Here is a 69,272-nt window from a genome sequence, read left to right on the forward strand (position 1 = left end):
CGAGCATGTGTCCCTGGTGCGCAGGGTGCTTGGTCGCCTGTTGGAGCATGATCTATATGTCAAGGCTGAGAAATGCTTGTTCTTTCAACAATCCATCTCCTTCCTAAGGCATCAGATTTCTACTTCAGGAGTGGAGATGGAGAGCGACCGCATTACAGCCGTGCGTAATTGGCTGACTCCAACCACGGTAAAGGAGTTGCAGCATTTTTTGGGGTTTTCCAATTACTACCGGAGGTTTATCCGGGGTTTTGGTCAGGTGGCAGCTCCCATTACCTCACTGCTAAAGGGGGGCCCGGTGCGCTTGCAGTGGTCGGCTGAGGCGAACAGGGCTTTTGAGCACCTGAAGACTCTGTTTACCTCGGTGCCTGTGCATCCGGATCCCTCTTTGCCATTCATAGTGGAGGTGGACGCATCCGAAGCTGGGATAGGAGCAGTGCTCTCTCAGCATTCGGGTACGCCACTGAAGCTTCGCCCCTCTGCTTTCTTTTCGAAGAAGCTCAGCCCGGCGGAGCGAAACTATGATGTGGGGAACCGAGAGCTGTTAGCTGTCGTAGAAGCTTTGAAGGTGTGGAGGCATTGGCTTGAGGGGGCTAAACACCCTTTTCTCATCTGGACTGACCACCGCAATCTGGAGTACATCCGGCAGGCGAAGAGATTGAATCCTCGCCAGGCTTGGTGGGCCATGTTTTTCACTCGTTTTGTGTTTACTCTTTCTTACCGACCAGGCCCCCAGAACGTTAAGGCAGACGCATTGTCTCGGCTGTATGACACAGAGGAGCGGTCCATGGATCCCACTCCCATACTCCCAGCTTCGTGTCTGGTGGCGCCTGTAGTGTGGGAGCTGGACGCGGACATTGAGCGGGCGTCATGTGCAGAGCCTTCTCCCCCTGAGTGTCCAGCTGGTCGTCTGTACGCTCCGTCTGCTGTCCGCGACCGATTGATATATTGGGCTCACACGTCACCCTCCTCTGGTCATCCTGGGATAGGTCGGACGATGCACTGTCTTGAAGGGAGATACTGGTGGCCCACTTTAGCTAAGGACGTGAGGATTTATGTTTCTTCCTGCTCGGTGTGTGCCCAGTGCAACGCTCCTAGACACCTGCCGTGCAAGGCTCCTCAACGGCCGTGGTCGCACCTGTCGGTGGATTTTTTGACTGATCTTCCACCTTCACAGGGTTACACCACGATCCTGGTCGTTGTGGATCGGTTTTCAAAGTCCTGTCGTCTCCTCCCTTTGCCCGGTCTCCCTACGGCCTTACAAACTGCAGAGGCCCTGTTTACACACGTTTTCTGGCACTATGGGGTGCCTGAGGATATAGTGTCTGATCGGGGTCCCCAGTTCACATCAAGGGTCTGGAAGGCGTTCATGGAGCGTCTGGGGATCTCGGTTAGTCTTACCTCAGGTTTTCACCCCAAGAGTAATGGCCAGGTGGAGAGAGTTAACCAGGATGTGGGTAGGTTTCTGCGGTCTTATTGCCAGGATCGGCCGGGGGAGTGGACGAGGTTTGTGCCCCGGGCAGAGATGGCTCAGAACTCGCTACGTCACTCCTCCACTAACCTTACTCCCTTTCAATGTATATTAGGGTATCAGCCGGTTCTGGCTCCTTGGCATCAGAGCCAGACCGAGGCCCCTGCGGTGGACAATTGGTTTCGGCACGCTGAGGAAACCTGGGAGGCAGCCCACGTCCACCTTCAGCGTGCCATAAGGCGCCAGAAAATTGGCGCAGACCGTCGCCGCAGTGAGGCCCCAGTGTTCGCACCAGGGGACAGGGTCTGGCTCTCGACCCGAAACCTGCCCCTTCGCCTGCTCTGCCGGAAGCTGGGTCCGCGGTTTGTGGGGCCGTTTAAGGTCCTGAGGAGAGTGAACGAGGTATGTTATAGTTTACAACTACCCACTCATTACCGTATTAACCCCTCGTTCCATGTGTCTCTCCTCAGGCCGATGGTGGCTGGCCCGCACCAGGAGGCTGAAGTGCGTGATGTTCCTCCGCCTCCTCTCGACATCGAGGGGGTTCCGGCGTACTCTGTTCGATCCATTTTGGATTCGAGACGTCGGGCGAGGGGCCTTCAGTACCTCGTGGACTGGGAGGGGTACGGGCCGGAGGAGAGATGCTGGGTTCCGGTGGAGGACGTGTTAGATCCTTCCATGTTATCAGAATTCCACCGTCTCCATCCGGATCGCCCTGCACCTCGCCCTCCGGGTCGTCCCCGAGGCCGGTGTCGACGCGCAGCTGGAGCCGCGCGTCAGGGGGGGAGGGGTACTGTCACGACTTCTGCCGAAGTCGTTGCCTCTCCTTGTTCGGGCGGTGCTCGGCGTTCGACGTCACCGGTCTTCTAGCCATCATTGATCCTTTTTTCAGTTTCCATTGGTTTGTCTTGTCTTCCCACACACCTGTTTTCAATCCCATTCATTACCAGTTGTGTATTTAATCCTCTGTTTCCCCTCATGTCTTTGTCAGAGATTGTTTTTTGTCAGTTTAGTGTGATGTTGTATAGGTGCGCATCGGGTCCTCGTACCCATGTTTGTTTATGTACATTTAGTGTTATGGAGCATACTCCGTGAACTTCATTAAAAGACTCCATTTTACACTCTATTTGACTCTCCTGCGCCTGACTTCCCTGCCACCTATTACACCTATGCATGACACATCATAAACTTTGACTAAAGATACATGTTCTACATATAATTAAAGATACACTGGTTCTTAATGCATCCGCTGTGTCAGATTTTTTTTAAACGTTACGAAAAAAGCCTACCATGCAATAATCTGAGCCAGCGCTCAGACGTAAAAGTATTTCTCCGCCATGTTGGAGTCAACAGAAATACGAAATTACATCATAAATATTCCCGCCATGTTGGAGTCAACAGAAATACGAAATTACATCGTAAATATTACCTTACCTTTGATGATCTTTCATCAGAATGCATTGCAAGGAGTCCTAGTTCCACAATAAATCTTTGTTTTGTTCCATAATGTCCAATACTAGTGTCCAATTAGTTGCATTTGCTAGCACTTTCAGCTCACGTGCCCAAAAGCTGACGCTGGTCCAGGACAACTCGCAAGAAAACTTCAAAAAGATATATTCCAGGTCGAATAAACTGGTCAAACTAAGTAGAGAATCAATCTTCAGGATGTTATTTTCATATATATCCAATAACGTTCCAACCGGATCATACGTTTTCATCTGCAGCCAAATGGAATGATGGTGGCACCCACAGAGAAATGCGCCACAGGGAAATTGCATTCTGCCAAGACCATGACTATTTCCCTATTTCCCCTCGCATTCGGTCAAGTTCACATTAGAAGCTCCATTCCACGTTCTACTGAATGAGGACATCTAGTGGAAAGCGTAGGAAGTGCTACCAGATCCATATCTTGTTGAGAAAGGAAGGGGCGATGACGTCAAATTTGACCCACATTCAGAATTTCACTTCTTGTTTGGAAGATTGCCTGCCCTATGAGTTCTGTTATACTTATAGACAAAATTCAAACAGTTTAGAAACTTCAGAGTGTTTTCTATCCAATAGTAATAATAATATGCATATATTAGCAATCTAGGACAGAGTAGGATGCAGTTCACTATGGGCACGCAATTCATCCAAAGTGAAAATACTGCCCCCTATCCTCAACAAGTTGTGCAAACCCCTCAAAACAGTCACAGCACTGTGTAAAGCTAAGAATGACTCAATAATCCATGTTTTGTGGGAATGATATTAAGTCCAAAAGTTATGATGCTTTTTTCATCAATCATCTTGAAAAAATGTATACTTCAAAACTCACCAATCCACTGTCATTATCACAATGAAAAGGTCAAATAGTTTTTTATTTAAATGCTGAAAGTGTGTGGGCAACGGAGAGAGACAAATTGGTGTAGTTTGAGGCCAAGTGGAGGAGAGTTATGCCGGTGCTGAATATGGGGGTGTGAGCATGTGGGTCTGGGCAGGTATGATGCAGTTGATGTTTGTGTGATGTTGTTGCTTGTATGTAAACTCAAAAAAAGAAACCTATCACTGTCAACTGCATTTATTTTCAGCAAACTTAACATGTGTAAATATTTGTATGAATATAACAAGACTCAACAACTGAGACATAAACTGAACAAGTTCCACAGACATGTGACTAACATAAATGGAATAATGTGTCCCTGAACAAAGGGGGGGGGGTCAAAATCAAAAGTAACAGCCAGTATGTGGTGTGGCCACCAGCTGCATTAAGTACTGCAGTGCATCTCGTCCTCATAGACTGCACCAGATGTGCGAATTCTTGCTGTGGGATGTTACCCCACTCTTACACCAAGGCACCTGAAAGTTTCCAGACATTTCTGGGGGGAATGGCCCTAGCCCTCACTCTCCAATGCAACAGATCCAAGATGTGCTCAATGGGATTGAGATCTTGGCTCTTCGCTGGCCATGGCAGAACACTGACATTCCTGTCTTGCAAGAAATCACGCACAGAATGAGCAGTATGGCTGGTGGCATTGTCATACTGGAGGGTCATGTCAGGATGAGCGGCAGGAAGGGTACCACATGAGGGATGAGGATGTCGTCCCTGTAACGTACAGCGTTAAGATTGCCTGCAATGACAACAAGCTCATTCCGATGATGCTGTGTCACACCGCCCCAGACCATGATGGACACTCCACCTCCAAATCGATCCCTCTCCAGAGTACAGGCCTCGGTGTAACGCTCATTCCTTCGATGATAAACGCGAATCCAACCATCACCCCTGGTGAGAAAACGGAGACTCGTCAGTGAAGAGCACTTGTTGCCAGTTCTGTCTGGTCCAGCGACCGTGGGTTTGTGCCCATAGGCGACGTTGTTGCCGGTGATGTCTGGTGAGGACAGGCCTACAAGCTCTCAGTGCAGCCTCTCTCAGCCTATTGCGGACAGTCTGAGCACTGATGGAGGGAGTGTGTGTTCCTGGTGTAACTCGGTCAGTTGTTGTTGCCATTCTGGTGTCTCACAGTACGGACATTGCAATGTTTTGCCCTGGACTCATCTGCAGTCCTCATGCCTCCTTGCAGCATGTCTAAGGCACGTTCAGGCAGATGAGCAGGGACCCTTGGCATCTTTCTTTTGGTGCTTTTCAGAGTCAGTAGAAAGGCCTCTTTAGTGTCTTAAAGTTTTCATAACTGTGACCTACCGTCTGTAAGCTGTTAGTGTCTTAACGACCGTTCCACAAGTGCATGTTCATTCATTGTTTATGGTTCATTGAACAAGCATGGGAAACAGTGTTTAAACCCTTTACAATGAAGATCTGTGAAGTTATTTGGATATTTATGAATAATCTTTGAAAGACAGGGTCCTGAAAAATGGATGTTTATTTTTTTGCTGAATTTATGTTTTTTATTGTAAAAAAAAAAAACGTAACCAAAAAAAGCATGTTCTGCGAGGCCGAGTCATTGAAGTAGAGTTTTTCATCCAAATCAAGGTATGTTATCGCTGTTCTGATGTCCAGAAGATTTATTCGGTCACAGCAAACGATGGCCGAAAAATTAAGTACAAAAAAAGTTCATATCAGCACAAAAGAACACAGAAAACAGCATAATTGTTCAGGAGCCCATAAAACGGCCGCTATATACCCCAGCATCCACACTGGAGGAAAGATTACCATTCTACAGTAGGCCTACATCTGTCAATCAACTGATGGCCCAAATCAGCTCATCAGCTCAGCCAGGGAAACACAAACAAGTAGCCTATTTATCAGTTTTCACACCTTTCATTGTGTGACAATGAATAGGCTAATGGGTAGCCTACAGAATGTATTGGAACATTAATCAAATAGCAAGAGGCCAATTGCATCCATCGATGGCACTAGATTATCATCAGCTGATGTTTCGTTAAAACATCAATATGTGCTAAACTCACTAACACAGCTGATCTCAATACCGCTCCCTAAAAGATGACTTCGGTGTTACCTTAGTCTTGCTGGCAACCAAAGTCTTTAAAGATAAGTTTGCTCTCTAGTTGGTATTATTATCAGAACAACTTAGTCCTTTTGGAACAGACTAAGGGAGATTTATCTATTTGACAAGCATTCCACACAATAGAAATCAAGTATTTCCTTGTTTAACACAGAAAATCTAGTGTGACAATTTACCTGACACTTTGTATGAATGGAAAGTAATGTTGGTGTAGCCTACTGTTATTATTGTGTCACGCATAGGTGTAATAGGTGGCAGGGAAGTCAAGCGCAGGAGAGTCAAACTGAGTCTAAAATGGAGTCTTTTAACCTCTTGAAACTCTAGGGGCGCTATATCATTTTTGGATAAAAAGACGTGCCCATTTTAAGCGCAATATTTTGTCACAAAAAGATGCTCGACTATGCATATAACTGGTAGCTTTGGAAAGAAAACACTCTGACGTGTCCAGAACTGCAAAGATATTCTCTGTGCGTGCCCCAGAACATGAGCTACAGGCAAAACCAAGATGAAACGGCATCCAGGAAATCAGCAGGATTTTTGAGGCTCCGTTTTCCATTGTCTCCTTATATGGCTGTGAATGCGAGAGGAATGAGCCTGTCCTTTCTGTCATTTCCCCAAGGTGTCTGCAGCATTGTGACGTATTTGTAGGCATATCATTGGAAGATTGACCCTAAGAGACCACATTTACCAGGTGTCCGCCCGGTGTCCTGCGCCGAAATTGGTGCGCAAACCTCAGCTGCAAGTATTTTTCCATGGAATTCAGAGAAGAAAGCAGGATTCCACGAACGATATATCAATGAAGAGATATGTGAAAAAACACCTTGAGGATTGATTCCAAACAACGTTTGCCATGTTTCGGTCGATATTATGGAGTTAATTCGGAAAAAGTTTGACGTTGTAGGTGACTGAATTTTTGGTTCGTTTCGGTAGCCAAATGTGATGTACAAAATGGAGCGATTTCTCCTACACAAAGACGCTTTCAGGAAACACTGCACATTTGCTATGTAACTGAGAGTCTCCTCATTGAAAACATCCGAAGCTCTTCAAAGGTAAATGATTTTATTTATTTGGTTATCTGGTTTTTGTGAAAATGTTGCGTGCTAAATGCTACTCAAAATGCTAAGCTAGCTTAGCATACTCTTACACAAATTAGTGAATTGCTATGGTTCAAAAGCATATTTTGAAAATATGAGATGACAGTGTTGTTAAGAAAAGGCTAAGCTTGAGAGCAGGCGCATTATTTTCATTTTATTTGCGATTTTCAGAAATCGTTAACGTTACATTATGCTAATGAGCTTGAGGCTATAACTGTATACAGGTTTTTTTCATAGCCAAACGTGAACAAAACGGAGCGATTTGTCCTACACAAATCATATTTTTTTGAAAAACTGAACATTTGCTATCTAACTGAGAGTCTCCTCATTGAAAACATCTGAAGTTATTCAAAGGTAAATGATTTTATTTGAATTATTTTCTTGTTTTTGTGAAAATGTTGCTGGCTGAATTCTAGGCTTATAGCCATGTTAGCAATCAATACTCTTACACAAATGCTTGTTTAGCTATGGTTGAAAAGCATATTTTGAAAATCTGAGATGACAGTGTTGTTAACAAAAGTCTAAGCATGAGAGCAAATGTATTTATTTCATTTCATTTGCGATTTTCATGAATAGTTAACGTTGCGTTATGCTAATGAGCTTGAGGCTATAAATAGAATCCCGGATCCGGGATTGCGCGACGCAACAGGTTAATAAAGTTCCACGATTATGCTCCATAACAATAAATGAACAAACAAACCAAACATGGGTACGAGGACCCAACGCGCACCTATGTAACAATCACACTATACTGACAATAAAACAATCTCTGACAAAGACATGAGGGGAAACAGAGGGTAAATACACAACAGGTAATGAATGGGATTGAAAACAGGTGTGTGGGAAGACAAGACAAAACCAATGGAAAATGAAAAAAGGATCAATGATGGCTAGAAGACCGGTGACGTCGAACGCCGAGCACCGCCCGAACAAGGAGAGGCAACGACTTTGGCAGAAGTCGTGACATATTGTATGTGTTTCCTATTTATGTTATCCATTAAATACAACTGTCTTTAAAAGAAAAGTGTCTGGTATAATGATTTCTTATCAAGAAATATCCCTGAACCGTCCATATTTGAGATGTGTAACTAAATCAAGTCAATCGGGGGATTAAGTTATTTGTGCCAGAAGGGCACAGAATCGAAACCATATGGTAAGCCTATACTGTAAGGGCGCACAGAAGGCAGCAGCCCTAACCACTAGACCACACCAGGCCACAGTTGAACTCAATTTTGACTGTTCCTTCGTAACCTTAGGATACACGTCACGTCATAGCCTAGTGGAAACAAATATCTATCTTCTGTTATTAAGATATATAAAACAAGTTGTTGATGAGTATGGCTGCATTTCAGATTAAAATAAATACATTTCATGTTGCAGTAATAGGACCGAGGCATAGCGTTTGATCGAGCGAGAGAGAATATTATTTTGATAGCAGGCCTGATCCCAATTACTTGGCTGCCAACGCATGGAGCGAAAGAGAACTGCTCATTTTCAAGGAATCACAAGGTTCATTTGAATTTCTTAATGCAGCAGGAAAATTATTTGCGTCAAAAGAGTGATCAAGTTAAGATCCGACATCTGTAACTGGCAATCTGGGTCAGGTGGGCATGATTTGAAAGCTTGTTCCATTGCCAACATGACTAGTTAAATTATAAAACATGATTTTACAGTGCTAGGCTTTCAAAAGGCAATTCAGAGAAACATCGTAATTTTGATATGAGTAGAAAGGAGTCATTAGCATTCAGGTGCTTGTGCTTCTTCTCATCCCTTTTCGACAAGAAGGGGACATGATTCATATTGCTGTCATCTAGTTTGTAATTTCACTGCATTAACAAATCATAATGTAAGATTATTGTTTGTGACTTTGCATCTTAATATTTCCTTTAGGAGAAGACTATCTGTGAGATAGAGGATGATTAGACCTATCAGTCCAAAGGAAATTACCACTCCCTCATGAACACACTATTGAACCAGAACCAACATAATCACTTAAAGAATAGAACACAGAAGAGAATATTATGGAATGTAAAAGACAGGAAGAAAAATATCAATAGTGTATTTGGACAGCAGTCGAGTTCTGGAAGGATCAATCATTCAGTAGGCTGACAATGGCAGCCTGACACCCACACACGTACGTGCACATATACAAACACACACATATGAATGCACATGTACACACACACACACACACACACACACACACACACACACACACACACACACACACACACACACACACACACACACAAACGCTTGCACACAGACACAAACATACAGACATAAACACTTACGCAAGAACATGCACGCACGCAGTCACACACAAACACTAACTCAAGCGCACATATGCACAAAAACACACACAGAGAGACAACAGACATTGCCTCAGAGAGAGCTTCGATCTTCAGCTGAACCCACAAGGCAGCAGCCAGACGACAGGGGACATGTAGCTGTGTGTGCGTGTGTGTGTGTGAGTGCGTGTGGATGTGTGTGTGCTTCTGCGTGTGTGAGTGTGTGTGCATGTGTGTGTGCGTGTGCATGTGTGCGTGTGTCTGAGACAAAGTGTTCCCCTAGTCTAGCTGACGGCAGTATGGGGGGTGTCATTCAGGAATCAATCACAGTTATTAGACCTGAGTGGTCTTCACAGTTGGTACTTTTGTGGAGTTAGACTAGTTAATTGATTAGTGTGGAGTTATTGTTATTATTTGTTTATTTGTTTTTCTTTATTTAACTAGGCAAGTCAGTTAAGAACAAATTCTTATTTACAATGACAGCCTACCCCGGCCAAACTGACGGTGGGCCAATTGTGCACGGCCCTATGGGACTCCCAATCACGGCCAGATGTGATACAGTTAATGTGCAACTGAACCAAAAAAACAGCTTCTCTGGTTAAAACTGGCCTCTGTGGCATTAATATTAATCAGAAACATTTATTATAGTGTCAAAATTGACTACAAAGTGTAAGATTTGGTCATAAAGTCATTATCGTCCCAAACAGAGATTTGCGACATGTACGGAATCTAGTATGTAACAGTTTTCCTTGGGTTGGGTATATTTTAATCCTGCTCACAGCTTGCAGCACTCAAGTAATAAATCATTTTCAGCACAGATGCACGTGACCGTTTGTAATGCCCAACTTAAACACCTGGGTGTGGAACGCAATATGACCTTGGTAAATTTGGTTTCATTTTGGATACCCATATTTGCTAGTTAGGGACCATCAGTAAATTATACAAGGTACATGAGAAAATACTTTAGCTCCAAATTTTAATGACTAAAACATAAGTCCCCCCCCCAAAAAAAAGCATCAAATGAGAAATCAAAAAAAACGGTATGCAACATGAAAATCTTGTCCCATTTACATTGTGCAATCCAACGTTAAATCAATGTTGCCAAGGTCGTACCGGCTGGCTGAAGCAAAATGGTGAAAGAAGTTGGCTAGCTTGCTAGCTAGTCCAAGCTACTTCCAGACACATTACCTGGTTTGCTGTGTAGAAGGGAGAATGACTAACTGTATACTGTTTTGGCAGAGTGAATGTATAAACACTTCCCACGTGTCGAACTCACACAAGAGACACCCGCATCAAAGCACACCTCCAAGACACACAATTGATTTCAGTCACATTTCCTAATGAGGAGGAGTGAAACCGAGGCTAAACCAGTCAGTTCACCCCCCTTTAATGGGAAACACTGTAAATGCTGTGTAAACACACAAACACAGAGAGAGAGAGAGGAGAGAGAGATTTGGTAAACCCTGTAGCACAGTTGGCAGTGAACACTAGTCCTCTGACTGAGTCTACAAGGTCACAAGCAGTCAGCCTGAATCAGATCAGTGGGAGAGAGATTACAGAGCATATACCCTAGGGGACACACACACACACACGCACACGCGCGCGTGAAGAGATACAGAACCGGTCAAAAGTTTAGACAAACCTACTCATTCCAGGGTTTTTATTTATTTATAAAGAAGACATCAAAGATAATTCGTAAAAATCCAAATAACTTTACAGATCTTCATTGCATAGGGTTTAATCACTGTTTCCCATGCTTGTTCAATGAACCATAAACAATTAATGAACATGCACCTGTGGAATGGTCGTTGAGACACTAACAGCTTACAGACGGTAGGCAATTAAGGTTACAGTTATGAAAACTTAGGACACTAAAGAGGCCTTTCTGCTGACTTTGAAAACACCAAAAGAAAGATGACCAGGGTCCCTGCTCATCTGTGTGAACGTGCCTTAGGCATACTGCAAGGATGCATGAGGACTGCATATGTGGCCAGGGCAATAAATTGCAATGTCCGTATTGTGAGACACCTAAGACAGCAATACAGGGAGACAAAACGGACAGCTGATTGTCCTCGCAGTGGCAGACCATGTGTAACAACACCTGCACAGGTTCGGCACATCCGAACATCACACCTGCGGGACAGGTACAGGATGGCAACAACAACTGTCTGAGTTACACCAGGAACGTACAATCCCTCCATCAGTACGCAGACTGTCCGCAACAGGCTGAGAGAGGCTGGACTGAGGGCTTGTAGGCCTGTTGTAAGGCAGGTCCTCAAAATAAATCACCGGCAACAACGTCACCTATGGGCACAAACCCACCGTTGCTGAACCAGACAGAACTGGCAAAAAGTGCTCTTCACTGACGAGTCACGTTTTGTCTCACCATGGGTGATGGTCGGATTTGCGTTTATTGTCAAAGGAATGAGCATTACACCGAGACCTGTACTCTGGAGAGGGATCAACTTGGATGTGGAGGGTCCATCATGGTCTGGGGCGGTGTGTCACAGCATCATCGGACCGAGCTTGATGTCATTGCAGGCAATCTCAACGCTGTGCATTACAGGGACGACATCCTCCTCCCTGGTACCTCATGTGGTACCCTTCCTGCAGGCTCATCCTGACATGACCCTCCAGCATGACAACGCCACCAGCCATACTGCTCATTCTGTGCATGATTTCCTGCAAGACAGGAATGTCCATGTTCTGCCATGGCCAGCGAAGAGCCCGGATCTCAATCCCATTGAGCACATCTGAGACCTGTTGGATCGGAGGGTGAGAGCTAGGGCCACTCCCCTCAGAAATCTCTGGGAACTTGCAAGTGCCTTGGTGTAAGAGTGGGGTAACATCTCACAGCAAGAACTGGTCAATCTGGTGCAGTCCATAAGGAGTAGATGCACTGCAGTACTTAATGCAGCTGTTGGCCACACCAGATACCGACTGTTACTTTTGAGTTTGACCCCCCCCTTTGTTCAGGGACATAATTATTCCATTTATGTTAGTCACATGTCTGTGGAACCTGTTCAGTTTATGGCTCAGTTGTTGAATCTTGCTATGTTCATACAAATATTTACACATGTTAAGTTTGCTGAAAGTAACAGAGAAACGGTTTTTCTTTTTTTGCTGGGTTTTGTAATGAAAAAAAGTGTTAAACAAATCAAAATATATTTCATATTTGAGATTCTTCACAATAGCCAACCTTTGCTTTGATGACAGCATTACACACTCTTGGCATTCTCCCAAACAGCTTCATGAGGTAGTCATCTGGAAATCATTTCAATTAACAGGTGTGTTGTTCACATTTTATTCGTGGAATTTCTTTCCTTCTTGATGCGTTTGAGGCAATAACTTGTGTTGTGACAAGGTCGGGGTGGTATACAGAAGATAGCCCTATTTGGTAAAACACCAAGTCCATACTATCGCAAGAACAGCTCAAATAAGCAAAGACAGTCCATCATTACTTTAAGATATGGTCAGACAATCTGAAAAATTTGCAGTCGCAAAAACCATTAAGCGCTATGATGAAACTAGCTGTCATGAGGACTGCCACAGGAAAGGAAGACCCATAGTTAACAATGCTGCAGAAGGTAAGTACATTAGAGTTAACTGTACCTCAGATTGCAGCCCAAATAAATGCTTCACAGAGTTCAAGTAACAGACACATCTCAACATGAACTATTCAGAGGAGACTGCGTGAATCAGGCCTTCATGTTGGAATTGCTTGGGCCAAGAAACACGAGCAATGGACATTAGACCGGTGGAAATCTGTCCTTTTGTCTGATGAGTCCAAATTTGAGATTTATGGTTCCAACAGCCGTGTCTTTGTGTGACGCAGAGTAGGTGAATGGATGATCTCTGCATGTGTGGTTCCCGCCCGTGAAGCATGGAGGAGGAGGTGTGATGATGCGGGGGTGCTTTGCTGGTGACACTCTCAGTGATTTATTTAGAATTCAAGGCACACGTAACCAGCATGACTACCACAGCATTCTGCAGAGATACACAATCCCGTCTGGATTGTGCTTAGTGAGACTATCATTTGTTTTTCAGAAAGACAATGACCCAATACACACCACCAGGCTGTGTCAGGATAATTTGACAAAGGAGAGTGATTGGTTGTTGCATCAGATAACCTGGCCTCTACAATCACCTGACCTCAACCCAGTTGAGATGGTTTGGGATGAGTTGGACCGCAGAATGAAGGAAAAGCAGCCAACAAGTGCTCAGCGTATGTGGGAACTCCTTCAAGACTGTTGAAAAAGCCTTCCTCATGAAGCTGGTTGAGAGAATGCCAAGAGTGTGCAATGCTGTCATCAAAGCAAAGGTTGGCTATTTTGAAGAATCTCAAATATAAAATATATTTTGATTTGTTTAACAATTATTTGGTTACTACAGAATTCCATAAGTGTTATTTCATAGTTTTGAAGTCTTCACTACTATTCAACAGTGTTGAAAATAAATACAAATATTTTTTTTAACTCTTGAATGAGTAGGTGTGTCTATAACTTTTGACTGATACTGTACATATAAACAGACACACAGATACACAGACAGACACAGTCACACAGCAAATTTGCAAGTGTTAAAATCTCAGTGTTGTGATACACAATATATACAAAAGTATGTGGACACTCCTTCAAATTAGGGCATTTGGCTATTTCAGCCACACCGTTTCTGACAGGTGTATAAAATCGAGCACACAGCCATGCAATCTCCATGGACAAACATTGACAGTAGAATGGCCTTACTGAAGAGCTCAGAGACTTTCAACGTTGGACCATCATAGGGGTCCACCATCCAAGAAGTCAGTTTGTTAAATTTCTGCCCTGCTAGAACTGCCCCGGTGAACTGTAAGTGCTGTTATTGTGAGGTGGAAACGTCTAGGAGCAACAATGGCTTACCCACGAAGTGGTAGTGTAAAAATCATCTATCCTCGGTTGCAACACTCACTACCCAGTTCAAAACTGCCTCTGGAAGGAACGTCAACACAATAACTTTTCGTCAGGAGTTTCATGAAATGGGTTTCCATGGCAAAGCAGCTGCACAGAAGCCTAAGATCAGCATTGCCAATGCCAAGCATCGGCTGGAGTGGTCTACAGCCTGCAGCCATTGGACTCTGGAGCGGTGGAAACGCGTTCTCTGGCGTGATGAATCACACTTAACCATCTGGCAGTCTGGCAGACAAATCTGGGTTTGGCGGATGCAATGAGAACGCTACCTGCCCTAATGCATAGTGCCAACTGTAAAGTTTGGTGGAGGAGGAATAATGGTCTGGGGCTGTTTTTTATGGTTTAGGCTAGGCCCCCTAGTTCCAGTGATGGGAAACCTTAACACTGCAGCATACAATGACATTCTAGATGATTCTGTGCTTCCAACTTTGTGGCAGCAGTTTGGGGAAGGCTCATTCCTGTTTCAGCATGACAATGCCCCCTTGCAAAAAGCAAGGTCCATACAGAAATAGTTTGTTGAGATTGGTGTAGAAGAACTTGACTGACCTGCACAGAGGCCTGACCTCAACCCCATCAAATACCTTTGCGATGAATTGGAACGCCATCTGCGAGCCTTGCCTAATTGCCCAACATCAGTGTTCGACATCACTAACTATCTTGTGGCTGAATGGAAGCAAGTCCCCAAAATAATGTTCCAACATCTAGTGGAAAGCCTTCCCAGAAGAGTATTGGCTGTTATAACAGCAAAGGGGGTGCCAACTCCATAGTAATGCCCATGATTTTAGGATGAGATGTTCGATGGGCACATACCTTTAGTCATGTATATGAGTGTGGATTCTCTCTCCTCTTTGCCAGCGTTAGGATGCCTGCAGGGCTCTGGTTTCTCTGCCTTAATTTCAGGAGGAGGCCAGTGATGTCAGAAGTGTGTTTGTGGTGGCAGTAACGTCATTAAGTCCAGCCCGTATCCCAGGGTTACCATATGCCCATTCCTACCAGGGACCTGGGACAGAGAGAGCAGGGTGACGCACTACACGTACTCACAGACTGCAGGAGAGCTGGCAAAGACACATACATAGAGTATACACATACAGGTGAGGAAACTCACAGACACACTCACGCACTGACTTACCCACACACACACACACACACACACACACACACACACACACACACACACACACACACACACACACACACACACACACACACACACACACACACACACACACACACACACACACACGCAACTATAACAAGGGACGAAGAGGTGTCACACACAGAAACACACGTCCAACCCCTCCATCCCCACATGAAAAAATACTATAGTATATACAATTGTGTGAATACTACAGTATTTACTGGAGTGTTTTTGTGGACTTTAATATAGTATTGTGGCATTTACAGTTTACTGCAGTATAAATACTGTAGTAAAAACAACTGTATTATCTACTATAGTAATTACTGTAGTGTTTTTGGACTGTCGTATACCGTATTATATAATGTAGTGTTTTTGCAGACTGTGGTATACTGTAGTATTTTATTGTAGTGATTTTGAGGACATCACTGTAGTATTTACTTCAGTGTTTTGTTTTATTATCTTTGACATAGAGGTGACAAGGCTTTCTCCTTGAGGAGAACTACTAAAATAGCAAATTTCCCATAAATTGTAGGTATGTTTTCTTGTGTGGATGATACTGTAATATTTACTATAGTATTCTACAGTATACTACAACATTCTATAGTAGGCACTAAACATGATGAAGGGATACCACAGTGTGTAGTATACTGTAGTATTCCACAGTATTGTACAATTTATAACAGAATTATATAGTAAGTACTGTAGTATTATTTTCATGTGGGTCCCTCCACCCATCCTTCCTAGATGGCTACAACTGAGAGAAGGACCACAGAGATGGAGAGAGTGGCTGCAGAGATGAGTGAGGAAGAGAGGCTTGATTTAGAATTTCAAGACCCCTTGAAGAATAAAAAACATGTAATTTATTTTTGGCCTTACTGCCCATACAAACACAATGATTAACAGATTCACTACATTGAACATCTGAAGTGTATGTCTCCTATATCTGGGAGATATAAAAAAGGAAACATTTGTTTGTTTTCTATACATGTATTTAATCCCTTATTTTTGGATCTAAGCAGTTTTTATATATACTACCATTCGTTTTCAACTGGTACTGGGGGACCTTCAGACCTACGTGTTTTTGTTCATCTCATTTTTCCATAGGGGGTCATAATAGTTTGTAGGCCAAACCATTCAGACGCTACAGACGATTTTGTGAGTAGCCTGTTTTTCCGGATCGGTCACCTTTCACCACAGATGTGGAAGTGTGACATAGGCGCATATGGTCGATTGAGCTTAAACTGAGCGATTTTTATGGGGATATTTTTATTATGCAACATTTCTGTTGTGTGTTTTTGTTCTACTTTACTTTTTTAGATTATTTTTCTATTGTACTACTGCATTGTTGGGAAAGAGCAAGAAAGAAGGGCATTTCACTGTACCGATGCACATGACAATAAAATGATTTAACACACGCAGACATATAGGGGGGGGACTGTGGTACGTGGCTGTAAATATCTCTAAATGTACTTCCAGCTCTACATGCAGTCATGGCCTCTGCAGAGTGAATGTAAATGATCTGCATGAGAACTGCACTGACTGATCTGCCTGAGAACTCATACACATCACTGATAAGGACTTGTACTCATATTCTATTTCAAATGTTATACAGCCAACCGTTAAAAGCACATTTAGTTGTTCTTTAAGAAACACAGCAGTAAGAATAAAACCAATAGTGAATATCGTAATGACAGAGAGCATTTTCATCAGCCTTATGGCCCTCTTTATCCCTCTCTCACTTCCCTCTCCCTCCCTCCTTCCCTCCCTCCTACATGTATGAGCAGTCAGCAGTCAACCAGGCGTGATGGTCCGTGACAGTAGCTGTGTGCTACGGGTCATTAACCAGATGGGAGCCAGGGTTGTCACGCTGTCTGAGCCTTTAGAGAAGACACAACACGTCTGCTGGGAGGCTGGTGGCCGTGTGTGTATGTGTGTGTGAGTGAGTGTGTGTCTCTATAACAATATATATATGAATGAATGTGAAGACTCAATAACGCTTTGAAGCCAAATGAAGTGGGTTATTATTGTGTCTCATGAAGATATAACATGGGCAGTTTGAGCTATTCCAGGAAGAGACGGAGGCTAGCTCAGTGCTTCCCCCTTTCATTGAGTAGTTACTCAAGATGAAGGCCAACCAGGGTACTGTAGGCTGCCATTAGCAACAAAAGTATCCATTTAACTTCTTCTGGGTGCAAAATAAAAATAAAAACTAATATCTGGTGTATTAGAAGCAATTACTGGTACCATGATTGACTACTAATCTTTAGATTTTTTACACAAAGATTGACATTTTTCCATCCACTATAATAAGTAAACAACAAAACAACTTGTAAGATGGTGATTAGCAAAGATTCTGCGGAGGTGTTCAAATGTATGGGTAAGTATTTTTTGTTCTCTTAAAACGATCACTACTAATTTATTGTACGTCTTTGAAAACAGATTAACAGCCTGCTGCCTGCTATAACTTTAGCTTCGTGCTTCAAATCAAATCAAATGTTATTTGTCAGAACGGGTGTAGACTTTATTGTGAAATGCTTGCTTGCGAGGCTTTCCCAATGATGCAGTGTAAAAAAAATTGCTTACGAGCCCTTCCTAACGATGCAGAGTAAGAAACTCAAATAGTAAAAAATACACATGAATGAGGCTATATATAGGGAGTACCAGTACCAGTACCAGATTAATATACAGGAGTAGGAGGTGTTTGAGATAGATACAGTTGAAGTCGGAAGTTTACATAGACTTAGGTTGGAGTCATTAAAACTCGTTTTTTAACCACTCCACACATTTTTTGTTAACAAACTATAGTTTTGGGAAGTCGGTTAGGACATCTACTTTGTGCATGACACAAGTAATTTTTCCATCAATTGTTTACAGACAGATTATTCACTTGGGTCATGTGGGTCAGAAGTATACATACACATAGTTGACTGTGCCTTTAAACAGCTTGGGAAAATCCAGAAAATGATGTCATGGCTTTAGAAAATTCTGAGAGGCTAATTGACATCACTTGAGTCAATTGGAGGTGTACCTGTGGATTTATTTCAAGGCCGACCTTCAAACTCTGTGTCTCTTTGCTTGACATAATGGGAAAATCAAAAGAAATTGGCCAAGACCTCCACAAGTCTACACAAAAATGTGTAGACCTCCACAAGTCTGGTTCATCCTTGGGAGCAATTTCCAAATGCCTGAAGGTACCATGTTCATCTGTACAAACAATAGTACGCAAGTATAAACACCATGGGACCACACAGCTGTCATACCGCTCAGGAAGGAGACGCGTTCTGTGTCCAAGAGATTAACGTATTTCGGTGCGAAATGTGAAAATGAATCCCAGAACAACAGCAAAGGACTTTGTGAAGATGCTGGAGGAAGCAGGTACAAAGTATCTATATCCACAGTAAAATGAGTCCTATAACGACATAACCTGAAAGGCCGCACAGCAAGGAAGAAGCCACTGCTCCAAAACCGCCATTAAAAATGTCAGAATACGGTTTGTAACTGCACATGGGGACAAAGATTGTATGTCTTGGAGAAATGTCCTCTGGTCTGATTAAATAAAAATAGAACTGTTTGGCCATAATGACCATCGTTATGTTTGGAGGAAAAAGGGGGAGGCTTGCAAGCCGAAGAACACCATTCCAACCATGAAGCATGGGGGTGGCAGCATCATGTTGCTGGGGTGCTTTGCTGCAGTAGGGACTGGTGCACTTCACAAAATAGATGGCTTCATGAGGGAGGAAAATTATGTGGATATATTGAAGCAACATCTCAAGACATTAGTCAGGAAGTTAAAGCTTGGTCTCAAATGGGTCTTCCAAATGGACAATGACTCCAAGCATACTTCTAAAGTTCTGGCAAAATGGCTTATGGACAACAAAGTCAAGGTATTCGATTGGCCATCACAAAGCCCCGACCTAAATCCCATAGAAAATTTGTGGGCAGAACTAAAAAAGCGTGTGCGAGCAAGGAGGCCTGCAAACCTGACTCAGTTACACCAGCTCTGTCAGGAGGAGTGAGCCAATATTCACCCAACTTATTGTGGGAAGCTTGTGGAAGGTTACCCGAAACGTTTAACCCAAGTCAAGCAATTTAAAGGCAATGCTACCAAATACTAATTGAGTGTATGTAAACTGCTGACCCACTGGGAATGTGATGAAAGAAATAAAACTGAAATAAATCATTCTCTCTACTATTATTCTGACATTTTGTCATGCATAGGTGTAATAGGTGGCAGGGAAGTCAGGCGCAGGAGAGTCAAATGGAGTGTAAAATGGAGTCTTTTAATAAAGTCCACGTAACATGCTCCATAACACTAAATGTACATAAACAAACAAAACATGGGTACAAAGACCCGACGAGCACCTATACAACAAACACACTACACTGACAATAAAACAATCTCTGACAAAGACATGAGGGGAAACAGAGGGTTATATACACAACAGGTAATGAATGTGATTGAAAACAGGTGTGTGTGAAGACAAGACAAAAACCAATGGAAAATGAAAAAAGGATCAATGATGTCTAGAAGACCGGTGATGTCGAACACCGAGCACCGCCCGAACAAGGAGAGGCAACGACTTCGGCAGAAGTCGTGACACATTTCACATTCTTAAAATACAGTGGTGATCCTAACTGACCAAAGACAGTGACTTTTTACTGGGATTAAATGTCAGGAATTGTGAAAAACGGAGTTTAAATGTATTTGGCAAAGGTGTATGTATACTTCCGACTTCAACTGTAGGTACTTGAAGTAACTGGGCTTTAGGATAGATAATAATAAGAGTAAAATAAAGGACAGAGTAGCAGCAGCATATGATGAGTGTAAAAGTGTGTGTGTGTGTTTCTGTGTGTATGCATGAGTGCGTACGTGTGCATGTGTTTCTGTTGTGTCGTTATGTGTGTGTGTGTTATGTGTGTGCGTGTGTATGTAGTGTATGTGAATGTGTGTGGGTTTTGTGTGAGAGTGTGTGAGTGTGTATATAGTGTGCATATATAGTTTGTGAGTGTGCATAGAGCCAGTTCAAGATAGGGTTAGTGCAGATACTCAGAGTAACAATTTAATCAACTATTTATCAGTCTTATGGGTTGAGTGTAGAAACTGTCTAGGAGCCTGTTGTTCCGAGAGCCGATGCTCCAGTACCATTTGCCGGATGGTGGCAGAGTGAACAGTATGGCTTGGGTGGCAATTTTTTGGGCCTTTCTCTGACACTGCCTGATATAGAGGTCCTGGATGGCAGGGAGTTCGACCCACAGTGATGTACGGGCTGTCCACACCACCTTCTGCAGTGCTTTGTCTTCAAGGGTGATGCATTTGCCATATCAAGAGGTAATACAGCCCGTCAAGATGCTCTCGATGGATCAGTTGTAGAACTTTTTGAGGATCTGAGGGCTCATGCCAAATCTTTTCAGCTTCCTGAGTGGAAAGAGGCGCTGACATGCCTAACATGTTTAACTTGGGTCAAACGTTTCAGGTAGCCTTCCACAAGCTTCCCACAATAAGTTGGGTGAATTTTGGCCCATTCCTCCTTACATAGCTGTTGTAACTGATTCATTTTGTAGGCCTCCTTGCTTTCACATGCTTTTTCATTTCTGCCCCACTAAATGTTCTATAGGATTTAGGGCAGGGCTTTGTGATGGACACTCAAATACCTTAACTTTGTTAACTTCCTTAAGCCATTATGCCAGAACTTTGGAAGCATGCTTGCGGTCATTGTCCATTGTCCACAACATGATGCTGCCACCTACGTGCTTCATGGTTGGGATGATGTTCTTCAGCTTGCAAGCCTCCCACTTTTTCCTCGCAACATAACGATGGTCATTATAGCCAAAGAGTTCTATTTTTGTTTCATCAGACCAGAGGACATTTCTCTAAAAAAGTACGATCTTTGTCCCCATGTGCAGTTGCAAACCGTAGTCTGGCTTCTTTATGGTGGGTTTGGAGCAGTGGCTTCTTCCTTGCTGAGTGGTCTTTCAGGTTATGTCGATATAGGTCTCGTTTTAGTGTGGATATAGATACGTTTGTACCTGTTTCCTCCAGAATCTTCACAAGGTCCTTTGCTGTTGTTCTGTGAACGTACCAAAGTACGTTCATCTCTAGGAACGCGTCTCCTTCCTGAGCGGTATGACCGTTGCGTGGTCCCATGGTGTTTATACTTGCATACTATTGTTTGTACAGATGAACGCGGTACTTTCAGGCGTTTGGAAATTGCTCCTAAGAATTATTCAGACTTGTGGAGGTCTGCAATTTTTTTTCTGAGGTTTTGGCTGATTTCTTTTGATTTTCCAATGTCGTCAAGCAAAGAGGCACTGAGTTTGAAGGTAGGCCTTGAAATACATCCACAGGTACACCTCCAATGGACTCAAATTATGTCAATTAGCCTGTCAGAATCTTCTAAAGCCACATCATTTTCTGGAATTTTCCAAGCTGTTTAAAGGCACAGTCAACTTGGGTATGTAAACTTCTGACCCACTGGAAATGTGAAATAGTGAATTATAACTGAAATCATCTGTCTGTAAACAATTGTTGGAAAAATTACGTGTGTCATGCACAAAGTAGATGTCCTAACCGACTTGCCAAAACTATACTTTGTTAACAAGAAATTTGTGGAGTGGTTGAAAAACTAGTTTGAATGACTCCAACCTAGTGTATGTAAACTTCCAACTTCAACTGTATATAACAGTAATGGGCAAAACAAGTTACCTAAGCCACTGAGTGTGGTATGATCGTCGGTGCCTGGCGAGCAGGATCCAGTATCTTAGATATGGCTGCCCTTCTGGACTTTTCATGCATGACAGTGTCTAGGGTTTAGCAATAATGGTGCGACAAACAAAAAATGTCCAGTCAGATGTAGTCCTGTGGGGGCGAAAACAGCATGTTGATGAGAGAGGTCAAAGAAGAATGGCAAGTATTGTGCAAGCTAACAGGCGGGTCACAAACCGACAAGTAGCGGAGCAGTACAACAGTGGTGTGCAGAACGGCATTTTGGAACGCACAACTCGTCGATCCTTGTTATGGAACGGCTATTGCAGCAGATGACCTCACACCAGGAAAAAAAGAAGTAGAGGCTCCAGTGGGCACGTAATCAATAGTTCTGGACAATTGAGGAGTGAAAAAACATTGCCTGGTCCGACGAATCCCGGTTTCTGTTCTGCCATGCTGATGGCAGTGTCAGGATTTGGAGTAAACAGTATTTGTCGAATGGACCCATCCTGCCTGGTACAGGCTGGTGGCGGTGGTGTATCAATCAAGCAATCAAATTTATTTATAAAGCCCTTCTTACATCAACTGATGTCACAAAGTGCTGTACAGAAACCCAGCCTAAAACCCCAAACAGCAAGCAATGCAGGTGTTGAAGCATGTTGGCTAGGAAAAACTCCCTAGAAAGGCCAGAACCTAGGAAGAAACCTAGAGAGGAACCAGGCTATGAGGGGTGGCCAGTCCTCTTTTGGCTGTGCTGGGTGGAGATTATAACAGAACATGGCCAAGATGTTCAAATGTTCATAGATGACCAGCAGGGTCAAATAATAATAATCACAGTGGTTGTCGAGGGTGCAACAGGTCAGCACCTCAGGAGTAAATGTCAGTTAGCTTTTCATAGCCGATCATTCAGAGTATCTCTACCGCTCCTGCTGTTTCTAGAGAGTTGAAAACAATAGGTCTGGGACAAGGTAGCACGTCCGGTGAACAGGTCAGGGTTCCATAGCCGCAGGCAGAACAGTCGAAACTGGAGTAGCAGCACAGCCAGGTGGACTGGGGACAGCAAGGAGTCATCATGCCAGGTAGTCCTGAGGCATGGTCCTAGGGCTCAGGTCCTCCGAGAGAGAGAAAGAAATAGAAAGAGAAAGAATGAGAGCATACTTAAATTCACACAGAACACTGGAGAAATATTCCAGATATAACAGACTGACCCTAGCCCCCGACACATAAACTACTGCAGCATAAATACTGGAGGCTGAGACAGGAGGGGTAAGGAGACACTGTGGCCCCGTCTGACGATACCCCCGGACAAGGCAAAACAGGCAGGATATAACCCCACCCACTTTGCCAACGTATATCTTCAACCATCAACTTACCATCCTGAGACAAGGCCGAGTATAGCCCACAAAGATCTCCCTCACAGCACAACTCAAGGGGGGGCCGTGGCGTGGGGAATGTTTTCCTGGCATACGTTATGTCCCTTGATACCAATTGAGCAACGAAAGTTTCCGACACCCTGTAGAATCCGTTCCCTGAATAATTCAGTCTGTTCTGGATGCAAAGGGGGGTCCAATCCATACTAGGGGAGTGTTCCTAGTAAACTGGCCAGCTCACAATATGAGGTTGGAATAATACTGTGAAATTGTGAAAATGACAATAATACCCTTTTAGTGTATGACCTGGTTGGGATGGAGGTGTAATCGACCAATATAGAGAGTTCCAAACTTCTCTGCCAATAACAACTATATTTTTGTTTTCCCCTACCCACTCAGACCACTCCCAGACAGTGCTAGCAAAATTCTTGCTTGAGAAATTGCCCTTTGCTAAGAAGCTATTTTGACAATTTAATTTTAAATCAATCACAGTGAGGTACTTAATTGTTACCCAGAAATGATTTGATATTGAGATAAAAATGGCTGCGTTGGACCTTTAATGCTACATCAATGGATTCAGTATTTAATCCCCGCTCCCTCTCCATATCTCTCCCTTCCCTTTCCACCCCTCCTCCCCTCTTTCTCCCTTGGGTTTCAGTGTCTCTCAGTCATGTCCCTGTTAAGCGTTTTTGGATACAGAGTGGGTTATGTGGGCCATGATGTGGGTGCAGGGCTATAAGAGCAGCCAACATTAAAGACACCGTTAGGGAGAGAACCCTGCTCTAGCTCAACATCACTGCTGTGACAAACACACAGTCCTGAGCCAAAGAGAGCCCTGAATGTGTGTTCCTGTGTGTGTGTGGCTCATAGATATTTAGGTCTTATTCATCCTCCACATATTGCCTGTACGCTAGCACAGACCAGTGGCCAACCAGTGTCTCTACAGCAGAGTTCCATAATGACTCCACACATACAGTAGTTGTTGGCCTATAAATAGGCTAGACGGGTGATCCTTCTCACAGCATTTCAGTCTAACTGGCTTAGAAATAATACCATAATTTAGGATGCATCTGAGGAGGGTTTGACCAGCTTCTGCAGCTCGTCCGCCATTGAGGTGAAACATGAAATATGTCATTTCCATACTGGGTGTAGGCTAATGATGAGGTACACTTCAGGCAGCTGATTCACGACCAACTGTAGACTAGCTTACTCAGCCATACAACCAGCCCCAAGATACGACCAAAGGGCGCTATAATTCCTGACATTGTTTGATCTCTGACGTCCCAACTCAGCCTGCCCAGTGGGTTATACATCGCATCCCCCGCGACCAGCTCGTACATAAAACATCCTCCATTCACGGTGCAAAGATGTCGGTTTTCTCCTTTACTATACTGAACAAAAATATAAACGCAATATGTAAAGTATCGATCCCATGTTTCATGAGCTGAAATAAATGATTCCAAAAATAATCCACACGCACAAAAAGCTTATTTGTCTAACATTCCATGCACAAATTTGTTTAAACCCCTTTTACACCTTTGCCAAGATAATCCATCCACTAGACAGGTGTGTCATATCAAGAATCTGATTAAACAGCATGATCATTACACAGTTGCACCTTGTGCTGGGGAAAATAAAAAAAAGTGCAGTTTTGTCACACAACACAATGCCACAAGTTTTTATTTATTTAGCCTCCTTTATCTCCCCAATTACAATCTTGTGTCATTGCTGCAACTATCCCTATGGGCTCGGGAGAGGCGGAGGTTGAGTCATGCATTGTCCGAAAGATGATCCCCCAAACCATGCTTCTTTACATCCGCCAACTTAACCCGGAAGACAGCTCCACCAATGTGCTGGAGGAAACACCGTTCAACTGATGACTGAAGTCAGCCTGCAGGAGTCCGGGCCACCACAAGGAGTCGCTAGAGCGTGATGAGCCAAGTAAAGCCCCCCTGGCCAAACCCTCCCTTAACCCAACCCAATTGTGCATGGCCCATGGGACTCCCGGTCACAGCTGGTTGTGACATAGCCTGGGATCGAACCCAGGCCTGTAGTGACACCTCAAGCACTGCGATGCAGTACTTTAGACCACTTCGCCACTCGATGTCTCAAGTTTTGAGGGTGTTTAATTGGCATGGTGCCTGCAGGAATGTACACCAGAGCTGTTGCCAGGGAAATTAATGTTAATTTCTCTACCATAAGTCACCTCAAACATTTTTTCAGAGAATTTGGCAGTACGTCCAACCGGCATTACAATCGCAGACTACGTGTAACCAAGAAACCCTGGGACCTTTTTCACCTGCGGGATCGTCTGAGACCAGGCACCCAGACAGCTGCTGAAACTGTTGGTTTTCACAACCAAATAATTTCTGCAGAAACTGTCAGAAACCGTGTATGGGAAGCTCGACTGCACCGTCGTTGTCCTCACCAGGGTCTTGACCTGACTGCAGTTCCGTGTCGTAACCGAATTCAGTGGGCAAATGCTCACCTTCGATGGCGACTGGCATGCTGGAGAAGTGTGCTCTTCACGGATGAATCCCGGTTTCAACTGTACCGGGCAGATGATGTCGTGTGGGCGAGCGGTTTGCTGATGTCAACGTTGTGAACAAAGTGTCCTATGATTGTGGTGGGGTTATGGTATGGACAGGCATAAGCTACGGATAATGAACATGATTGCATTTATCGATGGCAATTTGAATTCACAGAGATACCGTGAATAGATGCTGAGGCCCATTGTCGTGCCATTCATCCGCCGCCGTCACCTCATGTTTCAGCATGATATTGCATGGACCCATGTCGCTAGGATCTGTACACAATTCCAGGAAGCTGAAATGTCCCAGTTTGTCCATGGGCTGCATACTCACCAGACATATCATCAATTGAGCGTGTGGGATGCTCTGGATCGATGTGTACGAAAGCGTGTTCCAGTTCCCAACAATATCCACCAGCTTCACACAGCCATTGAATAGGAGTGAGACAACATTCCACAGGCCACAATCAACAGCCTGACCAATTCTATGCAAAGGAGATGTGTCACTCTGCATGAGGCAAGTGGTGGTCACACCAGATACTGACTGGTTTTCTAAACACATACACTGCATCGTTGTATCTGTTCCATTATTGCAAATGTGAGAGCTCGGGCAGCACCATTGAGGCTATCTCCATAGTAGTTCCAGTTGTATAGTTGCCACCTGTATTTTCTTCTGAATTTACTACTTGACTATGAGTGGGAAAGCAAATGAGTTCGCCACCTGTAGTTTATTATTTGACTATGAGTGGGAAACAAACTGAATGGGTACATACTGCCACTGTAGTTTATTATTTGACTGGGAAAGCAAACTGAATGGGTTTCTGTAGTTTATTATTTGACTATGAGTGGGAAAGCAAACTGAATTTACCACCTTCTATGAGTGGGAAAGCAAACTGAGTGGGTGCATACTGCCACCTGTAGTTTATTATTTGACTATGAGTGGGAAAGCAAACTGAATGGGTGCATACTGCCACCTGTAGTTTATTATTTGACTATGAGTGGGAAAGCAAACTGAATGGGTGCATACTGCCACCTGTAGTTTATTATTTGACTATGAGTGGGAAAGCAAACTGAATGGGTGCATACTGCCACCTGTAGTTTATTATTTGACTATGAGTGGGAAAGCAAACTGAATGGGTGCATACTGCCACCTCAAATCAAATCAAATCAAATCAAATTTTATTTGTCACATACACATGGTTAGCAGATGTTAATGCGAGTGTAGCGAAATGCTTGTGCTTCTAGTTCCGACAATGCAGTAATAGCCAACAAGTAATCTAACTAACAATTCCTAAACTACTGTCTTATACACAGTGTAAGGGGATAAAGAATATGTACATAAGGATATATGAATGAGTGATGGTACAGAGCAGCATAGCCAAGATACAGTAGATGGTATCGAGTACAGTATATACATATGAGATGAGTATGTAAACAAAGTGGCATAGTTAAAGTGGCTAGTGATACATGTATTACATAAGGATGCAGTCGATGATATAGAGTACAGTATATACGTATGCATATGAGAGGAATAATGTAGGGTAAGTAACATTATATAAGGTAGCATTGTTTAAAGTGGCTAGTGATATATTTACATCATTTCCCATCAATTCCATTATTAAAGTGGCTGGAGTTGAGTCAGTGTCAGTGTGTTGGCAGCAGCCACTCAATGTTAGTGGTGGCTGTTTAACAGTCTGATGGCCTTGAGATAGAAGCTGTTTTTCAGTCTCTCGGTCCCAGCTTTGATGCACCTGTACTGACCTCGCCTTCTGGATGATAGCGGGGTGAACAGGCAGTGGCTCGGGTGGTTGATGTCCTTGATGATCTTTATGGCCTTCCTGTAACATCGGGTGGTGTAGGTGTCCTGGAGGGCAGGTAGTTTGCCCCCGGTGATGCGTTGTGCATCACTACCCTCTGGAGAGCCTTACGGTTGAGGGCGGAGCAGTTGCCGTACCAGGCGGTGATACAGCCTGCCAGGATGCTCTCGATTGTGCATCTGTAGAAGTTTGTGAGTGCTTTGGGTGACAAGCCGAATTTCTTCAGCCTCCTGAGGTTGAAGAGGCGCTGCTGCGCCTTCTTTACGATGCTGTCTGTGTGAGTGGACCAATTCAGTTTGTCTGTGATGTGTATGCCGAGGAACTTAAAACTTGCTACTCTCTCCACTACTGTTCCATCGATGTGGATAGGGGGGTGTTCCCTCTGCTGTTTCCTGAAGTCCACAATCATCTCCTTAGTTTTGTTGACTTTGAGTGTGAGGTTATTTTCCTGACACCACACTCCGAGGGCCCTCACCTCCTCCCTGTAGGCCGTCTCGTCGTTGTTGGTAATCAAGCCTACCACTGTTGTGTCGTCCGCAAACTTGATGATTGAGTTGGAGGCGTGCGTGGCCACGCAGTCGTGGGTGAACAGGGAGTACAGGAGAGGGCTCAGAACGCACCCTTGTGGGGCCCCAGTGTTGAGGATCAGCGGGGAGGAGATGTTGTTACCTACCCTCACCACCTGGGGGCGGCCCGTCAGGAAGTCCAGTACCCAGTTGCACAGGGCGGGGTAACACCAGTATAGGCTGTTTTTGGTTTTCACATTATGTTTGTTGTTTTTTGTATTTGATTCGTGTTTCCATTTGTTTTCATTAAACATGAATCACAATAGCCACGCCGCATATTGGTCCGACTCTCCTTCGCATATAGAAAAACGTTACAGAATCACACACCACAACAGGACCAAGCGGCATGACAACAGGCAGCGGCAGCAGGAGCTACGAAGTCTGGATTATACGACTTGGGAGGAAATAGACAGGTGGGCGGTCGACCCAGGGAAAGTGCCGGAGCCCGCCTGGGATTCGCTGGAGCAGTGTGAGGAGGGTTACATGAGAATGGAGTTGGAGAAACAAGCACGGCGACGCCGATGGAAGCCCGAGAGTCAGCCCCAAAAATTTCTTGGGGTGGGGCTCACAGGGAGTATGGCGACGCTAGGTAGGAGACCTACGCCAAATTCCTGTGCTTACCGGGGGTCTAGAGAGACCGGGCAGGCACCGTGTTATGCTGTGGTGCGCACGGTGTCCCCCGTGCGGGTGCATAGCCCGGTGCGGTACATTCCAGCTCCGCGTATCGGCCGGGCTAGAGTGAGCGTCGAGCCAAATGCCATGAAGCCGGCTCTACGCATCTGGTCCCCAGTGCGTCTCCTTGGGCCGGCTTACATGGCACCAGCCTTGCGCACGGTGTCCCCGGTTAACCTGCATAGCCCAGTGCGGGCTATTCCACCTCGCCGCACTGGTAGAGCGACCGGGAGTATTCAACCAGGTAATGTTGGGCAGGCTCGGTGCTCAAGAGCTCCAGTGCGCCTGCACGGTCCGGTCTACCCAGTACCACCTCCAAGCATCAGCCCTCCGGTGGCAGCTCCCCACACCAGGCTTCCTGTGCGTGTCCTCGGCCCAGTACCACCAGTGCCAGCACCACGCACCAGGCCTTCAGTGTGCTTCGCCTGTTTAGCGCTGCCAGAGCCTTCCTCCTCTCCAGCGCTGCCGGAGTCTCCCGCCTGTTCAGCGCTGCCAGAGCCTTCCTCCTCTCCAGCGCTGTCAGAGTCTCCCGCCTATTTAGCGCTGCCAGAGCCTTCCTCCTCTACAGCGCTGCTGGAGTCTCCTGCCTGTTCAGCGCAGCAAGAGCTGCCAGTCTGCATGGAGCAGCCAGAGCTGACAGTCTGCATGGAGCAGCCAGAGCTGCCAGTCTGCATGGAGCAGCCAGAGCTGCCAGTCTGCATGGAGGAGCCAGTCTGCAAGGAGCAGCCAGTCTGCAAGGAGCAGCCAGTCTGCAGGGAGCTGTTAGTCTGCAAGGAGCTGTTAGTCTGCAAGGAGCTGCCAGTCTGCATGGAGGAGCCAGTCAGCAAGGAGCAGCCAGTCTGCAAGGAGCAGCCAGTCTGCAGGGAGCTGTTAGTCTGCAAGGAGCTGCCAGTCTGCAAGGAGCTGCCAGTCTGCATGGAGCAGCCAGAGCTGCCAGTCTGCATGGAGCAGCCAGAGCTGCCAGTCTGCAAGAAGCCGCCAGAGCTGCCAGTCTGCAAGAAGCCGCAAGAGCTGCCAGTCTGCAAAAAGCCGCCAGAGCCGTCAGTCTGCATTGAGCAGCCAGAGCCGTCAGTCAGCATGGAGCAGCCATAGCCGTCAGTCAGCATGGAGCAGCCAGAGACGTCAGTCAGCATAGAGCAGCCAGAGCCGTCAGTCAGCATGGAGCAGCCAGAGCCGTCAGCCAGCATGGAGCAGCCAGAGCCGTCAGTCAGCATGGAGCAGCCGGAGCAGCCAGTCAGCATGGAGCAGCCAGAGCTGCCAGTCAGCATGGAGCAGTCAGAGCCGTCAGTCTGCCAGGATCTGCCAGTCAGCCAGGATCTTCCAGATCCGCCAGTCAGCCAGGATCTTCCAGATCCGCCAGTCAGCCAGGATCTTCCAGATCCGCCAGTCAGCCAGGATCTTCCAGATCCGCCAGTCAGCCAGGATCTTCCAGATCCGCCAGTCAGCCAGACTATTCCAGATCCGCCAGTCAGCCAGGATCTGCCAGAACCGCCAGCCAGCCAGGATCTGCCAGAGCCAACTACCTGCCTGAGCTTCCTCTCAGTGCTGAGCTACCCCTCAGTCCCGAGCTACCCCTCAGTCCCGAGCTACCCCTCAGTCCCGAGCTGCCCCTCAGTCCCGAGCTGCCCCTCAGTCCCGAGCTGCCCCTCAGTCCAGTGGGGTCCTTGGTGAGGACTACTAGGCCAAGTATGGCAGCGAGGAAGATGGACTAAGACTTTGTTAGAGTGGGGTCCACGTCCCGCGCCGGAGCCGCCACCGTGGACAGACGCCCACCCGGACCCTCCCCTATGGGTTTTGGTGTGCGGAAGGGAGTCCGCATCTTGGGGGGGGGGGGGTGTTCTGTCATGCCCTGGTTTTAGTATTTTGTGATTTCTTTATCTATTTGGTCAGGCCAGGGTGTGACATGGGTTTTTGTATGTGGTGTGGTTTGTCTTGGGTTTTTTTCACAGGTATTGGGATTGTAGCTTAGTGTGGTGTTCTAGGTTAGTCTATGGCTGTCTGAAGTGGTTCTCAATCAGAGGCAGGTGTTTATCCTTGTCTCTGATTGGGAACCATATTTAGGCAACCATATTCTTTGAGTGTTTCGTGGGTGATTGTCCTTATGTCCTTGTTCCTGTTCTGTGTTAGTTTACACCAGTATAGGCTGTTTTCGGTTTTCACATTACGTTTGTTGTTTTTTTGTATTTGATTCGTGTTTCCATTTGTTTTCATTAAACATGAATCACAATAGCCACACCGCATTTTGGTCCGACTCTCCTTCGCATATAGAAAACCGTTACAACGGGTGCATACTGCCACCTGAAGTTTCTTATTGAACTATGGGTTGGAAAACAAACTGAACTGGTGCATACTGCCACCTGAAGTTTCTTATTGAACTATGGGTTGGAAAACAAACTGAACGGGTGCATACTGCCACCTGAAGTTTCTTAATTTACTCTGAGTTGGAAAACAAACTGAACGGGTGCATACTGCCACCTAGAGTTTCTTATTGAACTATGAGTTGGAAAACAAACTGAACGGGTGCATACTGCAAACTGAAGTTTCTTCTTTTACTACTTCTATGTGTTGGAAAACAAACTGAACAGATGCATAGTGCCACCTGGAGTGTGTTGTTTGAATGGGTATAAAGCCAAGGTTGGCTGTTTACAGCCAGCTGCAGTTCTGGAATGTTTTCTCACAAGTATAATTCATTGGCAGATCCCTCCTGGTGACCTGGATGGAATTATATGATCCTTCCTTAACAACTAGACGGGTGGGTTGTTTAGCAACAAAACCGACCCGTGCAAGAAAAGCAATGCGTGCACAACTATGTGGCAAAACAGATGGGGCTGGCTTAGATTGTTGACAACATGTAAACTATATTTTGTCTCCACATATTTATTGAAAACGGAAACACATTTTCACAATGAGCACTTGTTGTCTCTCAAATACATTGCTACAGTTCTTTGTTAGCAAGCTAACAATATTTTTGCCATATTAGCATAGACTTCACATGAGTCAAAACACCACAAACCAGACATGGTAGCAATGACAATGAGTTGAAACGAGCCACCATAGATTCCTCACATGGCAGCTTGTATAATTTTTGTCAACCAACCCGTCGATAGGAAGTCCCACCCAGTACTTCAAAATGGTGAAAGTCCTCAATGGTGCAGCCCATGCTAAAATATGCTTTTTGGGCATTAGAATTCTCCATCTAAAGCTATGGGTAAACAACAGACTGCTGCAGCCTGACTGAGCTCCATACGCAACCTCAGGAAGTAGAAATAGCCACTAGCATTGTGTTATATTAAGACATATTTTTGATGTTTTTATTTTGTTGCATTGGGACATCAGAGGGTGAATGTTGTAAGGAATAATAGCGCCCTCTGACAGATCTTGAGGCTGGCCAACAATTTGCTCCCGGACTCCCACCAGGCTTCTTCTACAGTTGGCTACAAATTCAACGCAAAAGCAAACATGCACAAAAAATCCTTAATTCCATATATATATATTTTTAAATGTATTCATTTATCTATTATCGGTGTTCAGTAAAGTCTCGGTGAAATATAAGATATTACAGTTTTTAATATATCGGGATAGTCTTAATCGCAGATTGTTTCGTTTGTTTTCCAATGATAGCACATTGGCCAATAATTCCGAGGGTAGTGGTGATTTACCCACTCATCTGCAAATTTATACAAGGCACACCGCCCTCCTCACCCTTTTCTACTCTTTTCTTCACACTGACAAGGATTTGGGCTTTTTCTTGACAAAGCAGTATATCCTTTGCATCGGACATATTAAAGAAAAATCTTTGTCCAGTTCGAGGTGAGTTATTGCAATTTTGATGTCCAGAAGCCCTTTTCGGTCATAAGAGACGGTAGAAGCAACAGTATGTACAAAATGAGGTACAAACAATGCGAAAAAACTAAATAACACAGTTGGTTAGGAGTCCGTAAAATGGCAGCCTTCCCCTCCAGCGCCATTATTATTGTTATTTTATTTGACTTACAGTAGTGAGTGCATACATGTTCATACTTTCTTATAGACATTAACGCCTACCTTTGTATTTTCTTGTCCCATGTATGTCAGTGTTGTGGTTTTCAATATGCATTACAGACCGATGTGAGATATGTGTCAAATACATCTTCCTTCCATCCCTCCATGGATGCTTTCTGAATCGCATTGAATAGACACCTGTTAGAAGCCCAGGTCTACTGTTATAACGCCTGGTGATGAACGCATCAAATTCTCGCTGAAACATTGAAATTCGGCCTAATGATTGCACTCACAACCACCTAATGCAAATTAAATGAACAAACTCATTGTATGTGAGTATGGTACCATGACGTAATATACTGTAACACTAAAATATAAACACATTAAAACAGTATTCAATGATTAACTTACAGATACATTAAGATAGGAACACGGTGTACTACAGGTATATCATAGTACTGTAATATTGACATGGAGTATTCAAATTAAAAACAATATATGAACAGTAGCCTATAGTATACATGTACATATAATGTAATATTTTACAACCTTGTATAGCAGCATAAAAAATTCACATCACACATATACACACAGACACAGAATGCAATTTCACTACATTTACAAATACACACACAAAAAACTATTAAAGCTATACTTGTTTGAGGGACCACTCACATTCACAGGTGAAATAGTCAGATCAATGTGTGATAGAGATAGAGGCTAATACTCTCACAATTACACTGAACATACAGTAGCCAACAGCTCCATTTTGATAACAGTTTGCAGTGACAGATTCTGTGAAAATTCATTTCCAGAGTAGATAGTTACTGGATGTCTGCCAGAGGCTGAGGGAGGTGAGGGAATATAACTCACTCTGATAGAATTCACAGAACCCACTCGCACACACACACACACGCACATACAAACACACACACACATAATCAGTCATACTGATTGTGTGTTTATCAAACAGAATACATCACTGCAGGAAGAGAGAAGGGGAGAATAGATGACAAGGTGAGTTAAAATTGATAGAAAGGAGAGGGAGAGGGTCAGTGGAAACTGGAAAGCCTTGTAGCTGCATACCCTTTCACCTTTACAATACATACACAGACATAAAACATATTTACACATACATGTATTTACCTTCAACGGCTTCATGTTGATCTTTCCGTGTTCCTAAAAAGGCCAACGTCCCCATCCTCTCACAGGTCTATAAGACCCATATCACATTCAGCCTGTCAGATTTACACTCAGAAAACTATTTACACTGAGACACTTGTAGGCATAGTACAGTAAAATGCCCTCAGATGGACAGATCTGGGTTGTTCCACGAAAAGAGAGCCTTTTGCTTTCCTTTGATATTAAAGTAGAAATTGTGCACCAATATTACATTTTGAAAGTCTGTTACATTAAATGAAGTGCCCTTTAATATAGACCACATGGAGAATTCAATATGTCATTGTATTCAATATATCAGATTTCTATATGAATAAAGACTTGATGAAGTCAGCCTTTTTACATGTTTTTTCATGAACCCTCTGTGACCTCTAGGATGATTTGAACCCCCTTAACCACATTTCTCCATGTTTTCACCATCATTGTAAAGCCCTAGTTATTTTTGTTGCTTTGTAAAGTCACTTCTGAAGATGATTATTTATTTTGTCATTTGTGATTCATTTACATCTGTCCCTCATTTTAAGGTCAAACCTGTTATGTGAATTGAACTCTAATTTTACTTTGGTGAAACTATTCTGACATAAATATTTTAATCAAAAGAAACATTGAACATCTAATAGTCAAATCATAATGTAAAAGCAGGTGAGCTGGTTATACTCTTTTTGGCAATTGTCTGGTGTTTTGTGGTGGAAAACTGAGCCGGTCAAGCATAACACGTGTTACCCATAGATAGACAGGCTGGAAATGTTTTAACAATTCAAAACATTTTGTGAAGCTGGCATTCAATTGACGCTTCCATCCCCAATTCACAAGGGTTTTATGGCTGATTTAAGATGAAATCATCAACCCCTTTTTTTATTTAACCTCTTGAGATGGTGAAATGTTTTATTTTTTAAGTTGAACATGTGCTCTTTGTGGCAGAATGTTAAAATTTGGTCAAATTAAATGTTTTACACTTCTCAAAAGGCACCAAATTGGTGGAACGACCCAGCTGTATTTTAGTTCCCTTGACAGTGCCCTACAGAAACACACTACAGAAGTGGAGAGCTGCTGCCTTTTGGTTTTCAGTACATTCAAGTAACATCCGGAATCAAGTGTATTCCCACTTTTACCATCTTATCTACAGCGTCTTTCTGACTCCAAACCTTACCAGCTTCAGGACATGGTCGTTGGCCTACAACATATCCACACCTCTGTTGTCCTTAGTAACATGTTTGTAACAATACATATTTATATTATCTAAAGATCAATCCAGCAGTCTTATCAACACAATTATGTTCCACTCCACAGTCCATGATGAGTCTTTTAGCAGTCCAACATCAAGTCTGGTGTTGTGTCTGATATTTACAATACGGCTGGATCCCCCCCCCCCCCCCTTTCAAATGCACAAGGACTCAGCTGTTCCTTACTGGACGTACACGTATCTATATCAAGGTGGTTCTAGTTGGTCAGATCAGGGTAAGGGTCAGGACAGTGTCTGAAGATCTTATGGATCCACTGGTTGTAGGATGTCTCAAGGTTGGGTCTCTAGTTGATGATGGGATAAAGGTTTGTCTCTAGTTGATCTGAGGTTCAGGGTAGTGTCTGAACACCTTGTGGATCCACTGTGTGTAGAAGGGGATGTTGATGAAGATGCCAGGGCGGTTGGCACGGGCACAGCCTCTGCCATGGACACTGACTCCCACTATGACCCTGCTCTCTCCTTCCTGGCACACCAAGGGGCCGCCATAGTCCCTCTGACGGAGAGAGACATAAAACATACGTTAGTAAGGACATACTGTACTCTCCTGGTGAGGGCAAACTCTGTTCAAGTGTTTCAGTGCAGAACATTTCATTAGCAGTTCACCAGCCTCCTTACCTCACAGACCCCCTCATCCCTCCTCCCCCCAGCGCAGATCTTGGTGTCTGTGATGTAGAGGTTCCCTCTGTGTTGTTCTCTACACCTCTCATTACTGACCATGGGCAGATGGACCACCTTCAGAACACCCTCATGACCCGTCCCTGAGCGAGAGAAGGGGGGAGATTTTGATCAGTAGAGCTAATGAATAACCAGTTCCTTATCTCGATGATAAAATCCTGATGGGTATGACAGTATGTGTGTGTACCTTTGGTTTCGCCCCATCCATACATGCTACACATCGTACCCTCAGCAATAGAGCACCCAGCCACAGGCAGCTGAATGGTGTGAACACTGTCTGCAGGGAGGGCAGGCCTTACAGAGACAAACACATAATCATATCAACAAAAAGTTATTTCAGGAGTAGAACTATGTAAAACGACCAGCTGTGTTTGTATATTTCTCTTTATGCACTCACTTGGCCAGCCGTATGAGGGCCAGGTTGGAGCCCTCAGGACCACAGACCACATGGGAGATGGAGACTTCCTGTCTAAAGGAGCCGTTAGGAGCCGAGCCACGGAGGTCTGACACACCCAACCAAACACGGTACTCACTCAGGTCTGGAACACTGGTTGGAGACAGGTAGATGTAAGTATAATAAAGAAATAGGTACAGAGGAAGAAAGGAATAGAGCTAAAAAATGAATATTGAGAGGGAGAGAAAGAAAGAGAGGTCCAGTTACCATGAGGAGAAACACTGTCTGTCAGTGAGAACCCACTCCTCCCGTATAAGAGAACCTCCACACCAGTGACTGGACCTGGTGAAGAAACACAACACACATGATATCACACACTGGGGATGGACCTTTGCCAACTCCACCACTGGAACAGATGGTCTATACATCTGCCACAAGAGCAGTTTACACCTATATAATACAGAGATGCAAAGCCAATTGTGTGTCTATGTGTGGTTACCCTTTCTGTATGCTGACCATCCAGCTTCCGTCTGTAATGGCAATTGGAGCTCCTCCTACTATCCTGGTCCTCTTATGGATGAAACACAACACCTTGGACAGCTCCACTGACAAGTTGAGAAAGAGGAAACTATGTTGAAAAAACATGGTTTACCCGAAGTGGCACAAGATGAAAACCAGAAGGCGTGAGTTGAAGGACTGACCTCTCTGTGGAATGGTGTTCTCTGATGGTTCACCTGTATGACAGAGGATGAAACACAAGATGGAGGTCTCAGGTCTCTCAGGTCTCAGTGACAACACAGTGATGATGCCACTACAGCAGTTACTCATGGGGAGGTATGTGTGTGTGTGTGTGTGTGTGTGTGTGTGTGTGTGTGTGTGTGTGTGTGTGTGTGTGTGTGTGTGTGTGTGTGTGTGTGTGTGTGTGTGTGTGTGTGTGTGTGTGTGTGTGTGTGTGTGTGTGTGTGTGTGAGAGAGACTCACATAGTTTGATGCTGCAGTAGTCCCAGGGTATAGCAGTGCTGTTAGTGTAACACCAGGGGCCGTATGTATCTCTGTCTGGGTTCCTACAGAAACTCCCCTCCTGTCTGACAGTCAGCACCGCTGCATCTCTGTCACCACTAAGCACACGCAAAGAAGAAGCGTAGGGTTTATATAACAGTGTAAGAGATAGTCAGCCTAGCATATGGAGCCTACCACAGGTGTGTATGGTTTCTTGCTCTCTTTTTCTCTCTCTCTCTCCCTCACATACACCCTCACACCTCCACTGACAGAGAAATTATCGTAATGTTTGGATCGTGACCAACATAATTCTTTCCCAGACATTCCTGGATGATAAGAAGAGGGGAATTCAGAGGAGGACCCATCACTGACGCATAGCGAGTGTGTGAGTGTGTGTGTGTGTGTGTGTGTGAGTGTGTGTGAGTGTGTGTGTGAGTGTGAGTGTGAGTCTGTGTGTGGGTGTGTGTGTGAGTCTGTGTGTGAGTCTGTGTGTGTGTGAGTGTGTGTGTGAGTGTGAGTGTGAGTGTGTGTGTGAGTGTGAGTGTGTGTGTGAGTGTGAGTGTGTGTGTGAGTGTGTGTGTGAGTGTGTGTGTGTGTGTGAGTGTGAGTGTGAGTGTGAGTGTTTGTGTGTGTGTGAGTGTGAGTGTGTGTGTGAGTGTGTGTGTGTGTGAGTGTGAGTGTGTGTGTGTGTGTGAGTGTGTGTGTGAGTGTGAGTGTGAGTGTGAGTGTGAGTGTGAGTGTGAGTGTGTGTGTGAGTGTGAGTGTGAGTGTGAGTGTGTGTGTGAGTGTGAGTGTGAGTGTGTGTGTGAGTGTGTGTGAGTGTGAGTGTGCGCAAACCAGCAAACCAGCCAATAAGATGCCATGTTGAGTAGGTGAAGGCAAGACAAAACTAAAACCAAAAACCCATTGGCTTAACAATAAAGTGGCAAGGGGAATCACCAATATAACCCTGTTACACTAGTTGGCAGCATAGATTATGCTACTGTAGTAAAGACCGAATGCGCATCTAACTTCCGGCGCCGACAGAGATGGCTGCCTCACTTTGCGTTCCTAGGACTATGCAGTTTTTTGTTTTTTTTTACATGTTATTTCTTACATTAGTACCCCAGGTCATCTTAGGTTTCATTACATACAGTCGAGAAGAACTACTGTATATAAGATCAGCATCAACTTACCATCAGTACGACCAAGAATATGTTTTTCGCGACGCGGATCCTGTGTTCTGCCTTACAAACAGGACAACGGAATGGATCCCAGCCGGCGACCCAAAAAAACGACTCCGAAAAAGAGGGAAACGAGGCGGTCTTCTGGTCAGACTCCGGAGACGGGCACACCGTGCACCACTCCCGAGCATTCTTCTTGCCAATGTCCAGTCTCTTGACAACAAGGTTGATGAAATCCGAGCAAGGTTAGCATTCCAGAGGGACATCAGAGACTGTAACGTTCTGTGCTTCACGGAAACATGGCTCACTGGAGAGACGCTATCTGAAGCGGTGCAGCCAACGGGTTTCTCCACGCATCGCGCCGACAGAAACAAACACCTTTCTGGTAAGAAGAGGGGTGGGTGCGTATGCCTTATGGCTAACGAGACATGGTGCGATGAAAGAAACATACAGGAACTCAAATCCTTCTGTTCACCTGATTTAGAATTCCTCACAATCAAATGTAGACCGCATTATCTACCAAGAGGAATTCTCTTCGATTATAATCACAGCCGTATATACCCCCCCCAAGCAGACACATCGATGGCTCTGAACGAACTTTATTTAACTCTTTGCAAACTGGAAACCATTTATCCGGAGGCTGCATTCATTGTTGCTGGGGATTTTAACAAGGCTAATCTGAAAACAAGACTCCCTAAATTTTATCAGCATATCGATTGCGCAACCAGGGGTGGAAAAACCTTGGATCACTGCTACTCTAACTTCCGCGACGCATATAAGGCCCTGCCCCGCCCCCCTTTCGGAAAAGCTGACCACGACTCCATTTTGCTGATACCTGCCAAAAGACAAAAAATAAAACAAGAAGCTCCCACGCTGAGGTCTGTCCAACGCTGGTCCGACCAAGCTGACTCCACACTCCAAGACTGCCTCCATCACGTGGACTGGGACGTGTTTTGTATTGTGTCAGATAACAACATTGACGAATACGCTGATTCGGTGTGCGAGTTCATTAGAACGTGCGTTGAAGATGTCGTTCCCATAGCAACGATTAAAACATTCACTAACCAGAAACCGTGGATTGATGGCAGCATTCGCGTGAAACTGAAAGCGCGAACCACTGCTTTCAATCAGGGCAAGGTGTCTGGTAACATGACCGAATACAAACAGTGCAGCTATTCCCTCCGCAAGGCTATCAAACAAGCTAAGCGTCAGTACAGAGACAAATTAGAATCTCAATTCAACGTCTCAGACACAAGAGGCATGTGGCAGGGTCTACAGTCAATCACGGACTACAGGAAGAAATCCAGCCCAGTCACGGACCAGGATGTCTTGCTCCCAGGCAGACTAAATCACTTTTTGCCCGCTTTGAGGACAATACAGTGCCACTGACACGGCCTGCAATGGAAACATGTGGTCTCTCCTTCACTGCAGCCGAGGTGAGTAAAACATTTAAACGTGTTAACCCTCGCAAGGCTGCAGGCCCAGACGGCATCCCCAGCCGCGCCCTCAGAGCATGCGCAGACCAGCTGGCTGGTGTGTTTACGGACATATTCAATCAATCCCTATACCAGTCTGCTGTTCCCTCATGCTTCAAGAGGGCCACCATTGTTCCTGTTCCCAAGAAAGCTAATGTAACTGAGCTAAACGACTACCGTCCCGTAGCACTCACTTCCGTCATCATGGAGTGCTTTGAGAGACTAGTCAAGGACCATATCAGCTCCACCCTACCTGACACCCTAGACCCACTCCAATTTGCTTACCGCCTAAATAGGTCCACAGACGATGCAATCTCAACCACACTGCACACTGCCCTAACCCATCTGGACAAGAGGAATACCTATGTGAGAATGCTGTTCATCGACTACAGCTCGGCATTCAACACCATAGTACCCTCCAAGCTCGTCATCAAGCTCGAGACCCTGGGTCTCGACCCCGCCCTGTGCAACTGGGTACTGGACTTCCTGACGGGCCGCCCCCAGGTGGTGAGGGTAGGTAACAACATCTCCCCCCGCTGATCCTCAACACTGGGGCCCCACAAGGGTGCGTTCTGAGCCCTCTCCTGTACTCCCTGTTCACCCACGACTGCGTGGCCACGCACGCCTCCAACTCAATCATCAAGTTTGCGGACGACACAACAGTGGTAGGCTTGATTACCAACAACGACGAGACGGCCTACAGGGAGGAGGTGAGGGCCCTCGGAGTGTGGTGTCAGGACAATAACCTCACACTCAACGTCAACAAAACTAAGGAGATGATTGTGGACTTCAGGAAACAGCAGAGGGAACACCCCCCTATCCACATCGATGGAACAGTAGTGGAGAGAGTAGCAAGTTTTAAGTTCCTCGGCATACACATCACAGACAAACTGAATTGGTCCACTCACACAGACAGCATCGTGAAGAAGGCGCAGCAGCGCCTCTTCAACCTCAGGAGGCTGAAGAAATTCGGCTTGTCACCAAAAGCACTCACAAACTTCTACAGATGCACAGTCGAGAGCATCCTGGCGGGCTGTATCACCGCCTGGTACGGCAACTGCTCCGCCCTCAACCGTAAGGCTCTCCAGGTCTGCACAACGCATCACCGGGGGCAAACTACCTGCCCTCCAGGACACCTACACCACCCGATGTTACAGGAAGGCCATAAAGATCATCAAGGACATCAACCACCCGAGCCACTGCCTGTTCACCCCGCTATCATCCAGAAGGCGAGGTCAGTACAGGTGCATCAAAGCTGGGACCGAGAGACTGAAAAACAGCTTCTATCTCAAGGCCATCAGACTGTTAAACAGCCACCACTAAAATTGAGTGGCTGCTGCCAACACACTGACACAACTCCAGCCACTTTAATAATGGGAATTGATGGGAAATGATGTAAATATATCACTAGCCACTTTAAACAATGCTACCTTATATAATGTTACTTACCCTACATTATTCACCTCATATGCATACGTATATTCTGTACTCTATATCATCGACTGCATCCTTATGTAATACATGTATCACTAGCCACTTTAACTATGCCACTTTGTTTACATACTCATCTCATATGTATATACTGTACTCGATACCATCTACTGTATCTTGCCTATGCTGCTCTGTACCATCACTCATTCATATATCCTTATGTACATATTCTTTATCCCCTTACACTGTGTATAAGACAGTAGTTTAGGAATTGTTAGTTAGATTACTTGTTGGTTATTACTGCATTGTCGGAACTAGAAGCACAAGCATTTCGCTACACTCGCATTAACATCTGCTAACCATGTGTATGTGACAAATAAAATTTGATTTGATTTGATTTACACATCTCCATCTGGCTTTCGGGGGTCACCTTAACTTTTTAATTGTAAAGATTTTTTGTTGTTGTTAAAACAGCCTATCACTTGAAAATCATTGCTTTAAATCAATGACTAAGCATGCACACTATTACAATCTTTCTCGCAATCAATTCCTTTAAAATTGCCTCAAAAACAGATAATACTGTTCAAGATTCATATATATATACATATTTTTTTTAATGTACCAGTCAAAAGTTTGGACACACCTACTCATTCCAGGGTTTTTCTTTATTTTTGATATTTTATACATGGTTGAATAATGTATGTAAACTTCCAACTTCAACTGTATATAGATCCGTACCCACTACATGACCAAAAGTATGTAGACACCTGCTTTTCAAACATCTCATTCCAAAAGCATGGGCATTAATATTGAGTTGGTCCCCCCCTTTGCTGCTTTAACAGCATCCACTATTCAGAGAAGGATGTTGGACCATTGTTGCGGGGACTTGCTTCAATTCTGCCAGAAGATCGTTAGGGAGGTCGGGCACTGATGTTTGGTGATTAAGCTGGCTTGCAGTTGGTGTTCCAATTCATCCCAAATGTGTTCGATGGGTTTGAGGTCAGGGCTTTTTGCAGGCCAGTCAAGTTCTTCCACACCGATCTCGACAAACCATTTCTGTATGGACCTCTCTTTTTGCATGGGCATTGCAATGCTGGAATAGGAAAGGGCCTTCCCCAAACTGTTGCCACAAAGTTGGAAGCACTGAATCGTCTAGAATGTCATTGTATGCTATAACGCTAAGATTTCCCTTCACTGGAACTAAGGGGCTTTGGCCGAACCATGAAAAACAGCCACAGACCAAACGTTACAGTTGGCACTATGCATTTGGGCAGGTAGCGTTCTCCTGGCATCAGCCAAACCAAAATTAGTCCGTAGGGCTGCCAGATGGTGAAGCGTGATTCATCACTCCAGAGAAGGCATTTTAACTGCTCCAGAGTCCAAGGCAACGAGCTTTACACCACTCTCGCCGACTCTTGGCATTGCGCACGGTGATCATAAGTTTGTGTGCGGCTGCTTAGCAATGGAACCCCATTCGATGAAGTTCCAGACGAACAGTTATTGTGCTGACATTACTTCCAGAAGCAGTTTGGAACTCGGTAGTGAGTGAGACTATTGTTACGCGCTACACGCTTCCGTACTCAGCGGTTCCGTTCTGTGAACTTGTGTGGCCTACCATTTTGTGGAAGAGCCATTGTTGCTCCTAGATGTTTCCTCTTCACAATAACAGCACTTACAGTTGACCAGGGCAGCTCTAGCAGGGCAGAAATATCACAAACCGACTTGTTGAACACATATCCTGCACCAGCATCGCATGTTCTCTCCGAGCTTCATTGAAAGAGGTTAGTAATTCCAGTCCTATAATACAGTATAATACAATACAATACAGTACAGTAATACAATCCACACTCAAAAATGTTAGCCTACTGGAGCTTAACACATTTATAAACCAAAGAGAGCATAGCTACATTTATGGCCTTTTATGTTTTTCTGTCATGCTTAATGTGCGGTAGCATAAACAATATATTATACAGTGCATTCGGAAAGTATTCAGACCCCATGACCTTTTCCACATTTTGTTATGTTACAGCCTTATTCTAAAATGCATTAAATCAAATCCAATCCTCATCAATCTACAGACAATACCCCATAATGACAAAACAAAAACAGGTTTTTAGAAATGTTTGCAAATGTAAAAAACAGAATACCTTATTTACATAAGTATTCAGACCCTTTGCTATGAGACTCAAAATTGAGCTCAGGTGCATCCTGTTTCCATGGATCATCCTTGAGATGTTTTTACAACTTGATTGGTTTTCACATGTGGTAAATTCAATTGATTGGCATGTTTTGGAAAGGCACGCACGTGTCTATATAAGATCCCACGGTAGACAGTGCATGTCAGAGCAAAAACCAAGCCATGAGGTCGAAGAAATTGTCACTCTGACAGAGCTCTAGAGTTCCTCTTTGGAGATGGGAGAACCTTCCAGAAGGACAACAATCTCTGCAGCACTCCACCAATAAGGCGTTTATGGTAGGATGGCCAGACGGAATACACTCCTCAGTAAAATTGCACATGACAGCCTGCTTGGAGTTTGCCAAGTTGGTACCTTAAGGACTTTCAGACCAAGAAAAAAAATATTATCTGGTATGATGAAACTAAGATTAAACTCTTTGGCCTGAATGCCAAGCGTAATGTCTGGAGGAAACCTGTCACCATCCCTGCGGTAAAGCTTGGTGGTAGCAGCATCACGCTGTGGGGATGTTTTTCAGCTGCAGAGAATAGGAAACTAGTCCGGATCGAGGGAAAGATGAACGGAGCAAAGTACAGAGAGATCCTTGATGAAAACCTGCTTCAGAGCGCTCAGGACCGCAGACTGGGGAGAGAGTTCACCTTCCAACAGGACATCGACCCTAAGCACATAGCCAAGACAACGCAGGAGTGGATTCGGGACAAGTCTCTAAATGTCCTTGAGTGTCCCAGCCAGAGCCTGGACTTTAACCTGAACGAACATCTCTGGAAAGACCTGAAAATAGCTGTGTAGCAACGCTCCCCATCCAACCTAATAGATCTTGAGAGGATCTCAAGACTGTAATTGCTGCCATAGGTGCTTCAACAAATTACTGAGTAAAGTGGCTGAATACTGATGTAAATATGTCAATTCCCTTTTTTATTTTTAATACATTTGCAAAAATGTCTTAAAACCTGTTTTGCTTTGTCATTATGGGCTATTGTGTGTAGATTGATGAGGAGAAAAAAATATTTAATCCATTTTAGAATAACGCTGTAACGTAACAACATGGGGAAAAGGTCAACGTGCCTGAATACTTTCCGAATGCACCGTAAATGCTGTCTTGGATAACTGCACAATCTTTTACACTCTTTTGGGAATGGACTGTTAAAATGTCTTTAATGTATGGCTCATCAAGCTCAGGTAGCATCATGCTTGAATTTTCATGCCGATTCAAGCTCTAATCAAATTGAGACATATTTATATGCTTTATATGTTTTAGAATGACACTTCCGGTTTTGACTGGAAATACCAGGTCACCCGGGGGAAAAGTGATTCATTCTCGGGATGAAACATTTTTAAATTACCGGGAAAATATTCAACTCTATCCCTGACCTCTAACCCTTGGGTGGGAGCCAAGCAGAAGAGCTGTTTGGATTTGAAGTGTTCCCGAAAAATGAGGAGGCTCAGGTTCAGAGGTGAGGTTCAGAGGTGAGGCTTGAAGCATGTCCCCCAGATGCTTTCACACACACACACACACACACACACACACACACACACACACACACACACACACACACACACACACACACACACACACACACACACACACACACACACACACACACACACGCGCGCGCACAAACACACACAGCATATGTTATCCCTAACCCCTATCCCTAATTCTAACTGTAACCCTAAATCTAAACCTAACACGTACTGTAGGCTTAAAATAGCCGTTGTCTTTATGGGGACGTGGGGAATGTCCCAATGAGGGGGTCAACTACAGGTAAAAGACGCACTCTCAAACGTTTGTATGATTTCAGACAGTAGTGCTCACATTTTTTGTTTACTGCGTCATCAAATTGTGTATTACATCATCCATTTTGTTTGATATGTCAGGTCATGCAAAAACAAAAAGTGTTTTTGGGACAGTTCATCCATTTACATGCGAAATGCATGTGGTTTTTCCATATAGGTAGGGCACTCCCTCTGGCTTCCACCCACACACACACACACAAAGATGTGTAGTGTGTGGTTTTGTTACCTGTTGCTGTGGTCACTCCAGAGGGAACAGGGAAGACCTGACCTGGTCCTGGAAACCTCACCTCTGTAGTTCTCTCCACTACCCGTGTAGCAGTCTGAAACACATACACGAGACCAAGCTAATGAAATATGCAAACATATTTATGTTAATGTGTTTGAATATTACAAACCAGCCCCAGGGGAATATATTAGGAAAACTATACTGATCTCTGTTGTCCTGACTGGTAGTCCACAACATGACTGTTCTGGACCTGTTAGATGTTTAGCACTACCTACTGGCAGTTTATGTGCAGCAGTGTAGAATTTACCTGTTTGTGTCATGTGACAAGAAGCAGTTTCAGATGTGAAGCAATGTGTAAGTGTGACAGAGTAGTTACAATCCTTCAACATCATTTTTTATAAGCTTCATATGACGCAATGTCTGTAAGTACATGTGTTTATTAACACAAGATACATGTTTATCACATATAATGTTCATGTTTCTGTAAAATATGAATAATTGAGTTACTTGTTAGCTACGTTGCATTAGCTTCACTGCTATTTCTCCCTAGGGACACGTAGCTGAGCAATATCAAACATACAGTTGCATTCTAGTAACTTTATTTTATACTTGGCTCTAGATTGAGTACTCTTATTCCTTATTTCATACATTTAGTACAGTTATTGTGGATGACATTCTGTGCTCTATATTACTGTAACTGAAAACATGTACTTTTGTGTTTGTTGCAGTTTCCCACTGTGATTCAAGAAACTTCCAAAACGGCACCCTGCTTCTCACAGAGTTATTTGAATGAGTGTTTAGCTAACTGGATAGCTGAATAAGGGCTACTGTACTTTTAGCGAGTCGAGTATAATGATCACAAAACTGTCCCAGGCCCGAGGTTCCCATCTGAGTGTGAGAAAAGCAAAACCCTACATAATATGAATCCCACAGAGTCCCTCACAGCTCCTCACTTTTGATAGTAGTCTGGCCCAGGAGTGGGAAGGTGAACGGAAAGGCTCTGGAGCAACGAACCACCCTTGCTGTCTCTGCCTGGCCGGTTCCCCTCTTTCCACTGGGATTCTCTGCCTCTAACCCTATTACAGGGGCTGAGTCACTGGCTTGCTGGGGCTCTCTCATGCCGTCCCTGGAGGGGGTGCGTCACCTGAGTGGGTTGATTCACTGATGTGGTCATCCTGTCTGGGTTGGCGCCCCCCCTTGGGTTGTGCCGTGGCGGAGATCTTTGCGGGCTATACTCAGCTTTGTCTCAGGATGGTAAGTTGGTGGTTGAAGATATCCCTCCAGTGGTGTGGGGGCTGTGCTTTGGCAAAGTGGGTGGGGTTATATCCTTCCTGTTTGGCCCTGTCCGGGGGTGTCCTCGGGTGGGGCCACAGTGTCTCCTGACCCCTCCTGTCTCAGCCTCCAGTATTTATGCTGCAGTAGTTTATGTGTCGGGGGCTGGGGTCAGTTTGTTATATCTGGAGTACTTCTCCTGTCCAATTCGGTGTCCTGTGTGAATCTAAGTGTGCGTTCTCTAATTCTCTCCTTCTCTCTCTCGGAGGACCTGAGCCCTAGGACCATGCCCCAGGACTACCTGACATGATGACTCCTTGCTGTCCCCAGTCCACCTGGCCGTGCTGCTGCTCCAGTTTCAACTGACCTGAGCCCTAGGACCATGCCCCAGGACTACTTGACATGATGACTCCTTGCTGTCCCCAGTCCACCTGGCCGTGCTGCTGCTCCAGTTTCAACTGTTCTGCCTTATTATTATTCGACCATGCTGGTCATTTATGAACATTTGAACATCTTGGCCATGTTCTGTTATAATCTCTACCCGGCACAGCCAGAAGAGGACTGGCCACCCCACATAGCCTGGTTCCTCTCTAGGTTTCTTCCTAGGTTTTGGCTTTTCTAGGGAGTTTTTCCTAGCCACCGTGCTTCTACACCTGCATTGCTTGCTGTTTGGGGTTTTAGGCTGGGTTTCTGTACAGCACTTTGAGATATCAGCTGATGTACGAAGGGCTATATAAATAAATTTGATTTGATTTGATTTGATACTATCCAATGGGACATACAGTATCTTCTTTCTCCTCTCTATCCAATGGTTTATAGCTTCTATCCAATGGGACAGAGCCTCACCTCACTGTCCAATGTGTCAGAGCTAGTTTGTTTACGTGTAGTGGGCTATCATTACCAGAGTCCTACAGATGTGGGATCTTCATTTTACCAATATTGTTACAGCAAAATAATTCACAGTGGTGGAAAAAGTAGCCAATTGTCATGCATGAGTAAAAGTAAAGATAACTTAATCTAAAATTACTCAAGTAAAAGTTACCCAGTAAAATACTACTTCAGTAAAAGTCTAAAAGTTTTTGGTCTTAAATATACAGTACCAGTCAAAGTTTTGGAAACATCTAATCATTCCAGGGTTTTTCTTTATTTTTTACTATTTTCTACATTATAGAATAATAGTGAAGACATCAAAACTATGAAATAACACATATGGAATCATGTAGTAACCAAACAAGTGTTAAACAAATCAAAATAGATTCTTCAAATTAGCCACCCTTTGCCTTGACAGCTTTGCACACTCTACAGCACTCATTGAACTTTGATTGTCTGAGACCTGAAGACTTGTATCATCTCCTGGAGCTATGTTACAATAGGCTCTCACCTTGAGGTTCAGTGTTCTGTTTGCCACAGCGGGGGATGTTAGTGCAGAACGCTGTGCGAACGTTAGGGTCTGAAGTGAAGCACCATGGGAGGTCACGTCCATCTGGGTTCCTGCAGTTGTTCTCCCTCAGGTCTCTGAAACACACACACACACAAAGATAGATTCACACCAAGACCAACATATTGTGTGTAGGGCTGTCGATACAAGTGCGGTTCACTCACTTGCAGCGGTAGTTTTGGGGAACGTATGAGTGGTTGTGGGGGTACTGTGAGTCCCAGCGTTGACAGATCACCCCACTGGGTGTTACTGCTACTGACCCTCTGTAGCCCTCACCTTGACCCCAGAAACACATAGTAGTCACTTCCAACTCTACCACACTGTCTGTGGCTGAGAAAGGGAGAGAGAGAAAGAGACAGAGACAGATTAAACATAGCCATATCACCTATACCCTCTGTTATACTGAAATAGTTTCTCCTTGAGGCCAACGTGCCACACAGACACTGTAACAAGGACAAGGCTGACTTGGACTTAACTGCTCTACACAATACATTGTACTCAATTAGCTGATGAATTAAGTTGCAATAAGAAGGACATAATTCTGACTCAATTTTCCCAGAAATATACGGTAGCATATTAGCTGTCCAGAATCTAAACTGACAGTTTTCTGTGGATCTGTCTGAAAATAGACTGCTACTAGTAAGGATAATAAAGACAGGTACAGGAGTAGAACAGGCCAAAACAATATAACTCTTTGTTTCTATGTCTTTCTTTCTGCCTTGGTTTCAATAACACCACATTTAAGGGTTAGACCATAAAACTAGACTGGGTTGACTTCCAAGGCCTGTATCAGATACTACAATGAGACAAAGAAAGAGTCCAACTGAAAAGATGCCATCTTTTAAAGACCCAGTTCCAGAGCTCCTGATTACTCAAACAGAGCAGTGAAGAGCCAGACAGAGAAAAACAAAACACACTTGCAGCGTTTAAGTGCTGTTCTCTGTCAACCTTCTATAGATAGACTCTCTTCACTTCAGCCCTCAACAAGCAGAAATATGATGACTATAGAGATGTATTCTCTCTCTTCCTCTCTTGTATAAACAGGTACACACACCCCCCCTCATCTTGTATTTAACTGGAGCATAATATGTGTGACTTCTGTGTGTCTGATATGAGGTTTATATAGCAGAGTACCTGAGCTTTCTAAAGTGTGTGTGCACATAAGTTTGTGTTTGTGTACGCATGTACTGTATGTGTGTGTCTTTGTGTGAGTGTGTGCATGCATGTGTGTGTGCTTGGGTGTGTGTTTGTGTGTGTGAAAAGTACTAGAATTACAGGACCGTTGCAAGGGCCTGTTTAGAACAGTAAACAGTGAATGAAGCAGGACACCAGAGTAAAATGAGAAGGTGTGTGTTTCTTCAAACAGCGTTCCTCACCCTTAGCCAATCAGAGAGAGAGGAGGGGAAGGAATGACAGGTAAAGGAAGCTGTACATTTGGAGTAGTTACTCACACCACACACAGACACACATGCATGCACACAGACACTCACAGCAGGCTGTGATGTTGCAGTACTCCCAGAGTGTGTGTGGGTCCGTGGTGAAACACCACGGTCGTTGACGTCCATCTGGGTTCCTACAGTAGTTATCAACCAGGCCTTTATCAGGATACCTGCAACACAACATACAGAGGGAAGAGTAGGATTTCAACAAGTCATTGGGACAGATAGAGATACACATGAGCAATGAGATTAACTGGTTAACTGACTTGTTCACGGGCAGAAAGACAGATTTTTACCTTGTCAGCTCTGGGATTTGATCCAGCAACCTTTCAGTTACTGGCCCAATGCTCTAACTACTAGGCTACCTGCCGCCCCGAGTCCACAGAAGAAGAAGAAAAAGACTGAAGGAGGAAAGATTACTAGAAACTAACTAGGTTTCCCTTTGATTTGTGGATTAATAGTCTGAGTAGAGAACACACAATTTTGTATGACTCAAAATGGGTCCAAATTCTACAAAGACCCAGAAAAAAAGGACCTTGTGCATGTCAGGTAAAATGTGACTCATTTCAGGAAACAAGGCATATGTCTCTGGTCACTACTTCACAGCAGATCCATTAGAACGTAAACTTTTTTTTAAATAATTAGTTTTTTGGCAGAAACTACTTCTGGAACAGGCAAACCTTCCTGTGCCTTAATATCTGTAAATATGAGTAAAATTGTTAAATTAAAAGCCTAGTTGGTTTAGCCACAGAAAAAGACAGCAATGATTGGCTGAGATTCTGAGTGGGCTGGACATGACGAGAGATGAGTTTGGATTGGTCTGCCATATACTGTAGCACGCTTCTGTCTATTTGAGCTGGTCAGTATGCGTAAATAATCCTGTCTAACGTAGCTTTCAGAACTGCGTAAGTGTTGCTCTCCACTTTCTGGAGGACCGAGTTTTGAAATCAGTGGAATTAGAGTATGATAGCTAAGGAGATGAAGAAAACACCTGTCTATGGATTACATCTTCAAACAAAGGGCAACATTGGCATCTGTGACAGGGATGATGTATACGATAGTCTAGCAAGCTACATTTTTAGATATTACACATTTCTAATTTTGGCAGAAAATTGTTTTTATTTCAAGTTAAAGTATACTGTTAGCTAGCTAGCTAACGTTAGCTGGCTGGCTCACCAGCTAACATTATGTGCATGATCTTATTATTCGTAACTGTTGATAGACATAGCTGGTAAAGTCGCTCTGGCTATCTTCTGCAATTTCAGTGCACTCTGATTGTGCCAGAGTGCAGAATAACTGACAAATTTATGAACGCTCAACACCCTTTGAATATGGCCGGTGTCAGTAAACGTTGGGGGAAAAGTGTTAATTGTTGCAAGGAGCGCAGCTGCAGTCCCCAACGCTCTGGATAACATAAAAAATAGCCTAACCAGCTCTGCTAGGGTGAGTATAATGGTCCATGAGCTCTCATTTGTGTCTGGAAAAGGCCAACGTTAGCTCGCTAGCTTAGGTGCTTGACTGCTGTTGTTAGGACAGAACACTTGGATCAACCCTTAAAGAGATGGGTGGGGCTAAAGCTTAAGAGGGTGTAAAAAATGCTGAATGGGTGTAGACAACTATGAGGTCTCCAGTGCATACCAAAACATTCATAGACCATTTTCTCAAAACTGAGGTTACAAGGATCTGACCATTAAAAAAAAGCCTAAAATTACATACCCAAATCTAACTGCCTGTTGCTCAGGACCTGAAGGACATAATATAATATTGCAGTTTATGCCCAATGTAGATGTCGGTCACTAGATGGCAGCAGTGTGTGTGCAAAGTTTCAGATTGATCCAGTGGAGCATTGCAATACTGCACAGTATTTTGTATCAAGTCTGCCCAAATGTGCCGAATTGGTCAATTTATACATTTCCAAGTTAATAACTACAGAGAACATACAACAATTATATGGTAATACAACATGTAAGTTTACACACTCACAGGAATGTCTTACATTATGGATCATTAGCTTACGCTAACTTTCACAAATCTAGATGTCGGGATGGATGTGGAGCCAAAGACAGCAGGTATTCAAACTGTAGAACCCAGTTCCTACATTTGAATATAAAAATGTATTTTATCAAACAAAACTATGCTACATTTTATTGCTGGGAGCTTCAGGATGACAAATCAGAGCAAGATTACTGAATGTAAGTACATTATATACCTTCAGAGGTGAATGTATTAAACCAGTTGCCGTGATAAAAGTTCTTTGTTGTTGTGCGCTCTCCTCAAAAAATAGCATGGTATTTTGTCACTGTAATAGCTACTGTAAATTGGACACTGCAGTTAGATTAACAAGAATTTAAGCGTTCTGCCCATATAAGACATGTCTATGTCCTGGAAAGTTTGCTGTTACTTACAAAATCATGCTAATCACATTAGCACACGTTAGCTCAACAGTCCTGGTATAGGGACATAAATCCCGTAGAGGTTATCAACTTTCAGAGCAGAATTATTTTCACATTGGTCCTCAAATGCAGTGTACGATATACCAGTTTGTAGCTCTGTCTCTGCTTTTATCAAATGTAAAAAACACTATTCATATTTTTGCTATATATGACCGAATCAAGGCCGTCGGTCACAAATAACAACCCAATGTTTATATCCCAGGGCAAATTAGCTAGAATCAGCAAGCTAGCTAGCTAAATGTCCATGACGGTTTTATGTGTTTCGACCTGTCCCCAAAGTAATATAGTTGTTTCAGAGTTCGGTTTGATATTTCAACCTGTGTGTCCTGATCGTGTCTAGTGTGAATGAACAAAATCAATATGTGCGTGTTTGCGCACGCAGACGCCCGGTCTAGTCAGCATGTAAGAGCTTTCGAAACCTGGTGCAACATTTGCCCATTATTCTTTTAAAAAATCTTCAAGCTCTATCAAATTTGTTGTTGATTATTGCTAGACAACCCTTTTCAGGTCTTGCCATAGAAAAAAATAAATTTAAAAAACTTTAACAAGAGCAAGGTATTGTGTTTCATTTGAAAACAGCATAAACTGTTTTAAAAGCAGAATATTTCAGATCATCAAAAGTATTAATGAACAAAAACAATTGTAACATGCAACAGCTTTTATTACTGATTTACAGTTCATATAAGGAAATCAGCCAATTGAAAAAAATTATAAGGCCCTAATTTATGGATTTCACATAACTAGGAATACAGATATGCATCTATTGGTCACAGATACCAAGAGCTAGGATTGTGTATCAGAAAACCAGTCAGTATCTGGTGTGACCACCATTTACCTAATGCAACGCGACACATCTCCCTTTGCATAGAGTTGATCAGGCTGTTGATTGAGGCCTGTGGAATGTTGTCCCACTCCTCTACAATGGCTGTGCGAAGTTACTGGATATTGGCGGGAACTGGAACACGTTCTCATACACGTCGATTCAGAGCATCCCTAACATGCTCAATGGGTGACATGTCTGGTGAGTATGCAGGCCATGGAAGAACTGGTACATTTTAAGCTTCCGGGAATTGCTTCCAGATACTTGCGACATGGGCCGTGCATTATCATGCTAAAACATGAGGTGATGGCGGCGGATGAATGACACGATAATGGGCCTCAGGATTTCATCATGGTATCTCTGTGCATTTAAATTGCTATAGATGAAAATGCAATTGTGTTTGTTGTCTGTAGCTTATGCCTGCCTGCCCATACCATAACCACACCGCCACCATGGGGCACTGTGGTCACAATGTGGACATCAGCAAACTGTTCGCCCACACGACTCCATACACGTGGTCTGCGGTTGTGAGGCCGGTTGGACGTACTACCAAATTCTCTAAAATGCAGTAATCATGCCAATTGCATGCTCCCACAAAACTGTACATTTTAGCATGGCCTTTTATCCTCCCCAGCACAAGGTATACCTGTGTAATGATTATGCTCTTGATATGCCACACATATCAGGTAGATGGCAAAGGATCAATGCTCACTAAAATGGATGTAAACAAATTTGTGCACAACGTTTGAGAGAAATAAGCTTTTTGTGCGTATTGAACATTGAAATACATTGAGTTGAGTTACTTGAATGGTTCTAGGCAACTGGTTTCCAGCCAAAAATGTTGTTAGCAGAAGTGATTACTTTTTATAGTGCAGGTGTTCTCCATCTCATTCCTCCTGGTGATAGATTTAATATTCACCACTGCATCCCGTATCAAAAGGTTGGCTGGCCCTCATTAAAGTCCCTTAGATAAATGCATTACTCCATTTGTGTTTACAAAGCCCTACAACACAAGCCTCCAACTTCCCTAACTTCATTGCTAACGTATAAAAGAATGAGATAACCAACCCCGTGAACGGGTTTGGTAACTATTCAGATTCCTTGAGTCTCCATGGAATTTGGAAAATCAGCTTTTACGGGCCACATTTTTGGAATCACTTATACAATTACATTTGGATTCCCTGGTGCCACTCGGGCATTTTAAAAACCTGATAATAAATGAGTTCACCGAGGTGTGCATTTGTTTTGAAACATTGATGTAATAACTTGTTTATGATGGCTGTGATGTTGGTGATGTTCTGGTGTAGTGTGCTTGTTCTTTTACTTTATGGTCTCAGGGCACCATGGGAAATGAGACTATGGTCTCAATTGAGCTCCCCTGATAAAAACATATCTATATATGATGATATATATATATTTAATGTAATACTAACAGAGATTCAGAGGTGCTGAGGGCATCTTCATCACAGAGGTGAAGGGTGTGTGCGTGATTGTGTGTGTGTCCTGCCCCAGCAGCAGGTGGTGTGGATTAGTGTTAGACTTGTTAACACGTCTTTAATCACCCCCTTGTTTCTGTAATGAAGAGGCCCCAGAGCCTCATACTGAGAGAAAGTGAGTGTGTGTGTTTCTGTGTGTGTGTGCGTGCATATGAGTGTGTTACCTCTTGGGGTGGAAGAGGTGTTTGTGTGGTTCCTCCAGGTCCCAGCGCTGACACTCCCATCCTGTCTCTGTGTGATCCATGGGACCTCTGTAGCTCTCCCCGTTACAGCTCACACACTCCACTGGACACACACAAGGGTGATATTTTAATCTTCTCACATGCCATGGACATTATTTTTTGCATATACTGTAATATACATAATCAACATGAGGTGCTGTACCACAAATGTTTCCGGATAATTGTCCTGTCTATCTATTTAGAATGTAATGTAAAATGAGTCAACAATCTGTGTGTGTGTGTGTGTGTGTGTCCGTCCGTCTGTCCGTCTCTCCGTCTCTCCGTCCGTTTGTGGGTTTGGTTATCTCATGTTCCAGTGTTCGTCATTACTGGAAACCTATTTTGAAATCAACTTAACCAGTCATTTTTCCTTTGACCAGAACAGACACTCTCTCTGGACAGACCCACTACATTTCCTCAGACTGAAAACAACCCAGTAGATTCCTCACTCACACACACACATCCCTGATCGTCTTGTATATTCTCATACACACCTAATCACATCACTGTCAGCTGTTTATTAACTATAAATACATATAAACGTATCCACAGAGGATGATTTATCCTGTGACAGTTTGCGTCCTTCAGTTGTAGATACCACAGCAGGCTATGGTCCAGTGCCACAGGGAGAAGGGAGAGCTCATATCTGACAGCACACTTAAATGGTATTCTGAAAAAGGAAATGGACATGTGTGTATGTGTCCTACCTTGTGAGCATTGAGGTACTCCACAGTCCTGGTGTCTGACATTGGGGTCTGTAGTGAAACACCATGGTCCTGAGGTAGCGTTGTCAGGGTTACGACAGTAGTTATCTCTCAGGTCCTTCTTCCTGTTCCTCCTTGGTAGGAAACTGGAGCGAGAGAAGGACTTCAGTTAGTGTTAATCAATACCTCCCAACATCAGGACAATATTCCCTTTCTATCTGGTGCAGAAAGTTGAGAAGCAGAAGGGAAATCTCCATTGCGTAGTGTAGACCAGGCCTGCTCCATGTGTTGTGAAACATGTGGTAGTTAAACAACACTGAGTCATACACATCTACGTACTGACTGAGGTCCTCACTAGATTGTGGTTTTGTTTGCTGAGTCACATGATCATTTGGTTTATATGGGTCCCAGCTGAAACAGTTTGGAAGGCACAGAGTTAGGCAACATAATGCAACATATGGTAACGGTGTGATGGAGGTGTGTGTGTGCTTGTCCCAGGGTGAGCTCACTGGAGATGAGAGAGGAGGAAGGAGAAGAGGAGAAAAGATAGAATGGGGAGGAAGAGTAAGGATGAGGAAGGCGGAGGTTGTTATGGTTGGTTGTCCTCTGGTTGTGCTGCTCTAATGAACTTCTGGCACGAGATGTCTCTGTTATCTCTCTCTCGCTGTCCTCTCCTCCCTGTCCCTCTCTATCTCACTCACTTTCTCTCTCTGTTCCCGTAACAAGGCTGCATGTCATCATCCTCTGCTACTATCTCTGTATCAGGGCTGCTGTTTGTCACAGGTTGTATACTTTATCACTAAATTAATTAGGTTTTACTACAGTGTAAACTATCGCTCTCTCATACACATATATAAACAGTGTGACTACAACAGGAAATGATCCCTGACTGTGTAGTGTTAAGAGTGAGGTCAGAGAGGACTAGTACTGATGAATAACCGGTCCCTCAGGACTAATTACCAACTTATATATACATACACACACACACACACACACATGCACACACAAACACAGGCTCTAGCTTACTTGTGTTCGTGAGGGATAGGAGAGGCCCATGCCTGGCACTTTATTCCACTGGCTGTTACTGACCTCCTCCCTCTGTAGTTCACTCCTGTCCCTACTATGCACTCCTGCACATAGGCTACAGAGAGAGAGAGAAAGAGTCAACAAAGGAATGGAAAAACAGACTGTGAGTGTTTGAAAGAACAGAATCTGAAAAATATGTTTTTCTGTTTTACTCATCTGACAGAGCATGTTAAGACAGGTCTCACATCTACCATAATGCTCCATTTCACTGTTCCAATATGTTAGAATACTAACCCGGCAACCAAACTCTGATGATACAAGGAGAAAGAGATGCAGCCCTGCTTTAGACACATAGTGTAAGCACTGCAGTGCCTTTCTACTGATGCAGAGAGATAGAGAGAGAGGGAGAATATAGTACAATACATTTCTTCTGGTAGAGTTGGTAGTTGAAGTCGTGTTGGCTATGGACTCCTGGTGAGTTCCTGTCGAATGAAAGCCACTGGCATTTCCTGTTTTTCTGATCGTACAGAAATGCTCTAGAGAGAGAAACAGAGAGAGAAACAGAGAGAGAAACAGAGAGAGAAACAGAGAGAGATATTGATCGATTTACGTAATATAATAGTTTAACAGGCATGTTTATCCAAAGCAACTTACAATTAACATGCAGATAGTAGACTATTAACATGGTCTCAGTCTCACTGAAGAAACGTCACATTTCGAAGGCTAAGTTTAAGCATTCATTCTGAATGCTTAAATTAAGGGTTAAGGAAAAAAATTGATATAATGGTTAAGTTTAGGCATTAATTTGGAATGGTAAAGGTAAGGGTTAAGTTTTGGGATAGGTTTTAAACAACAAATTAAAAAATGAGTGCCTAGCACTGAGATTGAACATGCGAACCTCAGAGCCGGAACTCATGGCTTGCGTCTATCCACCATCCCCGTCCAGAACACCCTAGCAAACCCCAAGCTACTTGATGATAATAGTGCTCACCATTGGCCCTAGTGGCCAGTTTTGAAGTCATCTCTCAACGTCCTGCTTACCTGGACGGACGTCAGATTTCGAAGTGGATCTGAGCAATCTGGCTGAGACTATACAGTATGTGTCCTGAATTGAAATAGGATTGACCCTTAGCCTGCTACTGCTGAGAGGAGATATCAGAGAGGACTCAGTCTGCCAGGGGAAACCTAGTCCTGCACACCAGACTCAAGCTTGCTGCTGCTGAACGACACTAAGAGAAACCAGACTTCTCATTAGAGAATGGGAGGGTATTAGACTATAGTAAGAGTTAGAGCTGCCATATTTACAATGGAGAGTTTGGACTGCTGCCAAGGAAAGCCAGGGGATGATGTCATACTGGCATGGACAATATATATATTTACCTACAGGTGAAAAACAATCCCCAGAGTAGCCAAAACATCATACGGAGATGGGAAAGTTATAGAAACACAGCAGGTGAAGCTACAGGCACAGAACCCCAGGAGTTTTTTCACAGATGCACCACACGCACCTGCAGGTGAAGAGTAGTCGCTTGTTGCGGCTGCAGCCCCGGGCACACTTCACTACGCTCAACTTCCTGCTTATAGTCTGGAGGGCAGAGTCTGGCAGCTGGACCAATCGCACACTATCGCTTCTCTGGTAGTCCTGCAATGCATTCCTCCTGCACTCTAGTGTACACACACACACACACACACACACACACACACACACACACACACACACACACACACACACACACAGCATGAAATAAAGGTGTTGAATGCAGTGTCCATCCCCTGGCCAGTGAGGCTGTGTTGATGTTCCCATTAGGACTGAGACAAAACCAGCAGCATCATGATGTGTCAATTAGCCTGGTTCCACTGCCACATGACTTAATGGGATGCATTCTCTCTCTCTCTCTCTCTCTCTCTCTCTCTCTCTCTCTCTCTCACACACGTTCACACACACACACACGTTCACACACACACACACACACACACACACACACACACACACACACACGCACACCTTCTCTCAATCCCCCTTCCTCTCTCCAGCAGGGATTGATAGACTAACTATGTTGTTTCTCATCTCCACACCATGCTGTGTTGACTCATACGTGAATACATAAACAGCCCAGTAGCAGACAGTCTGGCTATGTGTATGTTTCTTAAAACTCTGGTATTTTCTTCCTCAATAAAAGTAATAAAGAAAAAAGTCTAAGTTAATATGAACCATATTATGGATAAATACCTAGTCTACACAAGTATTATCAATAGCCTGGAACAAACATGATATTATTTCCTTCTAAATAGTGAAAGGACGGGGATCAGAGTCCATGTCAGACTCTTCTAGAAGCTTTAGAATGAGTGATTATCATGAGAGAAAACTACAAATTTACATTGTCTATAGTTCCACCAGTACATCTATAGCTGAATGGAGAGATGAGAGCTGGAGATGGTGCACGTGCTTCTACCTGAGAGGCTGCATCTCGTGCTACAGATCGTTAGACGCAGTTTAATATATATAAAAATAGGCAGGCCGCCAAGCACACAGGATTCTCTTTGCTTTTCAAAAATAAAATAATGTTATGCAAGTTTGCTGTAGAATCATCACAGTCTATAGAGATGGGGTTCACAGTTTCTCCATTCCCCATGTCGCAAAATGGTTTTGTTGTTTATTTTTATAGTTTAATTTTGTAGGATGACATTTCTTTTTTATCTAATCAAAGCTCTTCTGCCCTGACATTAGCAAGATCGAAGAGATGATAGTCAGTTAGAATGGAAAACTTGCTCAGCTGACTGCAAGGTAAGAGATTTTACACAGGTTATTGTGCTGTGCTGCAAAAAAAATAAAAATCAATAAACTCCACCATTCGACATTAGGCTCAGAGCCTACTTTCGTAAAATAAGATTTGATTAAATCACAAATGCAATGTAGGCTGAGATTAGTTTGGTGGGACCAGGCTGGAGAAAAGTTTAACAACTATGCTGTATCTCAATAACAAGCTGCAAGGCTGAATTCCTATTACGACTGTCTCCTCAACTTACCAGAATAGTGGACAATTAAGAGCATAAAAATAATGTTGTAAATCCACATGGTTGTTTCAAAGGCTGTTCACGATATCCAAACTATTATCTATATGATATCCCAATAATAGTAAAGGTTTTGCCGTCCGTTGATAAACTCCAGACGACGGTACGAAGAGACTGGGGATTTTCACTCAGCTACAGCAGAGATGCCTCTGAGTAGAAACACATCATGTGGACCTCTCTCTCTCTCCCTCTCTCAGCGCCAGCCATATTACACACTGTCAGTTCTCCTCCCACTTTATTCCTCTACCCCACTCACTCACTGTTGAACAATATGTTGGGTAGGTATATCAGTGGAATATCAGTGGAAAAGTCCCAGTGATGACAGCATGATACACATGAGCAAAAGTATGGGTGACACACATCATCCTCAACCAGGATGAACTACCTCCTCTCCTCCATATCTCCTGGGACTTGTGGAATCACCTCGCCTCCTTTATAATCGATCTCTCTCTCACACACACACACACACACACACACTATGCATCTTCATTTTTATCTCTCTCTTTTTGTAGATGACTAATAGGAGGTTTTTTGTTACTCAGAAAGAAACCGCAGAGTCACTCTCCATGATAATATACAATCCCTGCCAATGAATCAGGGACTTTCACTCTCATAACCACACACACACATGCACACACACACACACACACCCTCATACCCTCGTAACTAGAAGCAGATGTGTACAGATCACTCACATGCTTTGGGTTGAGTAAAACTCCATTAGTTCAATCTAACGATCTGATAGAAGCATGTGTGTGTGTGTGCTTTCAGATATTAGACTGAGATTCGAGCTCTGGTAGCGCTCTGTTACATACCACTGGAACCATTTAAGACTGCACGATTTAGTGTTCAGCACCTTGGTTTGTTTTGTTTCTGTAAGATATGGCTAAGAATGTCCACTTAACAGCTCCTCCACATGCACTCTGTAATCATCCAGTTCATCCATTTAGGAGTTAATAAAGGTGCAGGCACATTCTATGTCATTTATTTTGTATCGTCATCTTTACTATGCGTTGTTGGACCTGCATGTAAGTATTTCACTGTTACTCTACACCTGTTGTTTACGAAGCATGTGACAAATAAAAGTTTATTTGATAATTAAAAGGTTGGTTTGGAACTGGGCATCATTTGCGGAGAAGGGGTGCAGGGTGCTAGGGCAGAGGGGTCCATTTGATTTCCTCCAGATTTGCAGGCACCAGGGCTGTGTGTGTGTGTGTGTGTGTGTGTGTGTGTGTGTGTGTGTGTGTGTGTGTGTGTGTGTGTGTGTGTGTGTGTGTGTGTGTGTGTGTGTGTGTGTGTGTGTGTGTGTGTGCGTGCGTGCGTGCGTGCGTGCGTGCGTGCGTGCGTGCGTGCGTACAAAGGTCATGTTTCATCTGCTATAAATTATCTGGACCTCAAGCTGACCCTTACCCTTCATCCCTTTCTGTTTCTTTCACTCTCTTCCCTGCTCCCTCTTTTTCTCTTCTTCACTCCCCTTTTTCTCTTCTCTCTCTTCAGACCTGGAGTGACCAACCAGGCCTGAGGAGAAAGGAAGGCAGATGAGAAATGAGGGAGCAAGAGAAGAGGGGAGTGAGATGGCGAGATTCTGGAGGATGAGGTTTTCTTCCTCAAACAAATACAATGTGTGTGCGTGTGTGTGTGTGCGTGTAGAGGGTGTAATCACAGACACAGTGTTAGAAGATCATCCTGTAAACAAACACACAGATCCTGTTGACAGACCTCTACTGCTAATTAAGACGTGCTGACAGGGACAGTCGACTCTACACACACACACACACGGTCAGGACAGTGGAGTCAGGGATACCTAGAGGGGGAGGGGTTTGCCTCTTCATCAATAACAACAGGTGAGCTGACTCGAAAGTGGTGCAAGTGTCAACAACCCATTGTTCACCCACCTTGGAATACCTGATGGTCAAATGCCGACCCTTCTACCTCCAGAGGGAGTTTTCAGCTTTTATTGACAGTTGTATACATTCCACCTCAGGACAATAAAAATAACAAACTAGCACTTAACGAACTGTAGGAGGCTATAAAAAAAGCAGGAAACCTTACATACAGAGGCTGCTTTTCTGGTTGCCAGCGATTTTAATTCAACACATCTCCCTTGCCACTATGGGCGATAAAGTCCTAGACCACTGTTACTCTACCAACAAACAAGCATACAAGGCCCTCTGTCGTCTGCCATTTGGCAAAACAGATCATGACTCTGTACTCCTGCTTCCTGTTTACAAGCAGAAGCTCAAACAGGAAGTACTTATGACTCGCTCCATCGAGAAATGGTCACCAGAATCAGAGATTATGTGACAGGACTGTTTTGCTATCGCTGATAGGAATATGTTTTAAGACTCTACCAATAACATTGACGATCTAACCACCTCCTTCATCGGCTTCATTAGGAAATGCATCAGCAACTTTGTCCCCATAGTGAAGGTTTGCTGCTTCCCAAATCAAAAGCCCTGGATTAACACAGAGGTTGGTGCTAAATTTAAGGACATGGCTACTGCACACAGGACTATAGCAGACAACCGTGAGGCTACAGCTGAGGACAGGAACAAGTGCAAGAAGTCCCACTATGACCTCAGCAGAGTCATCAAATGAGCAAAAGGACAAAATAGGAATAAGGTGGAATCATATTACACAGGCTAAGATTGCCCGCCATATGTGGCAGGGACTACCATCCATTATGTATTACAAAAGAAGACATAGCCTTTAGCTGCCCCACGATGCGTCCCTACCATATGAACTCAATGCATGTTATGCATACTTCGACAATAACAACATCACGCCTCGATGTCCGAGCTGATGTGAGTAAAGTCATTTATCAGGTCATCACCATGCGCAGAACAGAAAATTACCACCATCTATCAGGTATGAAGTTAAGACACAGATGCAGACAACGCCGAATTAACAATGGTTTAATAATCCAACAGGGGCAGGCAATAGACAGGTCAAGGCAGGCAGGGGCCAGAAAACCAGAGGTGGGGCAACGGTACCGGACGGCAGGCAGGCTCAGGGTCAGGGTAGGCAGAGGTCAATAATCCAGAGGTGGGGCAAAGGTGCAGGTCGGCAGGCTCAGGGTCAGGGTCAGGCAGAGTGTTCAGGCAGGCGGGCTCAGAGTCAGGACAGGCAAGGGTCAAAACCAGGAGGGCGAGAAAAAAAGAGACTGGAAAAGTAAGAGCTGAGACACAAAAAACGCTGGTTGACTTGACAAGACGAACTGGCAACAGACAAACAGAGAACACAGGTATAAATACACAGGGGATAATGGGAAAGTGGGGCGACACCTGGAGAGGGCTGGCGACAATCACAAAGACAGGTGAAACAGATCAGGGTGTGACAGTACCCCTCCCTCTCGGGGTGCCACCTGGCGTCCTACCTGGTTGACCGGGGTGCCGGTGGTGGAAGTCATCGATGAGGGCTGGGTCCAGGATGTTTCTAGCGGGGACCCAACACCTCTCCTCTGGGCAATAACCCTCCCAGTCAACCAGGTACTCGAAACTCCTGCCCCGTGGTTGAACACTCAGGAGGCTTCTCACCGTGTACCCTGGATGGCCATCAGGGCCTGGAAACTGAAGACAAAGGACTGTGAGACATGGGCTTAATCCTAGACACAAGGAAAGTAGGATGAATACAGAGGACCCTAGAGATGGGGAACGGGCCGATGAAATGTTTACGGAACTCCACCCGGAGGGGCAGGTCCTGGGAGGAGAGCCATACCCTCTGCCTGAGCTGATAGTGTGGAGCCAGGGTCCTGTGGCGATCCGCTTGTCGCCTATACTTGGAAGTGGTCTTCAATGGAGTGGCCTGGGATTTCTTCCAGGTACGGCGACAGCAGCAGATGAACATCTGTGCAGGGGGATTGCTAACTTCCTCCTCTTGATCAGGGAAGAGTGGAGGCTGATATCCCAAGGAACACTCGAAGGGCAAGAGACATGTGGCAGAGAAAGGAAGGGTGTTGTGAGCGCACTCAACCCATACCAGTTGCTGACTCTAGGTGGTAGGGTTGGCAGAGACAAGGTAGCGAAGAGTCCTGGTTGGTTGGTTCCGACTGGCCGTTGGACAAGGAGGTGGAATCTGGAGGACAGGCTGGCCAATGACGCAATGAGCATACAGAACGCCTTCCAGAACTGGGACGAGAACTGTGGACCCTGGGCCGGAGACATTGTTCACTGGGAGTCTGTGGATCAGGAAGACGTACTGCACCATAAGCTGGGCCGTCTCCTTGGCTGAGGGTATTTTGGGGAGTGGAATGAAATGGGCCACTTTGGAAAATCGGTCGACCAAAGTCAGGATGGTGTGTTGCCCTCAGACAGGGGGAGATCCGGGACAAAATCCAGGGATATATGGGACCACGAACGATTAGGGACATGCAGTAGTTGGAGAAGACCAGTCGGAGCTTGCCGAGGAGTCGTGTTCTGTGCGCAGACTGTGCAGGTGGCGACAAACCTGGCAACCTCTGGAACCATAGTAGGCCACCAAAAGCGTTGTCGCACGGAGGCCAGGATCCGACGAGAGCCCAGGTGACAGGCAAGCCTGGAGGAATGGGCCCACTCCAGGACCGCAGAGCAGACAGCGTCAGGCACAAACATCCGGTTATATGGTCCCCCCAGGGTTCAGCTGGGACCACTGCGCTTCTCGGACCTGTTTCCCTATACCCCAGCTGAGTGCTGTCACCAGGCACGAGGTGGGAAGGATGATCTTGCTGTGATTCCCTGACACACGTAGGTTGGTGGGAGTGGTGTTAAGGGTGACCTGACGTATAGAGCGCACGTCCAGCACTCTAAAATGCATGGGAACAGAGAGGGGCTGAGTGGGGATGTTCAGCTCGGAAGCCAGTGTGACGTACAAAAAGCTCTCATCGGCCTCAGACTCAATGAGGACCCGGAGAGATTTGGACTGGTTTCCCCACAGCAGAATGACATGAAAGGGGTGCGAGTAAAGGAAGCAGAAAAGGTCTCCATATGGCCCACCAGAGTACTCGCTCCCACCGGAGTACTCGTCGAATTAACAATGGTTTAATAATCCAACAGGGGCAGGCAATAGACAGGTCAAGGCAGGCAGGGGTCAGAAAACCAGAAGTGGGGCAATGGAACCGGACGGCAGGCAGGCTCAGGGTCAGGGTAGGCAGAGGTCAATAATCCAGAGGTGGGGCAAAGGTGCAAGTCGGCAGGGTCAGGGGCCGGCAGAGTGGTCAGGCAGGCGGGCTCAGAGTCAGGACAGGCAAGGGTCAAAAGCTGGAAGGGGGAGAAAAAGAGAGACTGGAAAAAACAAGAGCTGAGACACAAAACGCTGGATGACAAACAAAACGAAGTGGCAACAGACAAACAGAGAACACAGGTATAAATACACAGGGGATAATGGGGAAGATGGGCGACATCTGGAAGGGGGTGGAGACAATCACAAAGACAGGTGAAACAGATCAGGGTGTGACACCATCATTCCTTTTCCCAATAACTCTAAGGTTTCATGCCACAATTACAACCGCTCTGTAGCACTCACATCTGTAGTAATGAAGTGCTTTGAGAGGCTGGTAACATCATCCCAGACACGCTAGACCCACTCCAAATTGCATACTGGCCCAACAGATCCATAGATGACGCAATTTCAATTGCACTCCACATTGCACTCACCGACCTAGATAAAATACATTTTGACATGAGAATGCTGTTCATTGACTACAGCTCAGCGTTTAACACCAGGATCCTCTCTGCAACTGGATCATGGACTTCCTTAATTAAAACCTGTTGGTACTAGGGGGCAGTATTGTCATTTTTGGAAAAATAACGTTCCCAAATTAAACAGGATATTTTGTCAGGACAAGATGCTAGTATATGCATATAATTGACAGATTAGGATAGAAAACCCTCTAAAGTTTCCAAAACTGTAAAAATATTGTCTGTGAGTATAACAGAACTGATGTTACAGGCGAAAGCCTGAGAAAAATCCAATCCGGAAGTGACTCATCTTTTGAAAGCCCTGCATTCCGATGCATCCCTATTGAGCTGTGAATGCCCTATCAACCAGATTACGCTTTCTATGTATTCCCCAAGGTGTCTAAAGCATTGCGACGTAGTTTTACACATTTATGTTGACGAATACCTGTAGGTGGCTTCATTGCGCAAGTGGTCACCTGATGCTCCCAGAGAAATTCTCGCGTAAAATACAGAGGTAGCCATTATTCCAATAGCTTCTACTGAGAAACCAATTGTCCCGGTTGATATATTATCGAATAGATATTTGAAAAACACCTTGAGGATTGATTATAAACAACATTTGCCATGTTTCTGTCCATATTATGGAGCTAATTTGGAATATGTTTTGGCGTTGTCGTGACCTAGAAAATATTCCTATTCATGAAAATCACAAGTGAAATATATTGAAACACAGCTTAGCCTTTTGTTAATCACCCTGTCATCTCAGATTTTGAAATTATGCTTTACAGCCAAAGCAAGACAAGCATTTGTGTAAGTTTATTGATAGCATAGCATAGCATTATGCCTAGCTAGCAGCAGGCAACCTGGTCACGAAAATCAGAAAAGCAATCAAATTAAATCGTTTACCTTTGATGAGCTTCGGATGTTTTCACTCACGAGACTCCAAATTAGATAGCAAATGTTCCTTTTTTCCAAAAATATTATTTTTGTAGGCAAAATAGCTTCGTTTGTTCTTCACGTTTGGCTGAGAAATCGACCGAAAATTGCGGTCACGACAACGTAACATCCATAATATCGACAGAAACATGGAAAACGTTGTTTATAATCAATCCTCAAGGTGTTTTTCAAATATCTATTCGATAATATATCAACCGGGACTGGTGGCTTCTTAGTAGGAAAGAGAGAAACAATGGCCGCTTTTGTCCTTTACGCACAAAACACTCTGAGAGACTTCAGCTGACCACTGACGCAATGTTGACGTTCAGGCTCATTTTTCAAAATAAAAGCCTAAAACTATGTATTGTGACACTAGACACATTAGGGAAGCCATAGAAAAATAAATCTGGTTGATATCTCATTCACTGTTCAATAGGGATGCATAGTAACGCAGAGCTTTCTAAATAAGAGTCCCTTCCTGATTGGATTTTTCTTTCAATATCAGTTATGTTACACTCACAGACAATATTTTTACAGTTCTGGAAACTTTAGAGTGTTTTTTATCCTAAGATGTCAAATATATGCATATTCTCACATCTTGTCTTGACAAAATAGCCAATTTACTTTGGGGACGTTATTCTTCCAAAAATGAAAAGAGTGCCCCCTAGATTCAAGAGGTTAAGGACTCTGAGACCATGACAAACTAGATTCCCTGGTCTGATGAAAAAAAGATTCAACGCAGAATGAGGAAGAGCTCAGTTTTGTTTGTTTGCAAAGTTTGTTGTTTAAAAGTATATTGGAAAGTTCTTGGTAGCTACTGTCTTTAAACTGAAGATTGATATTTATCAAATAACTCTCTGTAATTACTATTACGCGATTAAACTGATTAATCATGTAATTGTAATTAACTAAGAAGTCGGGGCACCAAGGAAAATATTTGAATTATAAAGTTATAATTTTCCTAATATAACTTTCAGATATTTTCATATCTGATCAATAGACTTCTGATTAATGAATTCTTCTTTACCTCACGTTAGTCTCATTCCAAATATTGTAAATGACTGCACGAACCCAGTCTTCACTGAGTCATCCATACATCAATTGTCTTAAAACATTTATTTACGAACTAAGTAATTCACAGAAATGCATAACACAAACAAACAAAATAGATATGTTTACAAAGAAATGATAGCGGATGTGCCCTAGTGGGCTAAACCGGCATGGCGGCTTGTTAGACAAAAGGGGAGTGGGGGAGTCACTTCAGAGTTGATAATTATAACAATTGAAATGCTAATTCTTTCCACATAAACGCTCACTCATTCAGGAAAATTGCAATTCAGAATTTCGTATGAAAAGCGTGCCCAAATTAAACTGCCTGCTACTTAGGCCCAGAAGCTAGGATATGCATATAATTAGTAGATTTGGATAGAAAACACTTTAATGTGTCCAAAACTGTTTAATCTCTTGGATTTAGGGGGCGCTATTTTAATTTTTGGATGAAAAACGTTCCCGTTTTAAACAAGATATTTTGTCACGAAAATATGCTCAACTATGCATATAATTGACAGCTTTGGAAAGAAGACACTCTGACGTTTCCAAAACTGCAAAGATATTGTCTATGAGTGCCACAGAACTGATGTTACAGGTGAAACCCAGATAAAAATCCAACCAGGAAGTGCCACATTTCTTAAAACCGCCTCATGCCAATGACTCCTTTTATGGCTGTGAATGAGCTATGAATGAGCTTACGTTTTCCACGTATTCCCCAAGGTGTCTACAGCATTGTGACGTCTTTTTAGGCATTTCCATTGAAGAATGGCTGTAAGGGACCATATATAGCATGTGGTCACATGGTGTCTCCCGCAGAAAACCATGCGTAAAAATACTGAGGTAGCCATTTTTCCAATCGCTTCTTATGAGAAACCAATTGCCTCGACGGATATATTATTAAATATATATGTTAAAAACACCTTGAGGATGGATCCTAAACAACGTTTGCCGTGTTTCTGTCGATATTATGGAGCAAATTTTGAAAAAAGTTTGGCGTTATAGTTGTAGCATTTTCCGGTCGATTTCTCAGCCATGCATGAAGAAACGGGAGCTATTTCGCCTACAAAAATAATATTTTTGGAAAAAAGGACCTAACATAATCGCAAAGTGTGCTTTCACCGTAAAGCCTTTTTGAAATCTGACACAGCGGTTGCATTAACGTCTTCGAGATAGGGGGAGCTCTTTTAATTTTTGGATAAGAAACGTTCCCGTTTTAAACAAGATATTTTGTCACGAAAAGATGCTCGACTATGCATGTAATTGACAGCTTTGGAAAGAAAACACTCTGACGTTTCCAAAACTGCAAAGATATTATCTGTGAGTGCCCCAGAACTAATGCTACAGGCGAAACCAAGATAAAATTTCATACAGGAAATGGTCCAGATTTTGAATGCGCTGTGTTCCAATGTCTCCTTATATGGCTGTGAATGCGCAAGAAATGAGCCTGCACTTTCTGTCGTTTCCCCAAGGTGTCTGCAGCATTGTGACGTATTTGTAGGCATATCATTGGAAGATTGACCATAACAGACTACATTTACCAGGTGTCCGCCCGGTGTCCTCCTCCGAAATTATTGCGTAATCTCCAGCTCCATGCGCATTTGCTTCAGAGGAGAAAGCCAACTGCCACGAATGATTTATCATCGATAGATATGTGAAAAACACCTTGAGGATTGATTCTAAACAACGTTTGCCATGTTTCTGTCGATATTATGGAGTTAATTTGGGAAAAAGTTTGCGTTGTAATGACTTAATTTTCGGGGGTTTTTCTTACCCAAACGTGATGAACAAAACGGAGCAATTTGTCCTACACAAATAATCTTCTTTGAAAAACTGAACATTTGCTATCTAACTGAGTCTCCTCATTGAAAACATCTGAAGTTC

The 69,272-nt window shown here is 44.1% G+C and overlaps 1 protein-coding gene across 2 annotated transcripts; it reads right to left on the bottom strand.

The window, feature by feature from the left end:
* Nucleotides 1-33,473: 33,473 nt before the first annotated feature.
* Nucleotides 33,474-60,019, bottom strand: LOC135524343 (hepatocyte growth factor-like). 2 transcript variants are annotated; one of them, XM_064951798.1, is made up of 18 exons: nucleotides 59,707-60,019; nucleotides 58,188-58,344; nucleotides 57,103-57,215; nucleotides 56,680-56,794; nucleotides 55,657-55,799; nucleotides 54,893-55,013; nucleotides 50,011-50,129; nucleotides 48,685-48,844; nucleotides 48,464-48,597; nucleotides 45,811-45,904; nucleotides 37,506-37,642; nucleotides 37,226-37,258; nucleotides 37,024-37,129; nucleotides 36,792-36,866; nucleotides 36,528-36,677; nucleotides 36,318-36,424; nucleotides 36,071-36,213; nucleotides 33,474-35,948 (listed from the first exon to the last, which is right to left on the bottom strand). In XM_064951798.1, the coding sequence occupies exons 1-18, from the start codon at nucleotides 59,753-59,755 to the stop codon at nucleotides 35,769-35,771; spliced, it is 2,136 nt and encodes a 711-aa protein (XP_064807870.1). In that variant the 5' UTR covers nucleotides 59,756-60,019; the 3' UTR covers nucleotides 33,474-35,768. The 2 variants fall into 2 exon arrangements, with proteins under 2 accessions (XP_064807870.1, XP_064807869.1); XM_064951797.1 differs by having other exon boundaries at nucleotides 48,685-48,850.
* Between the last annotated feature and the right edge of the window lie 9,253 nt (nucleotides 60,020-69,272).

This window comes from Oncorhynchus masou, chromosome 31 (genome assembly GCF_036934945.1).
Source record: "Oncorhynchus masou masou isolate Uvic2021 chromosome 31, UVic_Omas_1.1, whole genome shotgun sequence".
NCBI lineage: Eukaryota > Metazoa > Chordata > Actinopteri > Salmoniformes > Salmonidae > Oncorhynchus > Oncorhynchus masou.

Coding starts and splice junctions, on each gene's coding strand:
- LOC135524343 (XM_064951797.1), bottom strand. CDS start 59,755: ATGTGGATTTACAACATTATTTTTATGCTCTTAATTGTCCACTATTCT. Junction 48,851..50,010: donor CTGCAACATCACAGCCTGCT/GTGAGTGTCTGT, acceptor TCCCTTTCTCAG/CCACAGACAGTGTGGTAGAG. Junction 48,598..48,684: donor CCCCAAAACTACCGCTGCAA/GTGAGTGAACCG, acceptor TGTGTGTTTCAG/AGACCTGAGGGAGAACAACT.